The following is a 71580-nucleotide window of genomic DNA, read 5'->3' as shown; positions in this document are numbered from 1 at the left end:
GGTTTAACATGTTACATTTAATTAGTGCTTCAGGTATGATGAAAGACAATTAATATACCATTAATTTAGGTTAATTCATAAAATTGTTAATTGTTAGTGAATATGTGTAACATTTTATAAACTAATCAATATTAATGAACTGAACCATATTGTAAAGTGTTAGTGCAATAACTGCAATAATGAAGGCTTCAATAACAACCAGATCTGAATTTGCTACAGCGGTGTGATGGTTTTATCACAAGCCCAACTTTCATGAATGATGCCATTATACATTGTCTCAAACATAAGGGAGGCTAAATGTGAAAAGAGCTGCTGAGGGGTCAATCGGTTAAGATCTTCCAGCTCATCCGTTTACCATCTTCACTCACAGTTGCATTTAAATGAATATCAACAGTGGCATTGATGACAGTCTTTCATGATTGCTCGTCCATCCATATCACGATGACAGAACAGTGAGAACTATATCTTCAAATTAACTTTGCGTTTTTCAGTCACCAAAGAACTGTTGAAAGAGCTTTGTTTGACAGCATACACATAAAGAAATGCAAAAGAAAGATGATACATAGGAACAATTAATTAGGTTGGAGAGATAGCTGCTGATTTATTCACTCTTTTTTTATGTGCACCTCACCTTTCTTCCTCTTTCTCTCTCTCACACACATACAGTAGACAAAATGAAGAAAAGAGGAACTACTCTTTTTCATATTATCACTTTATTAGGGTTAAACATTTACTCAAACCCCACACTCATGGCCACAAACGATATTTTTATAGGAGCTTTAGAAAGTGAAAATCTCACCAAATGCAATGCAAAAAGAATGATTCTTTTAAACAGGTTCTGAACTCTAATTCCTCTGCCATTAGTGAAGAAACGGTGGAAGATTGTTTCCACCATGGGATTAAAAATGTGACAATTTATTTCACAATTCAGACTTTTTCCTCATAATTTTGAGTTTCTATATCACAATTTAGACTTGGTTGCAATTCAGATTTTTTAAATATAAATAAATAAATAAATAAATAAATAATAAAAACAAAAGCTATATATTATTAACATGGTATAGTTAAACAATGGAAAGTTAAACATTCATTTTTTTAATGTTTTTATTGCTTACTCTTTTAGGAATACTGTGCATGTAGACCATTTAGTGTACTACTTATTTGCTATATATTTCACACATATAGAAAGCAAGAATAACAACATTCAAGGAAAGTGCCACCCCAGATTCATGCCATATTGAGCTATAATGCAACTGTGTAAGGCTAGTTGTGATGCTTAAACTTACCGAATAATGTAGTAAAAGAGCCTCAGAGCCACAGTGCAAGCCTTTTCAGTTAAATCAACCCACTAAAGGCTTACTTATGGTTGTCTTTGAATATTCAACTACGATAGGAGAAAGTAATTTATCTCAAAAAAAAAAAAAAAACTGCAATTTAAATTTAATTGAACTTAAAGCTTTCGTTTATGCATAACACATATTTGAGACTTGTACTCCACTTTCAGATTACCATGGAACAGATGGACAGGCTCATGTTTATTCAATAAATTAAAGAGAAGAAAATGGATTTTCTTTCAAATCCAAAGCATCAGCCTAGCTGTAACATCAGTTCTACAGATCCCATGCTTCTCAGGGGGAATTAGGGGAAAACACACAGAAAACAAAGGAAAAACTGTTCATCAGATAATCATTAATAAAAGCCCAAGGCACTATGTGAGATGCGAATCAATCACTTATTCACACACATTCTGGCTGATGAGTCTGATGATTTTCAACACGCTCATTGATTCATGCATTCAGTAAAACTAGCTCAATGTGGTCCAAGCACAGATTTAAACATAGAACTATCTGAAAGCACAATTCTTGCTTCCTTGGATTGTGTTTCCTTTCCAATGTGACTTCTATTTTCTCCTATTTTCACAATTGCCATTCCCGTCAGTTCCCAAATGTGGGGGTGCAGAAAACAATTTCTCTGTTGTAAAACTGTCATGCTGATCTTTATGGGAAATGTTGAGTTCTCTCAACACCATGCTGAGTTTCTTTATCTGGTTTCAGTCAGACAGGGATGTCATTTCAAAACACGTCTACAAGCTACACATCCACCAGACGTGTAAATCTCACACACTTTCCTCAATACAATACATCTTCGCCAAGTGTTTTGACATTGAATTGGCCAATGCTAAAATGAATTTGCAAATCAGATTTCCTCCTTATTTAATTATGGATATGAAAAGAGCGTTTCCTTCATAAAACATGTGAAATATAGTTTGGAAGGGTGGAGATTCTTTCTGCAACTGCAGAAGTGACACATTTTGAGCATATCTGGCTAGTGAGGCAGTTTCAGATGAACAGAACATTTTTTTTTAAAGCCAGACTGGAAATTGGAATATAAAGAGATGGATGAGAGAAAATAGGAATAGGAAAAAGGTATATATTTAACCTCAAATATTCATACATGATTTTTTTCAGTGTAGTATACCTCGCAATGTAAAGTTGCATATACTGTAAATATTTTATCCACATGCATACAGAACACTCGCGATACACAAGCTTTATATGGCAAATGTAAACTTTATTGTTTAAATCCTTGCAAAATGTAAACTAAATTGTGGTCTGGCAATAATCTGCTAACTGCGACTATAAACCATAACAAAATTGAAAGTATTATAATATATTATTATTTAGGTCACCCTTACCATTACTATACCACATGATTCACTATATCAAATGAGAACTTAAGAGTCACGGACATTGTAAAATGATTTCAATCATATATTGAAAAAAAAAAGCCGACCGCAAAAGACATTAAAGCGGCTGATGTTCGTACACACACGCACACATACAGTGCTCTACTGCCTTCAGCTTCAGTCAGTGAGAACTCACATGATATTCATGCACACACACATATAAACCAAAATGGGAGGAGCCTCAGGTCAAAGTCCCAGAATGCAACAATAAGCCGCAGTGTTTGAACAGCTCAAGCACTGTCTCTAGATAGATGGCTTGTGAAGCCAAAGGCCTGACTTCAGTGCTGTACTGAGAATACCTGCCAGGTCTTTGAATTAAACAGCTTTCTCCTTTCTTGAGCACTGAGTTCAACCCCCCAACTGTGGTACTATCTAGACGGGAAAAACAGAAATAGAGGAGGGATGCCGGAAGAATTGACGCTGGGTCGGTGCAAATGAGAGCTGCTTATATAGGCTTATAATGATGATTGACAGGACTGAATGGTTAGGCTCCTCCCAAACCTATGTTTAGAACATATCATTTCGATAATACACTTCTGTGGTCCTTCATGATTTTTGACTAAACATTCATTTTCAGATGATATGATTCTCTGACTGTAAACCCTTCAGTAACATAGTTCTGACATTCTGACACTGAGACTTTCTTATTAGAACGCTGGGGTTCACATAAGCACGACTTCACAAGCACAATTTTGAAAGAAGTCTCTAATGCTCACCAAGGCTGCATTAATTTGATCAGACCTACAATAAAACCATAAGAACGTGGAGATTATTACAAGGTAATAAAAAAAAAAAGTCACTGACTCAAAACTTTTGATATACTGGTAAAAGAGTCGGAATGAACATCTGGTAACTTACAGTACTTCTGATCCTTGACCTCAGTATGTCAAGTTCAGCAGAAGGGATTGGAAGAAGGCAGAAACAGAAGCAGAAAAGTGCTGAGTAATTTGGGCCAAGCATTTCAGGCTAACTGCTATGTGTTCATTTGTAATTACTATAATTGTAAAAAGGCATCTATAAACAAAATAAATAAATAAATGAAAAATACGGGGAAAAAATACCCCTCATTTTATTACAGTATGAATAATGCTGATCTTATGTTGGTTTGGAACAATGTGAGGGTGAATAATTAATAATAACATTACATTTTTTGGGTGAACTATCCCTTTTAAAAAGCGGCAAGGTTACACAGGGACGATATGTGAGGAAGTTTGAGAAAAATTGAGAGGGACAGAGAGGGACATGTATAAATAAAAGGAGAGACATGAGGAAACATGACAAAATGTAATTCTATTCTCTAGGAACTAAACTCAAGTTTGACTTCATAACCTTTGGCTTGGCTTTGACTTGAGGAATTCTTGCCGTTAACTGCCCTTTGAAAAAAGAGAAGAGTTTGTATCACAGGACGTCACTGTTGATCAGATGTTGACCTCATCAAACAAGGACCGCTGTCGGTAGACAATTGACCCCTTGACATGAAGTATTTGTAGGATCATATTGCATTGACCTTCATAGCTGTCCCGCTGTGGAGCTCCACTAGTTTTTCCAATTTGGAAAATGTTCTTAACTTGTCAGAACCCTTTGAGAAAGACGTTTTGATGCAGTGCCATACATACAGTGCTTTTCGTACACTATTTTAATGAGTTTTTATTTAAAAACATTTCACCCAAATCCATAAATACTTAACAAATATTTTCAAATCAATTTGCTTAAGAAAAAAAGAGACTGTAGTCATATCAGAAGTCTAATAAAAGTTGTTTTACAAAACATATTAATAACATTCACTTTTTATCTTTTACTCTTCTGTTATTATATAAAGCAAGACAGAAAAAGAACCAAAGGTAAAGGAGAACCTGAGTGAAGTTGATTGTTGTTTACAGCTGTAACAATGGCCAAATGTTGTCATTTTTTTGGGCTGTCAATGTGTCTTGCATCATTCAATTTAAATCAAAACTACCTTTTTTAAGATTGAGATTCAAAAAGGAATTATTTTACTGTCTCCCTGCATGTGTGTGTGTGAAAGAAAAGGAATGTTTGTTTCTAAGCTTATGCTTTGCCTGTAGCACATATTCACATGACAGATAAAAGCTTGATCTTAGATCATAAGACCCAGTAGTCCCTTTATTAGTCTCTCTACCTACTTTTTAGCTAAATTGCAGCACAAAAAGAGAAAACCCCATGGTAATGGAGTGTAGATCAATGTGTTTTGTACTCATTGCATGTGTACATAATGCCTGCCTCCCAGTTGTTTTACTTGTTCTTAAGGCAGTTGATTTGTTCACTTAACCAGGATGTATAAAGCTATGCAACAGGTGACAACCTGCTGAAAACTGGCCAAACATTTCTTACCTGCCAACATGTCATATTGTGACTGGATTAGCGTAGAAAAAAGGATAATAATGTTTACCAAGCAATTATGGACCAATAGTATCAAGATCATCAACAAGATTTGCTGAGAAAACAAGCCATCATTGACTTGACATTGACTGAAACATACGCCTTATTTTGGTCACTTGCTGGCAATTATCTTGAATAATAGAATATGAATATAAAGTCCAGTTTGCCTACTGGAAAATATGGCAAAATGTATGCACTGTAAAAAAATCCAACTTTTGGACAGTTCTTCTAACAAATGTAAAAAAGGTAGTTTCAATAAATAATTTTTTATTTTTTTTTAAATTATAGTTTATTATTTTGTGTGAAATGAACAAGAATACTTTTGTTTACATTAATTGGATACCCGAATATTTGTTCACAATGTATCCAAATGTTCTCCCAACTCTCCATATTGAGTCATCTGAACAAACAGTTTTACACTGAAAAATATTGTGCAATTTTCCAGCATTGTAGCTTGAAATTGTTGTGTGGCAATTATTATTAAGAAATGATTGTTGTCAGGGCAGTTAATAAAGGATGTATTGATCTTGTTTGCTTATTATACAAATATGTTTTTAATTGGTTATTAAAGTTTATATGGGAATATTACATGACACGCTGATCCTTTTGGACAAATCTCGCAAAATGATTTATCCACTGCCACAAATACTATACAAAATACTGATTTTGTGTACTTTATTTACTGTACACTCTGATCCAATGGCATAGAGGCATCATCAGATATATTTATACTGCTGCTGCCAAGTGTGAGGAATATGTGGATATCATGGCATTTGTCGATTAGCATAAATGTTTGCCTTTAGTTTTAAGAGGCATATAATGCCTATATCATATAGTGGGCTTTGAAATGAAACCTAAAGGTAAAAGGAGGATTGCAGATCCATGCATTGCTAAATTGCATTTTTTTTTTTTTTTTTTTTACAGTGTGTGAATTACTAATGATATTATGTAATTAGTGAGTGTAATAGTAAAAATGTACTACAGGTTCTGTCAAAATACCAGTTATTGTTAACAACACTAACAAAAAAGTACAGAAATATCCTGCAGTATTAACATGGATTTTTGACATGGTTCCTGTTTTTGGATGTTACAAGGTAATACTATCATTTTTTATGACATTTACCTTGGTATTTGGTGAACCATTTAAATCCCGAAATAGGCTACATGAATGTTGTCATCATTCCATACAACCATTTTATCATTTAGGGACTTGTATGCAACTATGGTATTTAAAGTTACCATATGTAAATTCCTAAACCTAAAGCTTATTTTCTCAAGCTTCAGATAAGACAGCGCTGAGGAAGAGTTGTTTTCCCGCGAACATTTGGTCAGTTTTCAGTTTGTATTTCGTTGCGGCTGTTATTGTCTGAGTGATAAATCAATCAAGGTATCACTTACAGAAATGGCGTTTTAATCTAGATGCGATACCCTGTTCAAACAACAAGAGCGGTCTGAGCACCGGGGCATGGAGACGGGCTGGTAACGAGAGACGGGCTCCGGGGAGGTTGCGGGGTCCAAAGAGGAATAACACAGCACAAAAGCCCATCCGAACTCTCTCTGAGCGATATTCTCTTGACCGAGCCAAGCGATGAGGGGTGATGAGAGAGCAGTGCTATTAAAGTGAGGATTCAGTTACACCTGAAAGACAGAGAGATTACTAATATGATTATCCTTCACATGCATCTGAAGCCAAATACATCATAAATTCAATTATACTCTGCAGCTTTCGCATAAAGCACAATAAACCAATATCTTATTTCATTTCATTGCTCTCTTTGGACAGAGTTCAATCGCATGCTCTTCGATACGCGTTACACTTGCGAGAAAGCGCCAGGCATTGGCCTACAGTATTTTAATCAATAGGTCCAAATGTTCTTGCTGAGATTGTTTTCTTTTGTCGTTTTTCATCTTCACACGACAGAACATGCAAATGCCTCATGAATAAATGACAGCTGAGCTCAGTCCCCAAAAGTACCACTGTCAGGTAAGCACATATGGTGAGGTCATGTTTACAAGACCTGTTGAACTCACTTGTTCACCAGTTCATGTCATCAGTTTAGTTATGCTAAGTGAACTAGCTCAATCTTTATTTTGAGTGATGATGTCATCCTAATATGCAGGTCTGGGCTGGGAAGGCAGGATGATTGTTGAATGATGGAACAATTAGGAGGGAGTATAACTGTCATCAAGAAGATATTGTGAGTAAATGGTTATACACAAACTTGACTTCCACCATCACTTTAATAAGAGACGCATAGGTGTGTCTAATATGACTATTTTTGGGTGAAGCTATGATATTTGTTTATGTATTTTGGAAAAGCTTTGCAGTTTGAGCATGAAAAGTTCAATAGATTGACGAGACTCCATATCAGTCTTTAATTCCTAAATAATTATTTTCCTCTACAAGAAAAACTAATTGTAAAACCATGTCATAATTATGAGATAAAATGTTAAAATTATGAGATACTAAGTCATAGTCATTAGATAAATAATAGACATTTCGAGATACTAAGACATAATTATGAGATACAAAAAGATTCAACTATGAGATACTAAATAATAATTATGAGACTAAATTTTTTTAACTATGAGATAAAGTCATTATGACAAGTCAGATTAATGACAGAAAATGTCACAATTATGACACTAAGATACATGAAATAAGAAAATGTTTATCTTGTATTTATGGATTTTTATGTCACAATCATGTCTTTTTTTACTTTTATTGCATAATTATGATTTAGTATACTTTATATATCATGACTAGGACTTAGTATCTAACAATGTTGACATTTTATCTCATAATTATTTATAATTTTATCTCAGTTTATATCATAACTGTTTTTGTCATGATTTCAACTTTTTGTAAAATGTCTATCTATGCTATAATTATGATTTAAGGCCTATAACTCATCATCATCTCTGTCATAATTTTTACATCATAATTATGATTTACCAAACCATGATAGATTTTATGTGGTCCATGGGCATCCATACTATTTGAAAACAAATCTCCATCTCTTTCTGGTGAATTCTCATACTCTCCTTCTCGCACACTCATGCCACCCTGTTTACAAGATCTTTCACTGACTCCTATTTTACAAAGAACTGTCAAGTGATACTATGCAGCTTTGTAGTTTGCATATGTATGCAGACACGCAAAGGCTTTCTGGAAACACCTCCCATTCCCTGGAAGGCAAAAGCAGAATGCTCTTTTCATATTACACCAGACTCTGTACTGCACTGAGCCTCAGAAAAATCATCGATAATGAGAGCACTCTTGATGTTTCAAAAAAAAATTGTGCATGCATAACACTGGTATCGCAAATAATTTGACATTTAAGAAAGAATGGTTTACAATAAATAAAATCAAATAATGAGACATTTGGAATTATTAAAAGAATCGTGCAATGATTTGCTCTGCAGTTTTTTTCCCACTCACATTTCATAATATTCTGGATGTTGTCGTTTTGCAGATTGACTATTTGAGCTCATAGTAGTAGTTCATTGAAGCTAGATAACTCATCTGTAAGATCAGGGGCCAGTTGCATGAACTTAGCCTCTATGTTAAGACAGTGTCTTAAGTACTAGGCTGACCAACTAACAGTCAAACAAAGGGTAATCAGTCTTATTTTTTGGATTCAACTTAGACTAATCTACATTTTTATTTAAGTAAATAAAAAAAAATATGACTTGTCTTAAAGATTTATGTTCACATACTATTTGATTCTAAAGTTACTTGATGAGTAGTTACCAAAACTCCCACAGATCAGTTGTCTTAACAGAATAGTTCACCCAAAAATAAAAATCTACTGAAAATGTATCCACCCTTAGGCCTTCCAAGATGCAGATGAGTTTGTTTCTTCATTGGAACAGATTTGAAAAATTTTGCATTGCATAAATTGCTCACCAATGGACCCTCTGCAGTGAATGGGTGCCATCAACATCAACAGTCCAAACAGACTGAATTAGGAGAGAAATATGCACAAATTGAACACTGTTTGCAAGCGAAAACAGTCCAAAACAGTAGTAAACAAATAAGCTTTTTTCTTTATTTTGGCAAGAAGCAATGGTTTAAAGTTAAAACGCCGTATTGATGGATTCGTTTCTTAACACGCAGATTTTCAATACACAAGAAATAAATGGAATTGGACTGGAGTTGTGATTACTTGTGGATTATTGTGCTGTTTTGTCAGCTGTTTGGTCTCTCTACTGACTGCACCCATTCACTGCAGAGGATCCACTGGTGAGGAAGTAATTGAATACTGAAATTCCCCAAATCTCTTTTGCTGAGGAAACAATCTTATCTGTATCATGGATGGCCTGAAGGTGAGTTTCAGTAGGTTCAATTTTTGGGGGTGCACTCTCGGTCTAAAATATGTTTTGTAACAATGGATCAATAGTAACATAACACTATAATGCAAAAAAACAAACAAAAAAAAACCTGCCCTTTTAAAAACCAACAAGTACATTTGCTATCTAAAATGTATGCAAGAGCTTGCTGCAAAGGGCCCTTTACGATGACCTTTACGGAAGTGCAGCCACTGGACACTTTCCACCAGACCATGAAAAACATCCATAATTCTCCTCACAGGCAATGCACTTTAAATAAAATCTGTTTGCACAAAATAATGAAGCAATAAAACATTTTTTACATAATAATAAATACATTGTAAATTGTCTCCTGTCCTCTGCATCTCATTTGTAGGCTTCATCACTATTTCCTGGGCCCCTCCAGATATATCCTTAAAAGGTTTAACGCGAAGTAGGCCTAGGGATGACTAGCCTACTTTCAAACCACTCAACATTTAAATAAACATCGTTTCATAGAACCCATATCGCATCTATCATACACCCTCTTTTACGTTCTTTATCTTAATCCACACATTTGCATATCCTGTTGTTGTAAAACCAGAAACTCCCTCAATGTTTAACTTTGGTATCACAAGGTAAGGCCAAGGCGGTGCCAACTAGAATTCCAGCTGTAACAACATTTAAACAAACCACGCAAAGGACAGAGAAAACTGCGCGCTGACACGCTCACGCGCGCACACACTTACAGGTGATGTCATGCCGCACTCTAGTGGTCACATGGTCTCACTACAACATCATTCTTTAGTAGAACACTTGACATTTGAATTAAACAGTGGTCTTGAACCGCTTACATAATTTGCATCGTATGTAGAGGCGACAGGGACAATTTGTCACACTTTTTCAATCTTCTAATATTCTAAACGTCTAGTCTATTTGCTTTTAATTTTCTTTAATCTTATTATTTTTACCCTGTTTGTAAAGAAATATGAAAAGATACATACGTATATTAAAAAAAAAAACTACCTGTTGGTTATTTTGATCAACAAAGACAACATTTAATAAATACTACAGGATAAAATTACATATTTAGTGGATAGGCATTCTTAAAAAAAAAGGTACGTCTCGTCTGAATGCACATTCTGGTTCACATTCTTGGAATTTTGTTTATGCAATATAATTCACTAAATGTTCCTGAGTCTATTTGGGAAGCTGATTGTGCCTTTACTCTTCGAAACAACAGGAAGAAACATAACATAATGATTTCTGTTTTAAGCAGTGCTTCTTAACACAACTAAGCACAAATTCTAACGAGCTTTCAATATACATTAACAAATTTCTGTAAGGGGCCAAGCATATTTCGTGTGTGTGCCCCTTTAGGCATGCCCCTGCTCCCGAGTCACTTATCTATTATCAGAGCAAGATCTGAAAAAAATTAATTAAATAAATAAAAAATTGTATATATATAAAGTAAAAATCAATCAATCAGTCAACTACAGAGTTCATTAAATCTCATTTATTGAAATATAAATCTTTTCAATGTACATGGTCATAATGCATATTATAGCAAAAGAATAACATCTGATAGAGGGAATAACTAGAATTAAACATATTGTACAATAGTATATACTTCATATCTCTCCATTGTTTCCCCTCTTCCTGCGCATGAACATTCACTCTACTGTCTCTTTAGAAAACATTTACCTTCTCTTTTCCACACAGACACACTTTGAACTTCTACACACACACACACACACACACACAAAAGCAGAAAAAAAAGGAATGCTAGAATAACATTTTTAAAAAGAAGCTTTTCAAAAAGTGCAACATTTTAATATACATCTCCTCTCGACTTGCTTGTGAAACAGACCACAGTAGAGGGTGAAGACGGGGGGGCAGGCAGTGATATGCTGAAGTCCTGATATACAATGATACACATTTACAATGAACAGTGATGTATAACATCAAAGTAAAAATCTAAATGACGTGTCCCTAAGATGCTTCAAGACTATAGGATTTGGCTATGAGTAAATCTACACTGCGATTTTCAATTGCTTTGCATTAGGGAGGTCACATAAATCATCACAAACAAACTACTATGTCTGTCAGGGCATGATTATCTCAGTTGTCTTATTTGGTTTAATGCTCATATATAAAATCTAATGCACAGGAAAGTAAAACTTGAGGAGAATCTGAGGAAACAGAAAATGTACCGATTTTCAAACATGAGCAAGTCATTTAACTGAACCGCAAAGTCTTTCCTCATTACTAGACTGGCGTATAAACTTTGAAAACAGTGTGAAACTTCATGGAACAGGTCATTACATTTGAGTCGACTTTTACAAAAGCATAGCTTTGAATATCAGTAATGCCTCAGATTGACATAATAGTTCAGTAAAAAACATTGACATAAAGATGTTGACAAAAAAACGACATAAAGATGTTTTAAATAGTCATATCAGCATCTTATAAAGGTTGAAGTCACAAAACCACATGTGACTCACAGGTCAAAACACAGTTGCCATTTTCTTCATTTAGGACTACATAATTTCTCCCGACCCAACCCAGTATTCACAAATAATATATCCATACTATTCAAACAAAAACTATCCAGTACAAAAATAAATTTCAAACTGCCACACATGATATATGATCAGTTACATTAAACCTACTGTATACGTGCTGTTTAGTTGGTGGACTAGATCCTGTAAAATTGTGGGAGTGAGGTGAAAAAATGGGCCTGATCCAAAACAGAGGCCATGTTGACCCAGTTTTACTGTTTTTATTATTATTATTATTTCTATAGTGTTTTTTAGTAGCTCAGATTTATTCATTTAAAATGTAGCAGTTGTGAAACCACTCAGGTCATTGGTATGATTAGAAATGACATGCTTATATTGCTGATCGGAATGCCCGTCAAAATAAAGTTCATATAATCCACTCAAACACAATACAAACATACAGAAATGATATACAAAACAAATATGTCCTCCACTTCCCCTCCTTATTGGTCTTAGCTCCATTAGAGTCATTTAAACAAAGAGGCCCATCAAGAGCGCTCATGGAGTCATTTGGTCCACTGCTCGTTCCTCCAGACCTGTAGAGGGCGATGTCTAATCTAAAAACATCAATGACGTTCACGCAGGCTCCACGAAAGTGAGGTGAGGAAAATAGGGCAGAAGGATGCGAGATCTTTGAACTTGGAATGAATCAGAAGAATGATTGTCTGTCTCTCTCTCTTCTTTGCTCACAGGAAACTGTCCTCCACCAGGTCTCCTGAGTCCAAGCACATCTCGTCCAGCAAGGTGATGTCCTCCAGGGTCTCTCCCTCACGCTTCGTCATGGAGCTGCTGGAGCCTGTCTCTATTGCGCTTTCCTCCGACGTCTGAGAGCTGTAGTGAAAAGCGAAGACAATTCATTAATACAAAGACTCCCTGACCATGACTTTTAAGTATTTATATGGAGTCTGTAAGATTTTGTAATGTGTTTGAAAAATGTAAATCTATAAATATTTTAAATGGTTGTTATTACAATTTTTCTATTTTGATATATTTCAAAATGCAGTTTATTCCTGTGATGGTGAAGCTGAATTTTCAGCAGCCAATACTTCAGTGTCACTTGATCCTAATATTTGGTGCTGAAGTAATATTTCTTATTATCAATGTTGAAAACAGTTGTTCTGCTTAATATTTTTGGAGAAACTGTGATACATTTATTTCTGGATTGTTGTAACATTATAAATGTCTTTACTGTCACTTTTGTTGAATGGAATGAATCAGAGGAATGTTATCAATTTACTGCATCCTTGCTAAATAAAAAGATTAATTTCTTGAAGAAAATGTATAAAAAAAAGTACCTAAGATTTTGAAATAATATTGTATATGTCCAAAATCCTCTTGAATCATCATCCTAACACAGATTGAGAATGTGATGTATTTGGTGGGCTACCTGTGGCGGTTCCTCTTGCTGTAGTCTTCATGTGACAGCGGGTCGAGGTCCGGCAGAGGAATGATGTATCCGCTGTCAGAGCTGAGTCTCTGTTCATCAAAGCCGCTCTCGCGGTCCTTCATTTTGCCCTGGTTCTTGTAGAGCACACCCATGTACGCATCATCATTGTCAACGCACTGCACCCGAGTCACAGCGGGGTGATCGCTCTTCAGGAAGTCACGATTCACACGTTCGTAGCACTGCACAAGAGAAACATAAATACAAAATTAAAAGTTATAAATAAATAATATGTAATTAATATTTAATCCAAAAAAATATATAGAAATAAAACATAAAATTATTACAGCACGTGCACTAACAATATATCAAACTAAAATAGATAAAAGAGCTGTAATGTAGCTGTAAATGAAATGTTAATCTCAAATTAAGCTTGCAATTCACTGTTCTAAGTTAACACATTGTACTGAAGGAAATGAGGGAGAAATTGAATCATTTCTGGTAGTTGTAAATAGCACTTCAACACCACCATAAACACTGCTCAACCCGAAGTTCTGCCCCATTTCTGCGAGCCTTCTGTGGTTACTTGAGGGCTTACTGGCCCATTTGCGAACCGCACTTCCCACCACACCCCTGCCCAAGGTGCTATAACAGGAGCTAGTTATTCCCTGGGCCATGTGACTCTGGGAAGCAGTGTTTTGAAGTACCACGTGTGGTGTCAGTTTAATAGAGCAATTAGGGCTAGCTGGTGAATGCTAACTGTCATTAGCACTGCGGGGTTTGCCTTGCTGGGGCGTTAGCCAGCTGGAGCACTGCTGTGCCAATCTCTGTTAGTGGTCTGGCTGTGTTGGCAATGATGACATATACATCCCGAGGCCTCAAAGCACAGATTGACACTCAGCATTTAAACTACAGGAAGTGGGAAGCCATTTCCACCATGCTTTTATCTGGGCCATTTATTAGGGCATGCCGGGATATTTTATTACAGTTTAGAAAATGTTTCATTTTCTATTATAGTTTTCAATTTCAGTTTAGTTGAGTGTAAGTAGCATTTATTTGATTTTGTTCTTTTGACAATTCTAAAAGTAAATTTGATTTAAATATAGTTTCATCTATTTAAAATGTATTTGTCCCTACATATTTTTTGTGGTGGTGTCTATTTAAGATTTATTCACCCATAGACATCTCATACAGAAAGCTATGGATAGCTATAACCACTTCCTGTGGTGGTCCTTTTGCCAAAATATATGAATTAGATGTTTTTGTGGAACAGACTCATCACTACATCAGTTTAGTGCACATTTGCCAATTTCATATATATATATATATATATATATATATATATATATATATATATATTTCAATAGCTTTAGTAAATAATTATATATATATATACCTATATTTTTTATATAATTTAATCCCAAATAAAACGGAAATGATTTGCGAGTGATAAACATAGAAAGAAAGAACAGAGAATCTTGAAATGGTGTGTTCATGTTGCAGGCTTACTCTCTTATATCCTGAAGGCAGCAGAGAGGCCACCGTTTCACTCAGGCTGTGGAAAGACGGTCTCTTCTCTGGTTCACTGTTCCAACACTTCATCATAAGTTCATAGCTGCACATAGACAAACAATAAAACACTGTTTAGACATCCGCACCAATTAAAGCCAAGCACAGTAACACAGTCACATAGACTTCGAGATGGAACGTACACATCACTGGATGAATGCTCAGGTTTCGCCATTCGGTATCCACTCTTGATCTTGTTGTAGAAGCTGGAATCCACAACCATACCTGGATAAGGAGTCCCTCCTACAGAAACAACAGAAACATATGGTATTTTTGGTGACTGAAATATGGAATAAATCAAATGTGTTGGAAATAACTTCTAAACAAATCTATGGTGATAAGAAACGTACCAAGAGAGAAGATCTCCCATAATAAGATGCCATAAGACCAGACGTCACTAAGTGTAGTGTATAAGTTATCAAAGATACTCTCAGGGGCCATCCATTTTACTGGAAGGAAAGTCTGTGTGTGAGAGAGAGAAAGAAAGAGAAGTATTAGAGGACAATAGTTCCAGCTCTTCTTTCCAAAGAAGGTCACGTTAAAACACTAAACATATCCATAATCTAAGATGATTAATCAAGAACACCACATTAGGACTAAGACAAGCACTCACACTTCCTTTGGAGACGTAGTTGTTATCATGCATGATGTCTCTGGCCAGTCCAAAGTCACAGATCTTCACTATCTTGCCTTGAGACAGCAGGACATTACGTGCAGCCAAGTCTCTGTGTACACACTGTGAGAAAAAGAGAGAAGGAGACACAGAGAGAACTAAACGAGTGAGCATGTGTTACAGAGACATTCAGTTCAGTTTTAGTGGGCTGTATTATACAGAAGGATTATTTATTTGAGATAGCTCTGGATATCTGAAGTGGTAAAACATATTTATCTTTTCTATGTCCATTTATTTATCTTTCCTCCCCATGTAGTCTAACCCAGATTACTTCAAGCCTTTTTTTGTCACTTACCTAATAACCTTAAGAAAAAAACTCAAATACTCCATAATCAATGCATAATCAAACAAATGCTAATTTTAAATATTTATACTGTACATAGTATATATCACTTTATATCATCATTAAAATTTAGACATTTTAAACTACTTAGTAAACCAAGCATCTACACAAATATTTAAGAAATATGTTTTTGTTTTGTTTTTTACATTATTTTATTATTAACCTTGTAGAATCTGCTTAAGTAGACCCTGGTTGGGAACCACAGCCTTTCCTCAGCTCAGTCCCACCCTTGATTTTCTTCAAGGGTGGTCTGGAAGTCCACTTTTGTAAGATGAGATTTAGTAAACCCCCTGTTTCCAGATTTTAAACACAAGAAGTCTAATTAATACTTACTATAACATAACATGAAATGATAACATCATTTCCAATGCTTGGCCTCTGTCCTGAGAGGCTTTATTTTACAGAGGAAGTTCTGCAAACCCTCAATCATATGAATTTGAACCATATAGCCACAGCGCATACAGGCAATCATTTTCTCAAATATAGTAACCTGCCATCAGATCACCTCCTCCGCAAAGACTTTCAGAATCACGTTAATGTTATGTCTCAGTGTTATGTCTAAACTGCAGCGCTGTATATATAAGTGAGATCAAAAGTGGTTTATGCAACTGTTTATGGACAAAACCAACAGAGGCAGTATTCCTGCACAAACAGGATTTAACTTACGTTCTTAGAGGCCAAGAACTCCATCCCACGTGCCACCTGATAGGTGAAACTGAGGAGGTCCATTGTCGTCAGGCCTTCAGTGGTGTCATCTGAGAGAAGGTTCTCAACTTCACTCTCTGTTGTTCACACAGAAATATTCTGAATTAGCACTGAATGCTAAATGTGTGTGTGTGTGTGTGTGTGTGTGTGTGTAAAGTCTGAGGAATGGCAGACAGATGTATGCATTAAGACGTTTGTGCTACAATTACCCTTTGTAATTGTAGGGTGCACAGACTACAGTGACATGGGTGGACCTCTGCTATCACTAGCTAAATATCAGTGTGTGTGTGTGTGTGTGTGTGTGTGTGTGTGTGTGTGTGTGTGTGTGTGTGTGTGTGTGTGTCCTATAACCACCAGCCAAACCAAACCAGACCACAGCATGCCAAACCGACCTGAGTATGTGCAGCATGCAAGGGACAGACCAAAAAATAAAGTGCCGAAGGGAAAAAATCAGGAGGATAAAGAATGAGAAAACAGGAAAAGGAATGAGGTGGAGATGTGATTTAAGGATACTTCACCCCAAAATAAAATATTCTGCCATCATTCCCTTACCTTCTTTTCATTCCAAACCCATTTGACTTTTCTTTTTCCATTAACTATGAGGAGAAAACTGTTTTTCAAGCTCTTTTCAGTGCAATTATAATGAACTTTTGGATTTCAAATCTTCACATTATTTCCTCTGCTTGACAAGAGTTCCTGATTTGGGAATGAATCAGTCTTCAGAATTGGACATTTTCAATTAATCACTTGATCGAACTAATCCTGTAAAATCTGTTCCTCGTACAAAGCTGTCGTATGGCTTGCAATACACAGGCTAGTCTTAATTATACTCTTATGGTGCATTTGCATTCATTTTTAAGGCTTGAAAACCTCTGTCCTTATTTTTAACTGGAAGGAAAAGAGCAACCAGCACATTCTTCGAAATACCTGCTTTTGTTTTTCCACAGAAGAATGAAAGTCATGCAACGACATGAGGATGAGAAAATGATGACTGAATTGTCATTTTTGGGTAATTATCTATTTAAGAGAGATGTCTCACCGTTGAATTGTCTTTGAGAGGGAGGGTGGTCGTAGTCTGATCTCTGGATGGGGGAGTATTTTGAGGCTTCACTCATTTCCAGCATTGGGACGTACTGCACGGTGTCTGCCTGCTTCATGTCCATATAATCACCTTTCCCCTCAAAAGATAGGATGACATAGCTGCACACACGTGAAACGGAAATAGTAAGTCAGTGAGAAAGTAATGCTGTGTAAGGTCACTCTAGCCAAATGAAAAAAAAACTCACACAATCTTACTATCAGTCATGCTAGTACGTCATCAGAAAGATCTAATGTGTAAGTGAAAGTAAAGAGATCAGATCACCAGTCATCTTAATGTTGCTTACTACATAGTAACCACCTGAATATTCTCTGGAAAGTGGCAAAAGTTTGTTTTGTTTTATAACCTAGCTGGCAACTTAATTATGCTGCTTCCTAAGAAACACAATATAGCTAAAAGTTTTGGGACACCCCTTTTAAAGAACTGGTTTGACTACTTTAGTAATTTCCATGGGTGCAAATCTTAATGTTTAATCATATAATGATATTCTAGGGAACTGTGTGCGTCTAATTTTATAGCAACAGTTTGAACATGACCCTTTTCTATTCTAACAAGACAGTGCATCTGTGTATAAGGCAAGGTTCAAAAATAAACAATTGATTCAGTCAGTGTGGAAGAACTTGACTGGTCTGTAAAAAGCCAAGTCCTAGTCCCTGCTAAACACCTCTGGTGTGACTTTAAAAGCAGAACCTGAGCCAAAAACTGATCACAAAAAACACATATAACTTGTGCATATGGGTACAGTCATTTTAGACACTTCTGAAACTGTTGCAACAGAGATGGAAATACAATTTTTAAATACATGAATTATGTTTCCATCTTTGTTACCACAGTTTTGGAAGTGCTCTTTTCTGTTCTAAAGAAGGGAGTGTCCCAATACTGGCAATATAGTGTATGTCATTTTGTATGTCATATATCCTTCTTATAGCAGTCTTGTTATTCATAACTAATGCTAAACATATTAAAAGTGTTATAGTTAACTGAAATAAAGATAGCTACCTTTATGAAAAGGCAACCTTTGTAGGAAGCTCACCCTCTACCTCTTCACTTGTCTGTTGTCTCTCTCCTCTCATAAATTATTTAACGTACCCAATTAGACTGAAATCCTGACAATATTAATTTTAAATCAGATTAAAGAACAAGATAAACATTTCCTAACATCATATTTTGAGGATTTTATGATTCCCCATTTTAATGAATTCCGATTTTTTTGTGTGTGGGTGTGTGTGTTAGCTGACCTCCTGCTACTCTCATCAGCTGGGTTGATGCCAAAGATGTCTAGCTCTTTCTTTCCCTTTTCTGTGTGGCGGCTGAGAAACCCATCTCTGTTCTTATGCAAGTAGTTCACCAGGTCTCCATAGAAACAATACTCCGTGATAATGTAGATTGGTCCTGAGGGACAAAAAGAGAAAGAGTGAGAGCAGTGTTAATAAAACTGGTCTAATCTTATCAGAGACTTGTAAAATGTCTAAAAGCAGGAGGTTAGAGTTCTACATTGCACTTAACTCTGCCTGTTAAAACGCCACACTATAAACACCCATGAACCAAGTAGACACCACCCTAGAGACCAAGTGTTTGTGTTTGTTATCTGTGCATTTGTGCATCTTCACCTGATTTGGTGCACGCTCCCAGAAGGTTGACAATGTTTAGGTGAGGGCCCAGGTGTGTCATAATTTTCAGCTCTGACATCAAAGCCTGTTTCTCACTGGAGCGCGCTGTCGCTGAGAAAGCAAGCATATTAACCACTTAATTACACTCTTAACAACAACAAAGTGTCTATTTACACTAAGTACAAGTAGCCCGCCTTGTTGGCAGAGGCTATTTACACTAATTCTGCCCATCAACGTTTGATTCGGTTAGTCATCATTACAAAAGACTAGGGATGGGCGATACCTCTTTTTTTATTTTAGATCCGATAGCAATATTTTCAAGCCCAGTATCATCAATGTCTATATCTCTAAACTAAACTGATCTTTTCAATTATTAAAAGAATAATAAGCCTGGTACCGTCGAGCTAGGTGGGTGTGGTTTTCAGCTCCCGCCTCTTTGCCCATTATCGACTATCCCGGATATTGAAGCGGGAGCTGGTAAATGAAACCATGCTCCCCTAGCTTGACGGTGGAGACAGCAGCGGCAATCCACCTGCCACTGAAGTGGCCATGTCCTCAATTATGCAGAAATGTAAGGCTTAATATAATTTAAAGGGATGAGTTATATAACCCCCCCCCCCCCCCCAGTTGTCATGATGGGCAAAATTAGCTATATAGACCAAAAAAATTTTTTTACCAGGCTGTAAACATGTTTATTTCTGCTGTAAATTTGCCCATTTTTTATGGGATTGATTCTCTTTTGTAGCCAGCCTCTAGCGGTCAGTTGATGAATTACAGTTAAATTAATGGTTAAAAAAATGCATTTCAGAATCAATATTTTTATGTGAGGATCGATCCTTTCGAAACAACATCAGTATCGAAAGTATTGATACTTAAGGATCGATCCACCAATCCCTATAAAAGACTTTACACTCAATAAGTTATTTTTGCATACTGTTTTAAAATGTAGTACAATATTAAGGTGCAGATAATTGCCACTTTTTGCTATTTTAACATGCGTAAATATAATCTATAGCTATTTGCATTTAGTGTAAATAGTATAAATCGCTATTTACACTTAGTGCAAATAGCATCTATAGCTAAGAAATTATATTTTCACTTAGTGTAAATAGCATCTTATTGCTTTTTACACAGTGTAAATAGCATCTACTGCTATGTGCACTAAGTGTAAACAGCCTCTATCACTATCTATAGACGCTGACTAAAAATAAAGCTTCCATAAGGGGGTTTTCAAATAGATGTCAGAAAGGAACCATTTTGGGTTCGTCAAAGAACTTTTCAGTAAGTGGTTCTTAAAAAAAAACTTTTTTTGTTTTTGAAAACATTTGAACAATCAATAGAACCTCAATAGAACCTCAATTAACAATGCATTTTATACATGCAACTACTAGTTCAACTTCTGTTAACTCACGTTTAAGCATTTTCACTGCCACTTTCATCACAGGTTGAGAATGACTAAGTCCATAAGCAGTGCCTTCCACCACTTTCCCAAATGCACCTGAGCCCAGGACACGACCTGCAACACACACACACACACACACACACACACATAGACACAAACTTTAACTCATTTACATAGCCAGAGGATGCCACTGAAATATAACCTAGTCTAAACAAGCATGTAAACTCAAATCGCTTCCTGCAACTTTCAGTATCACCACAGTGGTTTCCTGTTAGTAAAAGATCATTTTGCATGTTTGAGTCAAAAACCTCAATCAGTCTGTACAGTCACCACACAAAGCTCCTTAATAAGATCTGCACAGTAGATTGTGATGTTGTCATATTAGGACGGCTATCAAGACGACCACAATCCCATCAAGTACATAACCACAACAAAGTGTCACTTAAAGATGGTTGAACCACACTGAATCCACAAGACAGGATCATGGTCGACTGATCCACTATAAATGTTACTCACCCAGTACAAGTGAATCCCGAGAGAACTCCCAGCGAGAGTCATATGGAAGCTGCATGGGGTCCACATAGATGTACTCGTGACCGTCCGGACTGACCGATTCAATCACACGCCATCTGATCTCATAACGTGGTTTCTGTAAAGAGGTGTACAAGGAGAGGGTAATTCTCATGTGGTTAATAACAGAGCTTTCTGTTACAGGAGGACGGTCAGGCTGTTCCAGACTCAGGCTGACAGGGGAGAAGTGTCATTCACTCACAAGCAATATGACAGATGTTCAATTGACAGTCTCATTTCAGCCCTCACAGATGCTAACATGACTGTGCTGATGCATCATGTCTATTTATGCCTCAAATGTGTATGAGTGACTGGAAGGCTGAATGTGAAAGAGTGAATCTGGTGATTTGTGAATGAGTGCGAGTAAGTGAATGACTGAGTAGTTAAGAGAGTGGTAAGTCAGTTAGTGGTTGAGTGAGTAACAGAGTGAATAAGTGAATGAATGCATGAATGAATGGACTGAGTAAGAGGATAAAAAAGTCAATGAGTAAATCTCACACATAGCAAACGTTTGATAAGATTTGTAATCTTTTTAAAACAAGTCTTATGCTTACCAATGCTGTATTTATTTGATCAAAAATACTGTAAAAACAGTATCTAAGATAACTGTTTTCTTATTCCATTCATATTTCAAAATGTTAATTATTTCTGTTACAGCAAAGCTGAATTTTCAGCAGCCACTTCTCCAGACTTCATTGTCACATGATCCCTCAGAAATCATTTGATGCTCAAGAAACATTTCTTATTACATATCAATATTGAAAACAGTTGTGCTGCTTCATATTTTTTTGACAGAACAGAACATTTATTTGAAAAAGGAATTTTGTCACATTATAAATGTCACTTTGATCGCCTTTGATCAATTAAATGAGTCCTTGTCGAATAAAAGTATTCAGTTATTAGAAAAATCTTACTGATAAGTACGGATAAAAGAACAAGTGTTTAAAAGGGTGAGCAAGTTAGTGAGGAGATATGAGTGAAGAAATGGGTGTGGAAATGGTTGAATGGGTGAGTGAATGAGTGATTAAGTTAGTGGGTTAATATGAATAAATGAGTAAATGGGCAAGAGAATAAGTAAATGAGTGAGAGAATGAATGAGTCAATGTAAATGAGTGAGTAAATGGGAGTAACAGAGTCAATGTGAGTGAGAGAGTGGATGAGTAAATGAGTGAGTACCTGTTTCCAGATAATGACCAGCACAATGAGTGAGATGATGACAATGACCAGCAGCACCAGAACAGCAGCAGCCACAGTCAGCTCCGAGTGCGGACCTGAACACACCAGCAGCAGCAGCAATGAGGAAGAGGAGGGTGGAGATATGGAAAGATATGGTACAAAACTAAACTCTGACAACTGACAAAACAAAAGCTTAATTTACATACCTAATAATGTCATCATAATAGTACAAATATTTTGAACCACATCACACTCGTATGCTGTATTAATCAAGGTGCCCAGCATGAGCAATTTATTTAAACGGTAACTTAGTGAAGCAAAACCCCTGCCAACAGAAACTAGTGTAAACACATATGGATTTGTTTCTGAGGACCATGGAAGGTCCACCTGAGGAATCTATCACAGGAAAAAGACGTGGGGAGCCTGACAAGGCAGGCACGGTTTATAAAATGAGGCAAACAGATGTAAAGACTTCTAAAGTAGTGCTTGCTCAATTCAAAGAACCATGATGAACAGATAAACACACAAACACATAAATACAGAGATGCTTCCTTACAATGACGGAAACTTCAACAAACAAAACCTAGCCTCAGTGCAGATCTACTGCCAGCAATTCACCCCTAAATAAACTGTACACCTGTGATTCAAATTAGTTTCAAATCAGCTTGAAACTTTGTTTACTTTGTCTACCCAAGACAAACAGTGACACAAAAGAGATTCACAGCACTTCAAATCATGGGCTGGACAATAAAATCAGCTCCTAAAATTAAAAAAGAAATCTGTAATGCGACAAACATAGGCCTCTTACCATTTGACACGAGTTTAACCTCTCGTGACACAGCGCCCATGTCATTCCTGGCCAGACAGCGCACAGCAATTGTGCTCTCAAGATGGTGGAAGATGATGTGACTCTCAATGTTGTTGTCCACTTCCATTTGCAGTTTGACTGTGATGCCCGTAGAGTTGATCGGAAGTGGCATCCACTGGGAGGAATCGTTGGCACAGCTGGTGGAAGAAGGAAAAGTGCTCAGTGTGATGTCATTATGGTGACTTGACTTTCATCTCTAGGGATAAGACTGTGTCATCTACTTTGGACTGCTTTTATAGAAGGAAAGGGTGAAAAATTAGGACTGAATAAAGGAAAACAGAAATATAGAAACAATACCTGTAGGGTAGCAGAATGAAAAAAAGAGAGGAATGCTTACTGTTTAATGTTTTTACAGATATAAAAGTCCACATCAGGGGCGGGGGAGCCAGCAGCGGTACACACCACTTCCTGACCTGCAGCAGAGCCGTGGTGGATATCCACCAGGTCCACAATCACGGGGGGAACTGGAAGAAGAGAAACTAGTTTTACACTGGCCCTATCCATTTTTTTTTCTTCAGCAAGGATGCATTAAATTGATCTTTAGTGACAGTAAAGATATTGAGAATGTTACAAAATTTATCTTTTTTTAAATAAATGCTTTGATCTTTTGAACTTTCTATTCATCAAAGAATACTATAATGTAGCGTAATGTAGCACTGTTTTCCACACAGATAATAATAAGAAACATTTCATGAGCAAATTAGAATAATTTCTGAAGGATCATGTGACACTGAAGACTGGGGTAATGGATGCTGAACAGCTTTTGCCATAACAGTAATAAATTGCATTTAATTATAAAGTGGTTCACTGTATTTTGATTAAATAAATGCAACCTTGAGTTTCTTTCATCAATTAAATCATTCTACTGACCCAAACTTTTTGACCAGTAGTATATTTTATAGCCTATGCATCAGAAAAATATTTCCTAAATATTTGAAATATAACAAATTTTAATTAATGTTTTCTTTACAAAAAAATAAAATAAAAATAATATATATATATATATATATATATATATATATATATATATATATATATATATATATATATATATATACCACAAATAATTTATTTATTTACAATATAACAATATAATGTAAAATTAAGACTATGACTTCATATGAACACTTTTGTTACAAAATGATGCCAAACATTATTGATTGATGCTTCATAAAATGTGTCATGTTTTATGAAAGAAGTTATAATTTAATATCTCATGTATTATAGAGCCTTTTTTTTTGAGCCTTCAATTGTGTTTCATGCAACAACAAAATAAATCTTTATTTTATCAGTCAATATTTTTTTTTTTCATAGTAAAGTACTGAAAACTACCATTTTGAAGCATTATGCTTTAACTTGTTGTAATTATTTTCAGTATTTTCCACACTCCTGGTTAGGACAAATACAGTACATAGGAAAACCAACACTTATACTGTAAGCACATGTAGCTACACACTGCTTGACAAAGATCCTCCAGTTGACAACAAGAAAAACAAAAACAAATATATGTAAAGAGTGGTTAAGAAAGATATAGAGGTGCACCGAGATAAACAAACATGAAGCAGAGGAAAAAGCAAACACATGCAAATGTAGGTAAACAAAGGTTTGACAAAAACAACCCTCAGCTACAGAAAAAAGAAAAGGTCCCACCTTTAACCTGAAGGTAGAAACTGTTGCTGGCTGTCTGGCTGCCTGTCTCTGCCCTGATAGTATAGTTCCCACTGTCCTCTGCTTTAGCCCTGATCAGGGTCAACATGCCTTGGTAACTGAAAAAAACAAAACAACAGCTTTAACGCAACATTTTAAAAGAGATATTGATGTAATTCATTTTTTTCTATTTAAGCATAAATATAAAATGTGATATTGGAAAAACAGTGAATATGTGAAAGCTGAGTTTTTTTTAGTCACCTGGTCTCATCGATTTTAAGGAGGCTGGTGGCGATCTCTGCAGCAACATCTCCCAAGACCGATCCGTCCTTTAACCATGTGACTTTGGGGGCAGGGAAAGACTGTATGGCCACCCTGAACTCTCGCACCTCGTCCAGCCTAGTAGTCTCCACTGGACCAGTCATTGGATTTATGTGCACAAACTCTTGACCTGCACACGAAAACCAAAAGGGCAGATTAGGACTGCAACTGAATCACTGTGAGAATGTAATCATGTGTGAATTTGCCATATGCATTAAAAATCATCTGTATCTGTGTGAGTGCATGTGATCACTGTACCATAGACTGTAATAGTGAGTTGTTTGGTTTGGCTCTCATTGCTCTTAACATCAGTGATGGAGCAAGCATAGACGCCGCTGTCTTTTAATGAGGCATTAGTCACTGTCAGAGTATAATGGATCTCAAGATCGCGCTTATTCTCCTTTACGGTCTTTACTCCTCGACCCGCCTAAGAGAAAACGACAGAGGGAGATATATATATATATTTTTTTATTTGTTAAATATTGATTTTGAGGATCTTTTTTATTCTGTTTCTGTCTCACCATTTTCCCAGGGTATTTCCAGTGGTCCTCCAGTATCTCACTGTTTCTGGCTACACAGTCAACGGTGATGGTCTCACCCACCAGAAGAGCTTTCTTCTCTGCTCGCAGCTCGACTTCCACATCAGACCCTCCTGAGAGACAATATAAAGATCGCATGTTAACGTGGTTTAATGCATGGGAGGGAAATGCAAGTCTTGGTTAGCTTAATACAGTAGGCTACACATAGCAGGATCATATCAACAAATAGATAACATATAATTAGAACAGTGAGTGCTAGAGTAAGAGGGTCAAATAAAAATGGAAAAGATCAAATTGAGTTGGGCAGGTCATTCCATCGGGAGGGAACAGTTAATGTAGAAGTCCATGATTTTTTTTAATTTTTAATTTTACAGTTAAAACAGAAATTACAGGTAGAAAGGCTATACAAGCGAGTTAAATACATTTAATCAGCCTTGTCATGTTTATTCAGGTAATATATATATATATATATATATATATATATATATATATATATATATATATATATATATATATATATATATGTGTGTGTGTGTACTGACAAACACAATAATTTCTGCATTGTCACATGCCATCCACATGAATGAATCAAGTTCATTCTCACCTGTCCAGCCATGAACAATGTACTCTATGCTGTCATGCGTCTGTCCGTTAGTGAGGGCCCTGCAGACATACGTCCCAGAGCTGAAGAGGCCAGTGAATCCTCTCGTGCTGTCATAGACGCTGGGCAGAACCTGATTGGACTCGATGTGAATCAGGGAGACTTCGGCACTGGGGTCCGTCACACGGCAGGGAATCTCCATTTCATCATGACTCGTCAGCACATGGTTTTCAAAAGGGATCATGGACTGCACAAATGGCGTTTCTGGATCTGTTCGTGTTTTTGGAAAGAAATGAAATACCAGTTTGCCACGTACAAAGGGCTTCATATAAACTATCTGGCATATTATGTTTTTCAAACAACGTAGCTGTGTCAATCTGGCTTGTGTGAAAATCAAATCAGTACCTGGCACATAAATATAGATGGAGGTCTCCTCAGTGTTATTGCTGGAGTCATAGTAGCAGATGTATTTTCCTGTATGGGCGGCCGTCGCATTGCCAACAGTCACAGTAGAGATGAAGAGTCCTTTTTTTTCAGAGTCGAACTGATCGTGGAGATAAACAGGGCCGTGCCAGGAGAGCTCGGCCTGACCGCGACACGTGAGTCGGAAAGTGGAGTGGAGAGACACCTCCATGCTGTCCCTCTGGGGCCACATGACTGGAGCCAGCACTGACTGTGGCAGCTCTGGGTACATAGCTGATCACGACATGAACAAGAATTTGAATTTCAATTGCAGCTTGAGATTTGGGAATCTGAATCTTCACGGGCACTTCATACATTTTTGCTGTTTGATATAATAATACCTTCAACAAGCAGTTTGAAAGAAAATCTTGAAGTCATGGAACCAGTGGATGCAACAATCTCATAGACGCCACTGTCTTCCTCTATGGGGTGACGGAGAACCAGAATATTCTCATACCTTTGTAAGAAAAAGACTTTTTCAGTGGTATTATGACACTGACGTATGACTTTCATATAAATATGACCAATAATAACATTTTTAAGATAAAACAACACTATTTTTACACAGAAAGACTAATATTGGTTTATAAAATCTGAAATTTATATTTCTATTTTAAGAACAGGTTTGTGAAATTCTACCTGAGGCCTTGTAGATGAGTGGTCTTGGTGGAGATGTAGCTGTCATCCAGCGGAAGGTCATCTTTAAACCACCTGACCTTTGGCTCAGGGTCAGCATCAATGTAAATAGTGAACTCTTTTTCCTCCAGAAGCGACACAACCTCCACTGGCCCAATGCCATTAGATATTACTTCCACAAAAGAGCTCTCTAAAGGTCAGAAGAAAGAACATTGATTGATTGTCTACTCCACATCTGTTCAGCCCATCTCCATTTACTGGTGTTTTAATGGTGAAAGCAGAGGTGTGTAAAGTCAAGTGAGAAAGAGAAGTGCACACCGTGGACTGTGATTCCCAGGCTGAGAGACTTGGTTTGATCAGTGAGCTGGTTGGTAACAGCACACTCATAGAGTCCAGTGTCTGCCACAGAGGCTTTCGGGATGTTGAGGATGTACTGAACCTTGTCCGGGAAAGTTAACTTCATTGAAACAGCATTTCCGGCCTGAATAGTGTTATAATTAGGAGAGAAAAATAAAGAGCAGAATTACACACATTGTGTTTATTATGGATACACATGTGGAATGATGACAGCATGACAGCGATCAATTGCAGTTTTTCTTCTTTTGAAAACTAAAACTATAACTAACCAACCAACTAACAAACTAACTAGCATCTTTTGATTTGGAATTCATCTTTATAAATGCACAACAACAACAACAGCAACAAAAAAAACTAACTTACAAACATCTTTTGATTTGATAAACCATACAAAAACTACTGTATATCAACCTAAAGCCAAAATCAAAAAATCTAAATCAACCTAAATCAACCTACAACTACCTAACAGTCCAACTGACTTACTAAAATATTTTTATTTGAAACTCAATGTTAATCAACCATACAAAACTATATCAGCTAACTATCTATCTACCTAACTATCTACCTAACACCACCACTAGATCAACTAAAATTGCCTTATTATCCAACGATCTGACTTACTAATATCTTTCGTTTTGGAACTAATTGTTCATAAATCTTACAATCAGATAGCTATCTACCTAACTAACTATCGACTTAACCCAACCATTACATCAACTAAAACAAACTACCTAATGAACAAACAAATTGACTTACTAATATATTTTGATTTCGAATTTACATTAATCATCAAACACACAAAATTTATGTACTAAAACTATCTATCAGGCATGTTTTATTTTGGAAAAACCCTTCATTTAACATGTTAGTACATGCAAACCTCTGCGACCTTGTGAGACCCAAACATGTGGATTCACAAGACCACAGAGGGCTCACAGAGATGAGAAACGCACATCTGTCTTCAACACTCACAGGACATTCGGGTCATAGGTCAAAGCACATAGCAAATTAGTCTCACTTCTTTCCTTTGAGGTTTCTACCTTAAGTTTTGTACATTTTTGTATTTCCATCCAATCAACTAAAGAACGAGAGAATACTGCCACAGAATATGTCTCTGCATCAAGGCAGGAGTCTTCAGTTATAGATGTCTGAAAAATGAGTTTTGTTTATATTCGTTAAGTACAAAACAGAGAGGGAAAGAGTGAAAGAAAAAACAGATGAGGGTCTTGCCTGTTTTTGGGGATGCAGCCACTGCTGGTGGAAAGCCTTCCCAGGAGACGTCTCACAGGTCAGATTGACAGCATCCCCCTCTTTCACATCCTCCATACTGGCACTCAGCTTTATGTAGAAGCTCTTCTCTTCATCAACATCACCATCATCATCATCATCATCATCATCTTCAATACAACACAAATCATGCATAAAACATGAACAATGCTGCAATTAAACTCATTTTCCTCAATAGTCTTCTAATTAAAATAAAAACATGTGTGAGTGAAATCAGGGACAGTTGTTTGATGCAAGGACTCAGTCCAAAACCAAAGCAGATAAACCAAATCACTCCTTTTCTCTTGCTTTATGTTTAAGCTGTGTCTTCAAACGGCTATAAATGATAAAGTATAAAGTGTGATCCAATATGAAGCAAGTGTGCGTCGGATCTCACACCTGCAGCCCACCCCAACTCAAAATGTCATCACTCTCCAGTAACAAGAATTTGTCATCTCCCTTGGCACTCGTGTAATGTCAGAGCTATGACCTAATGTTTCACTTTTCCTTGTCAAAATCCAAAACAATCCATTATACTGTTTGACATTTTGATAACCATCTAAATGGTTAATTATTAGTGTTGCGTTACTTACCCATGTCATTTGTCACGTTATAAACGATGCTCTGCACCGCTTTGCCATTCACACTCGTCTCGCAAACATAGTGACCAGGTGTTATTACACCAAAAAAGCCGAGTTTGTGGTCGTAAAGCACAGAAACTTCAACTCCACTCTGCAGGTTTCTGAGAATCACTTGAGAATGTGGGTTTGTAGCGCGGCAGGGGATAGTTGTGCCCATCTCATCTGTCTCAACAGTAGATTCAGACACGAATGGAACCTCAGGATCTGTTGAACAAGAGGTGGGAGTCCCTTTTACAAATGCAAAATGTACCAATTATTTTATATATATTTAGTAGTCCTGAACAATAATGTACCTTGAACAAAAATGTAGATATCAGTGTCTTTTTCAGGTTGATCCTCATAACTGCAGGTGTAGTATCCTGTGTTAGAGGCATCAGCATCAGCGATCATCAAAGTACTGTGATTAAATCCGGACTGCACTTCACTGTTGGGTGGTAAAGGCTCGACCCATGTCACTGTCCTCTCTCCGGAGCAAGTGATGGTGAACTCAGAATGAGGTGTGAGAATAAATTCCTTTTGATCTGAATTAATTACTGGAAACGGTTTTGAAACATCTGCAGGGAAATATTTAATGTATTTGATTAATTATAGCTTATACCTTTAAATTACAGTGGCACACACACACACACACACACACATAAGACATTTTCCTTGATTTTTAACTTCCACATACCTAAAAATATCCCTAGTAAGACAATCCCAAAAACGAGATGTGTCTCCACGAACCCCATGTTCACTTAGATCTTGCTCAGCTGAAAGGGGAGAAAATATGAAAATCGATTTTACAAACAGACAGAAATGAAAATAACTATAAAAAAAAAAAAAAAAAAAAAGTCAACAATGTAAATCACCCATTTTCTGTGACAGTTCTGAGTTTTACTGTATAGCTATTGATCTCTTGTGGTTAATCCAGTATAAAAGATGAACCTCTATTCAGTAATAGCTCAGGTAGCCTAGGGAGACCATTGAATAATCGGCAGCAGAAAGTTTTGGAAAGGTTCAGTGCCAAGACATAAAAGGTCTTTGAGGAGTCTGGACGCGGTTCAGTCAGTAAACTGACGCCAGACTCTGTCGGCGGAGCGCTTGGATAGTTCGCTTCGGCTTTGTTTGAACACCAGGTGGAGACACAGTACACATTTTCCTTAAGAGACGACCGCTGCGAGTACAATCAACGGATACGAGTTTTCAATGTTCCTCATGTAGAAAAACATGGCATTTTCATGGTACATTCGTACAGCTGTGACATTTTAAATCCTGAATCATATATGTATACAGCAAAATATAAGATATAACAACAACTCACATGGATCCAAATCAGTAGACCTATTAAGATTACTGCGCCTATCCGTTGACTACTCAGTAATATTAATATCTTGGCCTATAGTATGTAGGGGGCAATATATTTCCTTTATTTTAAATCAGTTTTCGCCGTATAAATTAAAATTTTTAATTAAATTTGGTCAGATGAATTTAAATTGGTATTCAAACTTTTCTGACCTTTGAGACTACACTGCGTAAATTATTTTGATTTCAAAAGTCTCATCACTGGTTTAAGCGCTTGTTTGGGTAAATGTCTAATCAGACATTCCGCGCGCGTGTTTTGTCTCCGTCTGTCTGATCCTCGGACCCCTGGGTTCCATCAGCGCTTCAGCAGGCAGTCAGTGCCACTTCATTTAAAATGGTCAGCTCTGTCAAAACTCAGTTATCCTGAAGAAATGCACCAATTTAGTCCTCTTCGAAAAAAAATATATATATATATATAAATTAATTACCTTGATTAATTTATATAGTAAATTAATTAAGGTAATTAATTGAAGAAATAATGTCCAGTTATTTTGTAAAATAAGTTGTTTTCTTCAAGGTCTACTTTCAAAGTGATGGAAAAAAACTATTTTTACAGTCCAGAGAAGACTGAAGCTCTGCCGTTTGCTCATGTCAGCCCTCTCAAGCTAATTATCCTTGGTGAATCCGGGGGTGTTGAGTAAGACTGTAATTAGTCGACCCCTTTCTGTGCTGCAATTTGGGAATCCATTGGATTGCCGTGGGAATCAATTGTAGAATGGCAGACGCCTGCGCTTTTGGTACCGCTCATCTGTCCAGCGGTGACGGGAGCGCAAATTTCGGACCGCATATCTCCTCGCACCCCCATCGCCAGGCGCCCACACACAGATGCGCAATTGACTGCCAAACACAAACGATCCGCCGCGCTTGACACTTTCGGTCAACAGCTGAGCGAGGGGTGCCCTCCAACACCCATTAACTTCACGCGTAAAAGCGATTTCCATGGGAATAAAAGAAAGCGTTCTAAAGATAGTCTGTCGAGAAAAAAAATCGCTGAGTACAGTTGTAGTCGCTGCAGAGATTTTTTTCTTCTTCTTTCATTTCATCCAGTTTCAGCCTTATTTTAGTCAAAGCAAAGCAAAACGGTGTCCTTGATCCTTGGTAAATTATTATCTAAATTGCATTAAATTAATCCACTGAGAAAAGTTCCCCATTCATGCAGATTCATCATCGACTCGGTCTTCAGCGGAGAAGGCGGCAAAGAAGTTTTCTGAACTCCTCAGTCGTGCTTGGACTCCATCGCCCCGCAATAAACAATTCTCCATTCCGCAGACTAATCCAAAGAATGATATTCCAGCATGGTTATGTGGATCCCAATTACATTTTATTGGGTAAACAAGTCTCCAGATCTAGTCCGAATTGTGGTTGCCATTAGATGCCAGTACTGCTCCTCTCCACGGGCTGAGGCACCCCCAGCTGCGCGCCCTCGGCTCCAACCGAGATCCAGCACAACCAGGCTTTGACTTTACTGGTAATAATGAGATTCATTTGGGAAAAAAGTGCATAATCCTGTTCGATGCAAGAGTGTCAAGAATCAAAATTAAAAAAAAAAATTTCTGAGACGAAAACGAATGATTGACGTTTCCATTGTAAGCGTTGATGGAAAACTATTAAAATCCCCGTATCCATTGATACAGAGCCAAATCGTTTTCTTTCCCTTCTTTTTACTTGTCGTCTCAGAAATAGAGAAAACTAATTAATTAAAAAATGCAATTGTTAAAAAAAAAAAATAAACATCTTTAATTAGTCTCATCCTGAATAAGTGCAATTATGCTCAGAGATTCAAGTGTTTTTAAACGTCTGAGGGAAACTTTGTATGAAAGAAAATACAAAAGAAACTAATTAAACTAATTTAAACATACAATACCTTTTTAATCCCTTTTGGTTGTTCCCTTTGATAAAAGAACAGCCAAAATGAATGGCAAAGCTCTTGGTAAAATACTCTAATCAGCCTAAGGGTCCTCAGTTGTAAAGCAGTAGTAGCCTAATCCTCTTCCTTGTGCTGGGCTCCTCCGTCCTGCTCCACAGCCACTCACACAAATGCGCCTCTGCAACAGCAACCTGTAATTGATTCAATGTTACAGTCCATCCTTCCCAGAGAACTAATCATCTAGCTCAAAGTAAATAACTCTCAGGAAACGGCCCCTCCTCTGTCCATCTGCCCCATGATTCCTTTCAAAATAAGAGTCCGTGTTTTCACACTGCAGCTCCAAAGAGGAGTCAGATTTCTCCGCGCTCTGCAGTTCTGAAGGAGGTGCATGAAAAGAGTTTGAGCAGGGAAGAAAAGGACCATATGTTTTTTGTAAGTCCAAGAGGGGCCCTTTTGAAATAAAGGGATCTTTTTGTGGGGACAATGAAGTCAAGTGACCCATTAAAAGTGTTTTTATAGAGGCTTAGGTAGGAAAGAAATCACAGAATTGGGAATGCACAATTACATTCAGTTACTCGATTAACCTTGTCATCACGCTCCATTCTTCACGTTCAGCTTTTAGTTGATTGCGCTTTTCAGTTGTAGTTGTTGCTGCTGCAGGAGCTATGTGCACTTTGTTTTATGCATAGCCAATTCATTTAAGACTACTTTCATTTGTGGCTCTCCTGTCATTTCTGCAAGGACGTTCAATTTTTCAGTTTATTCAGGCTTCATTTCTAATCTTACGCAAATATATATAAAACAAAATGTCATTAATATCTGGTATTTTCAGATAAAACATTTAATTTTTTGTGAAGAGTGCAATGTGATTGTGAAATGGATCATTCAATAGAAAAATTGCAAAATTCGGGGTCTACCAAAAGCTCGTGCTGACACATGCAAGGGGGCGCTCTAACATAAGAAACTAATTCAATCGTCCTCGGTCTCTCCCTGTGAATAATCCATTGAGTTTACTTTTAAACAAACTTTCAAAAAAAAAAAAAAATACATGATAAAATTACCGCTCGTGAAACTTTATATAAGGTTAATTTGTATTCGATATCTGAAAGTTGTGGAAAACTCCCACAAAGACAAAGTTGCCACTACCTCTTCTATTGTTTTTTGCCCTTCATCTTTTCTTTAAGACATACCAGACTGAGATAATAGCTCATTATGAATTAGTTCTCTATGTGTCCCTGCGCACGGTGATTCGCCGCTCTCTGTGCAGATGACTGACCCGGTATGTGGTGAGTGAAGCCCCGGGGCAGGCTTGGCCCCCCTCTAGCCCTCTCCGCTCTTCCTGCAGCCGGTCCAGAGGAGCAAGCCTTGCAGCTCACCCTCGCAGAGAAACACACATCTCCAGTTGCTCAGCACAATTATTGCCACATGTTCGTGCCGCCCGGCCGCTCAAAAGAACAGAGTCCCTTGTTCTGGAAACAAAAGAATCTAATCTCTGAGACTAAAACTGAAGCCTTCAGAAACAGCGCGGGTTACCTTGACCGGTGCTTTACTTTGGAACAGTTTAAATGCATTGAAGTGAGCAAAAGATTCGCTAAAAAAATGTGCAATTATGCGGATCTAATTCGACCGACTGTAGTTTGTTATTATTTGTTTAAGATGAATGCATTGAAATTATTTTAATTTCAGACTTATGCAGACATGTGGAGTTTACCAAATGGTAAGAGGTATTTGGTATGATAATATTCTGAATCACTTTTTATGATCAACACAGCTGAAGCCGATTATATGCACTTTTCAACCAACCGTAAAAACAGCAATAAAAATAATTTAATACATACTGTAATTTGTGTGTAAATTCAGCGATAATTCGGTGAAATCATTTCAGTTCAAAAGAATGTCCAATATGGGACGAATGCGCGAGCGGGAGGGAGAATCTGCCTCAGCTACGGGACACCAGGACTTTATACTCTCCTCTCAATATGTCTGACGCCAAGATGAAGAAATCGTTTTCAGAGGAACATGCACATCCAGCGAGAGTTTTATCTGTAGGTCTGAATGAAGAAACGCGATGAGTATTAAGTTTAGTCTCTTTTCAGAGAGAAATAACCACACGGTGGCGTATATGTCCATCGGTGGGACAGCCTGCATTCATCTCTCTCCTGTCATTACAGTTCAAAGCTATTAAGTAAGAGAGAGAGAATCGGAGAGAGCGAATTAAAGCCCACTGGGAGTAATAAAGATGGAATCGAAGTACAAGCCACATCAAAATAAAGGATTTAACTTTATTAGCACTATAACGACTTATAAAGAAAGAGTGTAATAACAGCAAAGATTTGAGGTTTGACATTTTGACATGCATACGTTGTATCACAGAAAAACAAATTACTACTAGTAATTTTTTAGCACATCCTGCTTTTACTATGTTACAACGTCGTAAACTGAATTTAGACAGTAACCAGCAGTAAGTAAGGTTCAGTTCCAGTTTCCTTAAAGGCAAATTTTGTGTTCAAGTTTCAATCTCAGAAACATAAAAAGCTTTAAACGCGAAAATATGCAAAGCTTATGAAGAACAGAAATGCCTTTAGAAAGGATTGATTAGATCAAAATGGTAAAAAAATAAAAAAATAAAAAAAGAGAGAGAGAGATACTTTAAGCATCCCAGCTCCAAAAGAAAAAGCTGTCTCGGTTATCTGTGCTGATATGGAGTCAATCTTTTTAAATGGTCAGTTGTCACTGGCTCTGACGCGCTGTTATACACACGCGCTGTCCAGCGTGCTGAAGCTCGCCGGTTTTTTTTTTTTTTTTTTTTGATCGGATACATATTGGTGGGCGTGGCCGGGCAGAAACGCTACTCTGCGCGGAGGAAAACTTTATAATGAATGCTGCTGCTTAACCTTGAACGCAAACACTGAGTCAGCAAATGGGCTTAGCACAGGAGCGTGTAAAATGTTAAAGTAAACATTAGGACACACTTTGTTCAGTGGGTGTTGGTTGTTTAGAAATCTGAAATCTGAAATGTCATGGCAAAAGTTAAATAATTATTTTACTTTCCCCCACCCTCAAATTTGTAAGGGTAAATTGTTAGGTTGTGATAATAGCCCTGCTATTTTCTGTCATTATGGGCCAATAAAAGTAACCCTCTTGTTTTTGTCCATATTTTCATGGTCAAATGTTAGAGTTCCAGATCCTCAGCACTGTTTAGTTTCAAATGAAAACTGTGAGCCGAAGTGTTATAGCTGTTGGTCTTTATGCAACTTTGCAACAGGATATTCTAAGGACACGCATCAAATTTCGTATAGGTGGCGCTAAAACCGAAAATGCAAGCTGATTACAGCAACCTTTCGATCGAGGAAGCTGAAATTGTAGCATTTCTTTGCTGCAACTGCAAGTATAGCGTAAGACAGTGAAAAATAGTAAACGTCAGATAATTTGATAAATACCCCAAATGACTTCCAACAGCCAATCAAAATTCAGCAGCCGATTATTTAAATTACAAACGACCCATAGAAACTATTAGACAGCAACTTGATATCTTTACCATTTATAATGCCCCTGCTATTCAATTTTCCATATGGCCTCATATTTCATGAAAACGAGTAGTGACTAATCACTATAAAGTAGTAAGCGCACTATATATTCTTCACATCTGTATGCTTTTTAGTATGAAGTTCAGACTGAATCACATCATAAAGGACGTTCATAAAGGAATTTGTGTTTTGATTTTTCACATGTGATATAAGTACGTTGAAACATTACGCAATGTGTTTTTAAATATCATTCATTCGGTGTTATGGCATCAAAGGGGGCCAAATTCGTGTTTTGTACCTCAAAGTGTTTGTTCTTGTAGAATAAATTCCTTAAAATAGATGTTCAAAGTACTCAATGCTTGTTTACAGAGACAAAATACATCATTTACAACTGATTCCAATGACAGGCATTCATACAATTCTGCATCCATTCTGATAATTTACAGCCCTCAAGTCTGCTTTCCAACCATCAATCAACAGAGAACACTATTCAGAGAAAAAGCAAATACCCTGTATTCTATCTATCTATCTATCTATCTATCTATCTATCTATCTATCTATCTATCTATCTATCTATCTATCTATCTATCTATCTATCTATCTATCTATCTATCTATCTATCTATCTATCTATCTATCTATCTAGAAAGCTAGTTTTAACTCATATCTGTCTAGTTTTAATTCCTATAGCAAGGCCACTTATACCAGACCCTGATTCCTATTCCCCCCTGAATGAGCTGGCCAAAGTAATGAATAATATTCTGTCCTCTAACATTGTGTGACGGATATAATATGATCATATATTATCTCATTCAAAGCTGACCTCTTTTTACAACGGCTATACATTTTAATCCAGCAAAGCCACTAGCACACTTGATAATATAGTGGGCACGCTCGGGAGCGCAACAATGGGACGCCTTAAAGAGGAGCTGACACGTCTCAGAAAGGGCCCATTCTAGAGAGCCCGACAAAAGCGCTCGGGACATATTGTGTGATGACCGAGTTCCCACTAAATTAAGTCACCATGGACAGCACTGATGGGACACGTGTCTAGAATTCCCAGTTCCATCATCTTTAAAACAATCGGGTTTGGACGGAAAGCCCAAACAACGTCCTCGAGCTCACAAGTTCGAGTAAACGGCGTTTACAGCATTTCACTTCACAGTTTAAACTATTAAAAAAGCGGTTTCCTCGACTGAAGACAAAACAGGTTTGGAGGCATTCATTGCCCGAGTGCCCCACTTCTCTCAAGGCGATAGCAGCTGCAAGTGCTTAAAAGGGGCTTCTATTAATTGCTCTTTGTCATGCGTAATTGCCCATTTTGCGACAGTGCGTAATCTTTTAAAAGCTGAGCCGTACTTTGTTTCCATTTAATATTTGGTTTTAAGCATCGGATTTTCTAATATATCTGGTATTCAACCCCCCCCCCCCCCACCCCACCCCAATTGATTTTACATGCCATAACACCAGAAATAAAGCTTGCTTTGCCTTGCCTCATATCCTGAATGTTAAGCTTAATACTATTTTCTAAAAGAGTATTTTCTAAATAAATAGCTAAAAATAATATATAACCAAGAAGACCTAGATTTGTTTTAAGTTTGTTTACTTTTTAGTAACTCTGTTAAAATAAACGTGACAATATAAAGTTTTCAAGTTCCAAACTCGAGACTTGGATCTTATATTAATAAAGTGACAAGCATCTGGGGTCAACCGTGTCACGTCTGAAAAACGGGAGTCAGCTCTGAAACGGCTGAAATCTCTTTTGTCGGGGCTCTTTCTCTCTCACACCTGCGAGGGGTGAAGTCTAATTCGATTAATAAGAAATTCAATATATATTCATTAGGTGCCTTCCCTCGATAATATATGATCGTGAAGCGAGACGTGAAAGGAGGCCATTTATTCCCTCTCTGAAAGGACCTGCGTGGGACCAAAATTTCACCTGCTTCCCCTCTCAATTAGGAATGTATCCCAAACTCTGACGGAACACGAGTTAAATTAAGCGTTCACTAATTTCCTATCACCCCTCCCACGTAATCCCTCAATTTTCAGCATGCCCCCTCAATTTGGCCCAAGTTGAAAGGTTCAAATAGTGCCTAATGAAACAGTGACTAAATCGTTTTCTCGCGCGCGGAGGAACCCTGTTGACGTCTCGTGAAAGGCCTTGAGCTCGCCGCCGTCGGGGGTCCGCCGGCTAAATGCGAGTTCCTGGCAGGACAATCTAACCTGTCAAAGCCTTTGGCCAGCTCTGCGTAGCTTTTTTTCCCTCGCTCGTATTGAAGGAATTGCTACATAAGCAACCAACGTGGGACAAAAACTGCAATTAAACTCCTTTCGGATTAATTTAACAGGGGGACAACCGTCTCTTGAAAAGCACTAACAGAACAGGGTCAACGTATAATTGACTATCACCTGGTTCGTGACGTGAGATACAAATTCCCTCTTATAGGCCTTTTGTGGCCTGTGCACTAGTAGGGAATATACAAGAAGAAAACTGGAAAATAAGTGAAAATATCTCATATGTTTAAATGCTACTTAAACACCAAGTTAGACTGTGCAGTTAAATTAAATCTCTGAATAAGCACCATTAAGGTAACAATTAACTAATAAATATTCAAAAACAAAAATAAACTGCATGTAGGCCAACAAATAAGTTTCACATAGCCTCTAGTGTTACACTTCAGGACGCTTTCAAGGAAAGAGTTTCTCCAGTTCTCTTTAAAAAATATTCAGTGGGTCAGAAGGCTGTGAAGTGGACGTCTATCTATCATTTTTATTATGTGGCCACACGAATGTTTATGTATATGTTTTATTTGTGAAATATTTAAACAGGTGCCTTGTTCCAGAAAATGAATACAGAACTCAAATGAATTGCATAAATCACAAGTTTAGTTACAGAAGTAATTTTATTTAAATAAATACAAATATACACTTTTTTTTAATATGCACATAAAAATCAGGTGTAAAAAAAATCCCAGTTTCTCAGTAGTCTAGGACAGGTTGAATTAACAGTCTGCGTATTTTCAATATCACACAGGGAGTGTTTTATCTTCTCTATATATCCAACATTTATTATTCAAACAACAGGGAAGATAGTATGGATTATCCGTGGTCGTTTCAAAGACGTTTTCACTTAAACTGTAAAAACGTATTTTACTTCACTGAACTATTATTTCACAGTTTGTCGTACGGTAAGACAAATAATTGACTTGAGTGTCAGGGTGAAACAATAGTCTACTTTAAGAGGAAAGAGGGAGGAATTGGTAGCTAAACTTCCACACCGTTCGGGTTATGGAAATATGGAAGACAATGTCCCATAAACTCAGTAGTTTCAACGGATCCGTACGTTTAAATGTGCCATGAAGGATACCAAACTTAAGTCTATGCTGTTCGCGACGCCCCTAGATAGGTGAAGTCCCCTTCTCCTCTGTTGCTGACACAGGTGACAGAGATTCTTCGTCTTCCGAGCGCGGATAGTGTGAGTGGCTGCCCGAGCATTTGCATCCTGCGTGCGCGCTCCGTTGCGTACCTTTGCCTTCTTTCTTGTGTTTAACGCGGCGGTTTTGGAACCATATTTTCACCTGTTTCTCTGACAGGTTTAAATATGATGCTATTTCGATCCTGCGTAAACGGGAGAGGTACATGTTAGATGAGAATTCGCGCTCCAACTCAAGCAGCTGAGTGCTGGTGAAGGCGGTGCGCATCCGTTTGCCGTTCTGTATGTGGCTGTTGTCAGACGCACCTGCAGGTGAAAAAAATAAATACATTAAAATTAAGTCATTGGCAACCAACTTTGCGAAATAATTCAACGAATGCCATTAATATATAATTCTGTGTATTTGAGAAGTAAACGTGCCAAACATCAACATGATTAATAAAATATAAAGTAGACCAAAAGTCAAATAAAACAAGGTAAAATGCGCAAAGACCGACTTTTAAACTCTATAAAAGCGTCTCGTCATAAGGAGTAACAGGTGTATAGCTTGCGCGCGCACTCACTCACCTAGAGATAGACAGTGATACCTCCGAGGGTCAGTGACACTGTAGCTCGTGGGCGGGTGTCCGTGTCCCGGGTGTGCTAACGCGGGGCTGTGTTGGTGTGCTACCCTGTGACAGAAAGCCGCGTCACCGGAGAAGCCCTGTCCCTTCAGCAGTGGGATCCCACCGCGGGGAGAGTGGATATGCGAGGTTACGCACAGCGGACAGACACAAAAGGTGCCGGACTTCCGGGACGGGCAAAGGGGCGCAGTGACGCTCATCACTCCGGGAGAATGCATGCCAATGGGAATGAGAAAGTCCTGTCCCGTGTGCTCGCTGAGAGCCGGGCGAGCGGGATCCTTGATAATCAAAGAGTCTACGTAGAAAGACCTAGACATGATCGCTTCTGTCTGCGTGGGATGCTGATGGTGTCAGTAATACCACACTGATGGCGTTGCTCCAAGGACTTGCGCAGTACACAGTGGTCTTAACACTGTTCTAAAGCCTTCGGGAGCTGGCTTATGTTTGTAGTTCAACAAAAGGGACCCCGGAGAGGGCCGGCCCTAACGTCACCCACGTGCACTCACGGCCCAGGGGCTTTAGTACCTCTGGTGTTCCGAGACACGTGATGCCCATGAGAGCCTCCAATCAAATCTTTGCCAATACAGTCTTGTTAGCTCGCGGGTATGGCAAAGTGGCACAACAGCTCTGTCAAGTGCGCCTACTGAGATATCAACAATTATCCCTTTATAATCCTGGTCTAATATACTGCATTATTATTTAGATTTCCAAATTATATTGAACGTAGACAGGCCTATCTATTTCTCACATAAACTGAGCTTGTCTGTGTCGACATGAAAGTAACGTTTCCATTTCAGATGGCAAATTACACCTCAGTATAGAAATAACTCGAGATTATTGGCCAAAAGTCATGTCTATAAGAAGTTAACAATCGCCCTTCATCCATGGTTCTCTTATGTACATAGCCTACTGTATTAGGGCTTTCTTGCTCTAACCTTAAGATCATCCATATAGAGGCATCCACATATTTGTATGTTTACAACTAACAATATGCTACATGAACATTTCCCCGTCTATTCATCTGTATTTATTATTTATTTATTACTATTAGGGCTGGAAATGGGGAGGAGGTTGATTTGGTAATTAAAGTGATTTCTATATTTTATAAATTCAAAAGACTACGAAAGCGATCCTAGTTCTTAACGTAGCGCTGTGTTTATGATTCGTTGCGCAGTGCCGTCTATTGCCATAATACCCACCCGCAGACTGCAGCCAATAGAAATGATTCTCTATCGCTGCGCGTCCTGTTCCTCACTGAACAGATCGTGAAAGCAGACTGCAGTTTGTCATTCATTATAACAAAGTATAGGCTAGGGACAATGTCAATAATAGGTCCAGTGCAGTGTAGAGATCTTTATTAATTAAAATGGAAGTTTATGACATAGCAATTAACTAATGAGGGTAACAGTTTTTAAAGATTATAAGGAGAGTTTGCAAATGTGAAATTGAATTTTTACAACAATTTTATACATTTTATACAAAAATTAATATTAATTGACTTACATTTTAGGAACAACTTGTTATCTATTTTCTCTATTTCTTCAACAAAAAAATATAGGTCACAGCTGAGCCGCTGTCACGGTCTTACGCTGCCTGAAGGAATACGGAGTCGAGGATAAACGGAATAAGGTTTTTAATATAAACAACACAGGGGATATCCAACATGGAGCACAGAGGTAGACACACGTAAGTAGCAAGTGATGAATGAAGACCCGACAAAACAGAACTGAAAGGACAAGGCTTAAGTACAAAGGATAATTGGGGAAACACAGGTGGATGGAATCATTAAATTAACAGGGACATGGAACACATGAGGAAGATAATAGACACACCTGGGAACTAATCACGGAAGACAGAAACTGGGTCACTGGGGCAAAAACATTAAATGAGTCCAGGTGTGTGACAGTACTCCCCCCTCCCGGTAGGTGCGTCCTCGCACCGTAGAAACAACAGAGGGAGGCGTGGGTGGGAACTTGGGAGGAGGTTCCGGTGGAGGACGGACTCCCAGGAGGGGGCCAGCAGACAGGGACCACAGAAGGAGGAGCCAGGGAGGAGACGACGGAGGGAGGAGCCAGGGAGGAGACAGGAGCAGGAGGAGCCAGATGGTCCACCAGAGACCAGCCAGGACGGAGATCCAAGGTGGAGTCGACGGCGGGAGGAGCCATGGTGAAGGAAGGGTCGACGACACCAGGGGGCCGACAGGCGGAGACTGCACCGGTGGGTGAGGAGCCCAAGATGGAGCAGCACAGCCGCAGAGCCAGGGGGACGTCGAGGTTCCGGAGGGCCTAGGTGGAGCAGAAGGCTCAGGCGACCAAGGCGGAGGCAGGGTCCTGGCAGACCGATGTGGAGCCGGAGCGACCGAGGATGGAGGTGGAACCGGAGGGAAGGAGGAGCCTGACAGAGCCGGAGGGATGGAGTGACGAGGTGGAACCAGAGGAGTGGAGTCCCGAGGCGGCGGATGGTCGACGACTGACCAAGGTGGAGCCGGAGGGACGAGGGAGCCCGGTGGAGCAGGTGGGATGACAGGCCACGGTGGAGACGAGGGAGCTAAGAGCCAAGGCGGAGCCGCTGGGTCGAAGGACCGAGGAGGAGTCCAGGGCTCGGAGGCTGGAGGCGGAGACAGGGCCTTAACACGCCAAGGCGGAGCTGGAGACTGGCAGTCCAGCGGCGAACCACCGCGCCCCGATGGCGCGGACTGAGGGTGAGCTGCGGGACTGGCTGGCACCAGCAGGGATGACGAGGAACTGGCTGGTCTAGGAGGAGGAGAGAGGAGAAGGATGGGAGGAAGGACAGGAGGATCAGGACTGGACGGAACCAGCGAAAGAGGAGTAGAGGGACCAGCAGGTTTGGGAGGAGGCGGGAGAGGGAGGCTGGGAGGGAATACAGGAGACACAGAAGATTCAGGGCTGGGCGGAACCAGCGGTGAAACAGAAAAATCATGGCTGGGCGGAACCAGCGGAGACACAGAAAATTCAGAGCTGGGCGGAACCAGCGGAGACACAGAAGATTCAGAGCTGGGCGGAACCAGCGGAGACACAGAAGATTCAGAGCTGGGCGGAACCAGCGGAGACACAGAAGATTCAGAGCTGGGCGGAACCAGCGGAGACACAGAAGATTCAGGGCTGGGCGTAACCAGCGGAGAAACAGAAAACTCAGGGCTGGGCGGAACCAGCGGAGAAACAGAAAACTCAGGGCTGGGCGTAACCAGCGGAGAAACAGAAAACTCAGGGCTGGGCGGAACCAGCGGAGAAACAGAAGATTCAGAGCTGGGCGGAACCAGCGGAGACACAGAAAACTCAGGGCTGGGCGGAACCAGCGGAGAAACAGAAAACTCAGGGCTGGGCGGAACCAGCGGAGAAACAGAAAACTCAGGGCTGGGCGGAACCAGCGGAAATGGAGCAGAGGAAATGACTGGAGGAGGTAGGAGTGGGAGACTGAGAGGGTATACAGGGGAATCAGGGCTGGACGGAACCAGCGGGGAAACAGGAATATTAGGGATTACCTCCGTAGACCAGTCCATCAGATCCAGAACTTGCTCCATATGACTTTCAGAGACTGTATACAGCTCACCCTCAGTCGCAGGAGTGTGGGCAGGGCTTTCCTCCACGCCCTCGATCTCCACGAGGACTCCCACGATGCACGGTGTTGCCGGCTCACACACCTGGTCAGTCGTGCTCTCGAGATCCTGTTCCCTGACAGTGGATGGCTCGGGCTCTGCGGCTGCGGTGGGCTCTGGCTCCGTGCGGCGTGATGGTGGCTGGCTGGTCTCTGGGTCGGGAGTGGGGCTGGCGAGGTCCTCTATGGGGCAGACGGTGAGAGGTGACCCATTTCTCGCCAGAGTCCACTCCACGTATGCGGCGAAATCCTCTCGAGGACCATCTTCGGACGACAACGCTCTGCATTTGGAGTTCAGGCTGGTGTTGTAGAAGGTGCAGAGCGCGCCGTCCGGGTAGCTGGTGGCATTAGCTAATAAGGAAAACTGTCTGGTATGGTCCTCGAGAGAACGTCCTTCCTGCTTCAGCAGGAGGATGAGGAATTCGGGACGATAGAGGGGATCCATAGACACTAAGAAACGAAAAGACTGTGAAAAAACAAAAGCAAAACGGAGGGAAGAACACGCAGTTTTCTATTTTCTCCTTTAGGTCGGGTCTTCTGTCACGGTTTTACGCTGCCTGAAGGAATACGGAGTCGAGGATAAACGGAATAAGGTTTTTAATATAAACAACACAGGGGATATCCAACATGGAGCACAGAGGTAGACACACGTAAGTAGCAAGTGATGAATGAAGACCCGACAAAACAGAACTGAAAGGACAAGGCTTAAGTACAAAGGATAATTGGGGAAACACAGGTGGATGGAATCATTAAATTAACAGGGACATGGAACACATGAGGAAGATAATAGACACACCTGGGAACTAATCACGGAAGACAGAAACTGGGTCACTGGGGCAAAAACATTAAATGAGTCCAGGTGTGTGACAGCCGCTGAGCATCAGTCTTTGACACAGCGCTGTTTCATTTATGAATGCATCTTTGCTTTTGAACAAATCTAGTGAGTCAATGATTCAATGACCCATTCATAAAGAGAGTCATTTGCTTCATACCTAAATTAATCAGCCTTTCCCACATGAAAAAATACTATAGTAATTTATAGTAACTACTACAGTTTTTTTTTTAACCATACAATAGTAAAGTACTTGAATTCATTTATTGTGGTAATTCTATAGTTGCTGTGGTAATATAACAACTATAGTAATATAAACAAAGTACTTTACCCAATACTGTACTAAGTTTTCTACAACTATAGGGTATATTATGCAATACACTAGTTTACTGCAGTAGAAACTAAAGCATACTACAGTATTTATAACAGTTGATCAATTCACCATAGTTAGTACTACAGTATGCTGTAGCATTTTTTAACAAAGTGTTGTTAATACAATATGTGCAGTATAATACACTTTACTATATTATGGTTCAAAAACACTATAGTATTTACAATAAATTACTATAAAATAAATTACTTTTTCATTTGAACGAATCGATTGAATGAATGATTCAGTGACAAAGACAGTGCCTTGCTTACATACATTTAATTAAGTTACTAAAATGGCATGACAACGGTTAAAAAAAACCTTTAAGGAGTCAAATATCAATGAGAAGGTTAATTTCTGTAATGTGACAGTAGAGTCTTTAAGAATGCAATAGAAAAACTAACTGCTTACTAACTTATTATAGATTATAAAGTGTTTTATAATTAAATACACCCAAAAGGTCAACTAAATTTAACAATATTACCCCAGCCCCTTTCCAAGATAGAGTCACCACAGTAAATTTTGGCCAATTCCATCACTGATTACTATTATTTATTAACATCATCTAGGCTTAGAATGTGACTCAAAAAAAAAAAAAAAAAAAAACTTCTTGCCAAGTATTTATTGTTGATGAAACATCCTCCAGTAACTGAAAAAAAAAAAAAAAAAAAAAAAAAAAACATTTCCAGCTATAATCTTTGGGTTCAAATCAGTTTGGAAAGATCGCTAGTCGACAATTAAAGATTTATGATTCTCAGTGGAGCCTGGGCACTTTCAATTTGATAGCGATTAGGATTCAATTAGAAAGTGTTTATTGTGGAGTTTTTGGAGTGGATAAACAGCCAGCTATTTCAGAAATGCGTTAATCCCTCATCTTGTGACAATAATTAGCGGGTTTGATCTCTCGGCGGGTCAGCAGCGGGTTGAGCTTCCACTTTCATCTGCGCGCGAACGCCTCTTACTTCCAGACACTGCGCGAGGAGGCCAGTGGCGCAAGCGAGCGTGCTCTGACGAGGTTAAGTCTCCCCAAAACGAAAGGTCTGCCAGTATTCTACCTCCTACTCTGTCGGGAGAGACTTAACCCCGTCAATTCTTGTCTGAAAGTTATAACAGTGAAAGTAATGCTGTCAATCTATAATCTGTGTATGTAGGCTGCAATTATTTTAGCTCACACTCAATTAAGGGCTGATACCTGAGCTTTTCAATAACAGCCAAAACATAGTAAAAATCAGCTCTCATTTGGAGCGGCTTTTATGGAGGTTAAGATAAAACTGAAAGTCTACTAATGATGATCGAGGCCAAAGTTCAAGCTCCGTAATGACGATTTCATATCAGCACCGAGCTAGTATCACCAAGAGGCTTTCATATGCATTTAATTGCTGAAATCAGCGGCGAGTCTCATTCTTAAACGAGGTAGAATATGACTTTAAAATGGGCTGAATTGGGGAGGCGATAAAACAAACACATCTGTCATTCTGGCTGTAATTGTTGTAATGGAGGAAACACGGCGTATGAGACATGAGAGAAGAGAGTGAGAGAGACAGAGATGAATGACAACCCATGCGGAATGATTCGCGGCGCGCTCCCTTCATACCGTCCAGTCTTTAATATTATTTTTTTCCCCTCCATAATTCTTCACGATAAAATTTCATTGTCTATTAAGTAATCCCACAAATGAGAGCCTTTATGAGTCTGTAATGAGCTCTAATTGCCACGACTAGCCGGGCCACGTGGAAGGATTTAAGACTTAAGCCGTCGGGTACTGTGCACAGAGTGTTACCTAGCCATTACTTTCATAATTCAAGGGGAAAATTAGCCCATTTAAGGAAAAAATCCTTTGATTCCTTTCATTCTGCTCCGGGTGATAGGAATACATCTTTGTCTGCTTGGGTTAAGTGGAGAGTCTAACAAACGTGTATAGGGCCTATTTAAAAGAGAAGTGAGTGGTTGAATAACGCAGTTATTGAAGATACGATGTTGTAAATACTCTAATCAGTATTTAAACACCTTTCAGTCGTAGGCCTACTTTATAGTGTTGGCCAGCTAGGACCTATAGAAAGACTGGGGTTTTGCCAAAACACTAAAACTACACAGCTTTCATAAACACCTGTAATACTTCCAAACTCTTTTGCATAAATTGAGGTGAATGGATTTGTTGTGATTGTGGTTATGTCACAATGGAGTTTATTTTATGACATTTTTGACTTACGAATTCTTTAAATAAAGTAAAGCCTATAAAATAGCCTATATGAGCTATATGAATGGCAAAAAATCGAGAGAAATTGAAAGCGTCTGCTGAACTTTTCCAAAATTCTGTAACATTTCGTTATCATTACTGAATATTTTTTCCCTGTATGCCAGTACTGGTTGTTCCATAGGAATATAGGCTAATTAGTTTATGTGAGTTAATGTTAATTGGGAGAGACTATAAATGATAAAAAGCCGTTATTATTAGCATTTATATACATCATCAAGTAGCCTATCTCTAATGTGTTGAAAATGAACACAGTTGTCAGCGTATCTCACCTTTAGTTCCGTGCAATATTGCACTATAAGCGGTCCATAACTGCCGTATTGCATAAGTGTCATTAATTTGTGTCAACGCCTCCTCACAAAAGTTGCATTGTGGCGCAAGGGGCCAGCCTGCGGCCCATCCCGACTGATACAGTGGGTGATTCCCCCCATTCCCCGTAACTAAGCAACACACGGTGAATACTAAAAAACTGAAAGGAAACACTCGGGTTTTCAATATAGTCTTCAATAGCAAGGGGAAAATGAACAATGATCCCGCAGACAACATAATGCGGCGCAGTGACTTTTCATTGCCAATTATCTCCTTCATCTGAATAGCAGCTGCAGGGCCTGCTCTTCATTTCATCGTTTTGGGGGCTGAGTGGGGGGCTTAAATTCAATTGCCTGTGTGTGTCAAAATCTAATTTATGTTTTAATGACGGATACGATTTTTATGAAAAGCAGCCAGAGCCACACACATAGGAATTTCTATTATAGCAAACTGGAACTGTTGCTATTCCCAACGTTTTTCATTACGTGTGAACGACAATATATATACTTATTAAGAGAGTTTATTTCTCAATAAACACAAAAAAGAATGGTGAGACCGAAGAAGAAGCCACGTAAACAGAGCGCAAGGAAAGGCCAGAAAACAAGATAAATGCCGACAGATGCGGTGATGCTGAACTCAGAAACTCCTCTAACCTCATTAAAAGAATCCTCTCTCTCATCACCTTATTAGAGCGCACAACTCTGCCTAATAGCCAACAGTTCTTTCCGAACGAATAGGCAAACATTCACGACTAAACCACAGGCGAGACACGGGACCAAATAGCCCTTATGCCGATTGCGTTTCACTTGACATGCTGAAATAACATGTAGTAAATAAGTAAATGTCTTAATCAAAGGGCCATAGAGGGGTGTAGAGTTATATCCAAACCACTCTTTTAAAATATATACAGTATTGTTCAAAATAATAGCAGTATAATGTGACTAACCAGAATAATCAAGGTTTTTAGTATATTTTTTATTGCTACGTGGCAAACAAGTTACCAGTAGGTTCAGTAGATTGTCAGAAAACAAACAAGACCCAGCATTCATGATATGCACGCTCTTAAGGCTGTGCAATTGGGCAATTAGTTGAAAGGGGTGTGTTCAAAAAAATAGCAGTGTCTACCTTTGACTGTACAAACTCAAAACTATTTTGTACAAACATTTTTTTTTTCTGGAATTTAGCAATCCTGTGAATCACTAAACTAATATTTAGTTGTATGACCACAGTTTTTTAAAACTGCTTGACATCTGGGTGGCATGGAGTCAACCAACTTGTGGCACCTCTCAGCTGTTATTCCACTCCATGATTCTTTAACAACATTCCACAATTCATTCACATTTCTTGGTTTTGCTTCAGAAACAGCATTTTTGATATCACCCCACAAGTTCTCAATTGGATTAAGGTCTGGAGATTGGGCTGGCCACTCCATAACATTAATTTTGTTGGTTTGGAACCAAGACTTTGCCCGTTTACTAGTGTGTTTTGGGTCATTGTCTTGTTGAAACAACCATTTCAAGGGCATGTCCTCTTCAGCATAGGGCAACATGACCTCTTCAAGTATTTTAACATATGCAAACTGATCCATGATCCCTGGTATGCGATAAATAGGCCCAACACCATAGTAGGAGAAACATGCCCATATCATGATGCTTGCACCTCCATGCTTCACTGTCTTCACTGTGTACTGTGGCTTGAATTCAGAGTTTGGGGGTCGTCTCACAAACTGCCTGTGGCCCTTGGACCCAAAAAGAACAATTTTACTCTCATCAGTCCACAAAATGTTCCTCCATTTCTCTTTAGGCCAGTTGATGTGTTCTTTGGCAAATTGTAACCTCTTCTGCACATGCCTTTTTTTTAACAGAGGGACTTTGCGGGGGATTCTTGAAAATAGATTAGCTTCACACAGACGTCTTCTAACTGTCACAGTACTTACAGGTAACTCCAGACTGTCTCTGATCATCCTGGAGGTGATCATTGGCTGAGCCTTTGCCATTCTGGTTATTCTTCTATCCATTTTGATGGTTGTCTTCCGTTTTCTTCCACGTCTCTCTGGTTTTGCTCTCCATTTTAAGGCATTGGAGATCATTTTAGCTGAACAGCCTATCATTTTTTGCACCTCTTTATTGGTTTTCCCCTCTCTAATCAACTTTTTAATCAAAGTACGCTGTTCTTCTGAACAATGTCTTGAACGACCCATTTTCCTCAGCTTTCAAATGCATGTTCAACAAGTGTTGGCTTCATCCTTAAATAGGGGCCACCTGATTCACACCTGTTTCTTCACAAAATTGATGACCTCAGTGATTGAATGCCACACTGCTATTTTTTTGAACACACCCCTTTCAACTAATTCAACTAATTGCCCAATTGCACAGCCTTAAGAGCGTGCATATCATGAATGCTGGGTCTCATTTGTTTTCTGAGAATCTACTGAACCTACTGGTAACTTGTTTGCCACGTAGCAATAAAAAAATATACGAAAAACCTTGATTATTCTGGTTAGTCACATTGTACTGCTATTATTTTGAACAATACTGTATGTACTTGGGAGGTCCGGTGATATAAATAAGCCACAATAGACGTTTACTGGCCCGAGATAAATATGACCATATTATAATAACCAAATGTATTCTGTGCTTTTCCAATTTAATTGCCATTTTGTTTTAAATAATTATACATCTAAAAAAAATATTTAGCATCTGAATTTAATTATAAGGATTTTAACTTAACTCTCATCTCTTGTAGAAGCAGTTTTGTACACGAATAAATTGTAACAAGCAGTTGTTGAAATCACTTTTTTTATTAACTCCAGTGACTTAATGTAGTCTAAGCTATCTGAATCAAAGCACCAGTAAACATATATTTAATGTGCCAAATTTGGCAGCTTTTTGTCAGTAAATAGTATATTATAGTGTATAGCTATATGTATATATATATATATATATATATATATATATATATATATATATATATATATATATATATATATATATATATATATATATATATATAGTTTTATGAATTATATGAAAAAATAATATATTATCATATTTTCAGAATAGGCTACTACTTAACATCCAGCAACATAATATGTGTTTACTGTTTAAGGTTATAAAAGATGGATGCACCTAATAAGTACAATTACCAGTTTACCACAAATCTTAAAAAGGCAGTTTAACTCCATTCAAAGCAAATTCTTTATTTAGCAGAAGTATCTGTAGAATGCAAAGTATTGTTAGTTTAATTTAATTTTAATTCATGTTATGAATACAAAAACTGCAAAAATATGATACAAAAAAGAAAGCCTAAAAATATCACAAAATTGAAAGGTAAGAAGAATATTCCTGTTCATTTTGTCAGAAATGAATTAAACTTAACTAGAAAGTTCTCGTTTGTGTTTCATTATTCTGATAAAAGTTTTCTCTGTTCACTCTCTTGTGAGCAGATGCACACTTTATTGACTGACTCTATCATGATTGGAGTGTGAGTGTGGTGTTTTTCTGTCATTTACAGTAATACTTATCATGGCTCATTACCATATGTCATTGTTATGCACATTCACACACACACACACACACACACACACACACACACGCACACACACACACACACGCACACCACTCTCCCCATATTGCCTTCTTACTAGGGAACACTAGTTGATTTTAATGACTGCCATCAACCCTTCCCTCTCTCGTATTCTCTTTCCCCCCATCACTTCCTTTCTGGATGAACAGGGCACACATGTTATAAATGATTGTATGCTGCCATTTTCAGATATTATCTGCTGTCTTCTCTTACAGTGTTGTGTTATGTGGATGATTAGCTTGAGAGAAGAGGTCATCAGTGTCACGATATTCCAATAAATTGGGATCAGGCCATCCAGAGCCCATTTGGCCAATGTTGGGAGCATCATTTTGCTTTGTCAATCTCTGTCATTACTTTCTTGCTTGTTTGTGTGTATTTTTGGTAGTGTTATATTATAATTCCCTCTATGTATTGCTAGCACCACCAAAACTTCCTCAATCCTCTTAACAAATGCTTAAGAAAACATACCTCTATTACAGCCACTGACATTCTTGGAATGTACACGCAAAATATATACTTAAGAGATTTTTTTATTTAATAACTCTGCTAAATCTAACCTTAAGCAAATCCCAAAATAAATATCAATTTCCTAATGTACATTATAATGCCTAAATTCTCTTATCGCATTAAAAATTGTTGATTTCAGTTTTATTTTTATTAAGACAAAATAGTACAGATTTTTAATGTAGGTAATTTATCAGTTTTAAGCAATAACAAAATATAAAATAGAATTATTGTCTTATCAGTATAAACCAATTGCAGTATACTGAATTTTAATATTTTACATGTTAAACATGTTAAATTAAAATCCTCCTAATTAACCTAATATCCCTTTGTAATTTGCACACCTATAAGGTTTCAGATATCTTTTCTAATTAACTCTCTCTTATATATCCTCAAGTTCAGATAATGAAAACGTATCTTTTCGCAGCAGTGCAGGGAAGAGAACAGAGTTCTGCTGTTCTACAGAGTTCTACATTTAATTCAGTTCCCAAGGTAAGCCTGGCCTATCGTGCATCAATGGGTTGAACTGCATATTGAGCCATTTGAGGTTCTCTGTGTTTACATAAACATCAGCCTACACTAGTAACCTGTGTTCTATAGGCATCGCTTTGAATCCAGGATAAGCAGTTCTGGAATGAACTGAGCTGTGCAGGATAATAAGCCAAATCTAGGGTAAGTTACTGAAGTGCTTGTGTTTTAAGCATGGTGTGTGAAATACAGTAATAATTACTCTACAGCTGCATAGCGACATCTTAATGGTACCTAGATTACAGATTTTATCCTCAAAGCTATTGGTTTATTCATTTGAAGCATTCTTGTTCCTTGATTTTCCAAAACACAGGCTTGCATAAGGTGTACAAATAGGAATAGATGCAAATGTAGAAGATTGTTAGATAGCAGTTACAACTCCAATGGCGCTTATTAAACAACAGAGGCATAACTGGATGAAACACCTGACTTAACCTGATACTGTCAAAGAAAAACAAAGTTTGGGTTGGAATTTTCCTTTGCCTAAAATAGGCTTAATATTAAAGAAATATTGCATTTGGGCTCAGTCAACAGCATTTGCAAATAAATACATACGTACATACACACATAAAATATTTCCCTTTTTTTCTAAAAAAAAAAAAAACAAAATTTTGGGATGCAGTCAGGCACTGACTTCGTAGTCACATAACCTCACAACTATATTGCCATGACAATATAATGACAAACCCTAAATCAACCTGGAAAAATATGACAACAGTTTTACAACTCAATAAATATACATATATAAAGAATGAATTGACAAGCTGACTGAGCTGATCTTGAATGAACCCATAGTATTTATTTTTACCTATTTATTTTCTAAATGCATGTCATTGAGTTTATTGTGAGCAATTAATCCATTACATGTTTAATTTTGTTGACAGTTAATTTGATTACCAACTTTCATAACTATTTCATAACTATCATAACTATCTTCCAGGAAAACAACAAACTTTCTCTGGTGATGTATGCCAGACTGTTTAAGCCCCGCCCCTTTCTCCACAAGCTCATGTTTATCTGCCTTCATCTAATCAACAACTGATTAATAAAACCACGTCCCTACCCCAAATTGTTTTTCTTTTTAGATAATGTGTATCACTACATGGAAGAACAAAATTGTCGTCATTGCATCAAAACCAGATTTACAAATGACCGCAACTTGGTTGGACGGTCTTCATTCCAGTGGTAAATTGTTTCCTTTTAAACTTCCCTATAAGGCTAAAACCACCATCAATCTTTTGATCAGTGTATAAACTGTTAGCTAGCATGCATATAGCGCCAAAAGACTAATGTTTAGAGAACACTTTCATCTCCCACTCTATGCTTTTCCAATCCAACATTCACCCACACTAAACCACAACAACACACCAACATGCTATGCTACAAGTACCCATTCAAGCCATGCTAAAATGCATGAAAACAATCTGAATACTCTAATAAAAGTTTTGATTGTTGTGGCAGCCCAATTAATTTGTGTGGGGAAAAGCACTCTACAGTCTGGGGTGCACTTCATGTAGCTGGATGAAAAAAGGACTAATTGAATTATCTCAACTCTTTTAGGTCTCAAATACGAGCTTGAGCATAAGGAAGGCTTTTAATTCTGTATGGAAAGCTTCCAGCAGTGTTTCAGCCACCTCAGGATAAGGTGTTTTGCCTGTGTCTCATTAATTGTGGTAGTTCCCTGTGTCATAAATAGCCCAGAGGACCTTAATGTTGTACATGTACAGAGAGGAGTGGGTAGATCTGAAAGGGCTGTGCTGTGCCCCTCTCTCTCGCACTCCATCCTGTTTAACTAGAGCTGAAGAGACTTTCAAGTGTGGCTGCGTCTTTGTGTTGCCTTAGTCCATTAGTGTCTGTCTGTGTGTGAGTGTTTTGGGGGTACGGGCTTGAATTTTGTATTCAAGCTAGCGAATTGGAATCCCCTTCTTTCCCACTAGGATTTGTATCCTCTCACCTGCTCGCTGCAGTGACTCTAGTTCATGTCAAGCAGACTAATGTGGATGCATGTGCAATGCCTTCGCAGCACCTGCCCGAGTCTCCTCCATCTCGGTCCCTTCCTCTCTTTATCTTTCATTTGCTCTCTCTTTTTAAGGAAACTACCTGGTTCCTCTGGCTCTGTTTTCTACCGAAACATAGTTTCAACCTATGTGAGAGTGGAGTGTGTATTAGGTTATGTGTGACTCAAATCATTTAATCATTTTTGTTGTATAGAAACAGTTAGAAAATACTTTTCAGCTGTGTGTGTCTGTGTGTGATGTTTTTTTTTTTTTTACATGTATAATGTAATTTATATAAGATATGTCCTAAAATAACAACAATATTTATTATTCTTATTATTTTTATTATTATGAAAGAAAGAAAGAAAGAAACTGAAAGTACAAGAAAAAAACACAGACTTAAATTTTATGGGAGTTGAACAAAAACAGCAAAATTGGGACTAATGATAATGATAATAAATAATAATAAAAAATATATATATATACTATTACATTTTTTTTTGACTATGCATGCGCCGGAGCCTTTGTGCGTGTAGTTGAAAAGCACTTGCTCCAAGCACGGTACTGTTTCTACGTTTGTTTGACCCACGCAGACGCTGAGGTGAAGTTGGAGCACACGCATGAAACGTCTCCAGATTGATGTGGTCATAAAGACGTTCTGCATCTAAATAAATGGATTTGTCAAGTGGTGGCCAACCCTGGCCTTTCCCCAGCGTTAAATGCGTTAAAGGGGTGTCATATGATGTGATTTTTTAAGTTTTCCTTTCTCTTTGGAGTGTTACAAGCTGTTTGTGAATAGACAAAATCCCTAAAGTTGCAAAGACTAAAGTCTCAAACCCAAAGAAATATTCTTTATAAAAGTTAAGACTCGTCCACACCCTCCTAAAACACCTCTTTTAAACTTGCCCCCACATGTCTACGTCACGATGTGGGAAGATTTGCATAACGCCGACCAAATGGTCACTGTAACGCTTTACAAACTTCATCACGGGAAGAAGGAGGTGGGAACCGGCGGACACTTAAATTAAACTTTAATAACAAAATAAACACATAACCAGCCCCTCGCGGACAACTGTCGCGCACAAGTAAAAACGAATACACAAAATAAAACCCAGGTCTGGTCCTCTCTCGTCCTTCACTGTCGTCGCTCCTCTTTTGCATCCTTCCGATCTCCTTTGTGGGATGCGAGACCGGTGAGTGGAGCAGGTGTCACTCATTTCCAATAACTCCACCGGCCTCGCTCCGTTCCCATGGCTCTCTGCCCCGCCCCACTCGTCACAGTCACGGAAAGTGAAGTTACTTTGTTTGGCCTTCCAAAAGAGGACACAACTAGAAATCAGTGGTTCAGTTGTATTTACAACACTGTTCCAGACCAGTTCAAACCAAATATTCAGATGTGCGCAGACGTTTTCCTGATCGTTTTTCAAGAATTTGTTACTGACGATTCAAACGTGAGTTTTGAGCAGTGTAGAGTAGCACTTGTTGTTTGTAATTTCTTTCATTCCAACATAAGAAAATGTTTCTGGAATCTGCATCTGAATAGCATTTATTTACAGATTTGTGTATCTCAGAAGGGACATGGATTCATTTAAACTTCAGATACAGATGTATAAAAAGGCTTAATGTTTTGTTTTTAGCATAAAACCAATAGTGACATTTGATTTAATTAAAAACATGTGAAAAAAATGTGAAATTAAAACTGCGATTTTGAGAGAAAAATTGAGATTCAACCACTTCATTCAAAGGGCTGATTCATTCAACAAAGCATTTGACTGTGTTAATGAGTGAATCACTGAATCATTTATTCAACCGATTCACTCAAAAAGCTAATTCATTCAATAAGTGAACCCCATCCATTGCTAAGAGACGCAGAACAGTGCTGTGATTTTTGTTTGGAACTATTTTTGTTAGCAAAATTTAGTAAAAAAAAGAAAAAGAAAAAAAAAGCAATATTATGTCTAAAATGTAAGTCATTTATTGCTTTACTGAACTTGTATAAAATTATTATTAAATGTGTTCATGCATCTGCAGAGAAACGGTACTCTTTGTGTGATATAGATTAAGTTAACTAGGCCTAAAATAAATTATATAAATATAAAAACTTATAGAAGCATTTTTGCCGTCTACAATTTAGACTGCCTGAAATATTGAGTTTTAATAGACTAATAAATCAATGTGCGTGCACTCTGTGTGTGATTCAGTGATATGGCCTACTTGATAACATCAGACTGCACATCATTACAACAACACTTACCATATTATCGCAGACGATGCTGTATATCGCACACCCCAGCCTCGACGCGGTGCACACTTGTTTGCACATGAGCAGGTTTGCACATGAGCAAGGTGTTTTAGGAGTCTAAACCAACAAACGCCAGACCACTGATTCGTCAAACCTGCTTTCTGCAGTCTGTGTTCTTCTGAGTATTTTGTAGTAAGTAATGAATATACTTAAATGAAATGTATTGGAGTAAAAGTATACATTTTAATTAGTAAATGTAGTGGAGTAAAAGTAAAACAGATACTCGCAAAAAACACTTAAGTACTGTAACCTAGTATTTTTAGTTTGTTACATTACACCACTGTTTTTATGCTTACGCAGCGTGATAAGCAATGCAACATTTATAAAAAAAAAAACAGTATAAGTCATTATAATGAGTAATTATGTCCCCACTTAATGAAACAAAAGGCTAATTTTTAATGGCTTTTATTTTTTTTGTCCTGCTGCACTGGTTTTCTGACCAGGACACGCATCACACAGTCACACACTTGAGGCATTTGGCCAATCACAAAGCACTGGATAGCTGCCCAATCAGAGCACACCTCGCTTTTCAGACCGATGAGCTTTGTAAAAAATGATGCGTTTCAGAAGGCTGGGCATATAGAGGAGAAACAATAACATACAGTATGTGGAAAATAATGTGTTTTTTTAACCTTAAAGTGCATAAACACATTTCATTGCACCAAATACACAAAATAATGTTATTTTTAACAAAATCATATGACCCCTTTAAATATTTTTAACACGTTAAACTGAAAAAATAAATATATATTTGCTTTCATATTTATATATAATGCATATTATTTATAAATATATGAATACATATACATGTATTTATATATACATAAATATACACAGCACACACACATATATTATGTAAACAAACTTTTATTTTGGATGTAATTCATTGATTTGACAGCACTAACTAATAATGACACTACTAATAATAAAATTTTCCTATTTATCTATTCTTAGCATGTGATACTTATTTTTGTAATTTATTATAAGCATGTCTATTTTGTGGAGAGGCATAAATAGCATATCTGCTTTGACTCGGGGCATGAAAAATTATTTACTTCTTCTCGTTTGGCCCTACTATTACCATGTGTGAAGTATTCACAGGGGGAAAAAAAGTCAAATTAAATAGAAATTCCGAAAGAGAGCCTCAGGACCACCTTGACCTTTGACCTATGGCTTTTGACTTATGGCCCTCAGTGTTGTGTTAACTATCCTGATGACAGGAGCGGCTGAAAAGCAGAGGGAACATGGACAGATTTATCCTTAAAGGGAGAATCACAGAGCGAGGAGATATTTTTCACCCAATGACAAGTGGATGGAAAGACAGGAGTGAACTATGGATAAATGGTGTCACCGACAGGGAGGCAGAGAGTGAAAGAGAGAGTGACAATGGAAGATGGGAATGGGGATATAAAATTTGAGAGACCGACACACAGAAAAGACTGCGAATGCTGAGACGGGACACTGGAGGAGAATACAGAAAGAAGACAAACTTTCAGAGTTAGTGAGCGAGTGTCTATCCGGCCAAATAGGCAGGCATTCAAAGGGGTCAACCCCATTGAGCCTCTAAAACGCTGTCATGATAATCCATGGCATAGATCTTAGCCAGTCTTTTAAACAACCATGGAATTTTTTACGCTTTCTCCACCCTTTTCTTTCCACCCGTTTTTTCTCCCTCCCACCCCATGTCCATCCTCAAATCTCTCTACCCCAGTATTCACAAAGTCATTAATGAGATATTCAAGGCTTTTTGAATCGGCCAGAGACATTGTGTGTCAAAGAGCGAGAGACAGAGTGAGAGAGCGTGTCAAAGAAAGGAAAAGGGGAGTAGAGAGGGAGAGCAAACAGTGGAGAGGGCCCAAATGTACTCCCAGCTGAAAGCAGTTAGATCATGTTCTTTTCATGGTCCGATTAGAATCAAATCGATCCCTCAGCACCACCACCCCCTCCAACCACACACACACTTCTTTAAGCCACTCCAAAGAGCTCTTCCAACAAGTACACGCTGCAGCCAGACGTCCACCTGAATGGTAATCAAGCTGCCCCACTGACATGTGATTGTAAATGGGACATGGGTTAGAAAGACAGATACAAAAAGACGGAGACAGACAGAGAGCAAAACAGAAGAGCTGGGAAATGTCTCTACTATCCAAAATGCCACATTTACAATCAGCAAATGATCTGATAATGATTGTTACAGTTTAGTGTAGGGATGCACAATATTTATGCTCTATACAACTGTGTATGTGACGAATCTTGAATCTTGAATATTAATACCATTTAAATGATCAGTCAATATTTATGTTGTTTTTTATGTGTATATTTAATACAGGATATTTCATTGTGCTGTTCATTTCCATTATTTTAACTCTCACAATGAATATCCATTTTGATACCATACATTATAATGCTAAATAATGCCTATATTCACTTGTAACATTTAAAAGGATTGACTTTGGTTTTATTTTTTATTTATTCTTAAATATAAATAAAACAATAACAGTTTACACAAGCTCAGACATATAATAATTATACATTGCCTAAATATTAAATAATAATAATAAATCAAATGATTAAAAATAGAGTACAGCAAAGATAAAAAAATAAAAAAATATGCAAAAGAAAGATAAAATACAGAAACTGTATTTTCCATTAATATTGGTATTTTTCCGGTTATTGGTTATAGCAAGAAAATAATTAACTTGCTCATTTATTGTTATTAGCAAAATATTATAATATTGGTGCACCTCTATTTTAATCTTAATTACTTTTCTTAAAGCCATTTGTAAATCTGTTGGCTATATCCAGACACATGCAAACTATACTTAATATGTGGCTTTATATTTGAAAAATTAAAAATAAAGAAGAAGAAGAAGAAAAATAAAAACTATGTTGGTACAGACACAATGGATGGCTGGAGCCTATAAGAACATGAAGTTTTATTGTTTAGCTGGTATTTTCTACAGAGTGATTTAGTCGAGTGGGCATTTTAGAAATGCACTGGAAAGATTTCATGCACAAGTGTTTTTGTATCGTGGAAATTTTGTATGCAACTGGCATTGTGGCAGAGATATTTAGTGGGTTAGTAGCGTGCCTGGGGTCTTTTTAATGAATAAGATAGAATTGTGCGAGGGGTATTTAGTGTCATAGTACCAAGTGCTATTAGACTCACTCAACCAATAGATGACACTAACATTCTCTTAGCAGCTGCAGACCCTTCAGCGAGAGCATCTAGAGAGGGAGCATTCACCAAGGTACGTGGGCCGTTGATGAAGTCTGTATGGGTGTAAGAGGACGGGGCACTGCCGATTCGTGACGGTGTTTTTTTTTTTTTTTTTTCAAGCGTTGTTGGTACATGAGGCTGGTTCATGAGGATAGCGTGTAGTGCAGATGACCTTTGTCTCTAATTTCGACACTTGCAGCTGGGCCAATGGCGGGCTGCCCTGCACTTTCATTCATATTTAATGAAATATTCAAAGCTCAATAGAAGCTAAGCATTAGTGACAGCATTGAGTAATGTAATGAGTAATGACAGCAGTGAGTAATGTTGATTACCACACACACACACACACACACGCGCACACACACACAAGGTTTAAGTATTTTCCTCCTTTTCTTTAAAAACTATGTTACAGTGAGGTATTTTCAATTAAAATTAATAGGGCCAATCCATAAACATTGAAATACTTACTGTTCAATAGTAAAGCCACAAGATGTAAATACTGTGGTGTGAAGAAAAAAAACTCGCTTAACCTCTTCTGTGTAAAGTTTTACATCTTTGACAAAGACAAGAAAACACAATAAACCCTAAAACTATAACTTTACAATTATACAACTCAAATAATACAAACATTTCAGGCCAGTTTAACCCAAAAACAATGACTATAATGATAAATATAACGATAAAATATGAAAAATCCAATTCAGTGAGAATAGTGGAGTTCACACCACAGCTATAAAAATAATGACACAGAGGAATGATTGTTGGAATCACTTTCAAAATAGATATTTTTTTAAACAAAATATATATGGTAACGCTTAAGTATAGGGACCAGTTCTCATTATTAAGTTGCTTATTAGCAAGCCTATTATTAACATATTGGCTGATTTTTGTGGTTTATATATATATATATATATATATATATATATATATATATATATATATATATATATATATATATATATATATATATATATATATATATATATTAAAATAACCCCCTTCAAATACTTTAATACTGTGTTTTTTTGTTTTGTGATGGTTGTTCATGAGTCCCTTGTTTGTTCTTAACAGTTAAACTGAGCGCTGTTCTTCCAGGTCCTGCAGATTCTTCAGTTTTCAAGCATCTTTAGCATATTTTAACCATTTCCAGCAGTGACTGTTTGATTTTGAGATCCATCTTTTCACACTGAGGACAATTGAGGGACTCAAACACAACTCTAAAAGAAGGTTCAAACATTCACTGATGCTCCAGAACAAAACATGATGCGTTACGAACCGGGGATCGTAACGCAACTTTTTAAAAGGATGAAAAGATTTACCTTGATCTTCAATTTCAAAAAGTCTTCACCCCCTGGCTCTTAAACGGGTCATATGATGTTGCTAAATACAGTAGAACATTATTTTGTGTATTTGATGTAATGAAATGTGTTTATGCGCTTTATGGTTCAAAAAACAAATTATTTCCCACATAATGTAAGTTATTGTTTCTCATCTTTGCCCTGCTGTTCTGAAATGCATTGTTTTTACAAAGCTCATAGTTCTGAAAAGCAAGCTGTGTTCTGATTGGCCAGCTATAAAGTGCGTTGAGACTGGACAAATGTCTCAAGCGTGTGACGCAAATGTTACACCCCTCACCTTATTGTGTTGACGTGTGTCCCGGCACAACAAGACAAAAACAATAAAACCCATTACAAACGAGGAATTTGTTGCATCCAGTGCTTAAATCCATGTCTGCATTTGTGAACGGAGAAACGACAAACAAGCCCTACTCTACACCGCTCAAAACTCCTGATTGAATCATCAATGACAAATCCTTTACATATGTAAACTTACATACTGTGAGTATTAGAGACAGACTGATCCTGCTAATATGGAATTTGTTAATAAAACATTCGGTGTAGGATTCACAGGAAATAGTTCTCATCCTCCCTAAAATGTGTTGCACACATATTTGGGTTGAACTGTTCCGGAAAAGTGTTGTAAATACAACTTATCCACTGATTTCAAGTTGAGTCCTCTTTTGAAAGACCAAACAAAGTAGTTTCGCTTTCACAACAACAACAAAAAAAACATATTTTCCACAACAATAGTGCCGGCGTCAACAGCAAGAATAAAAATGACACCTTCTTTCTTTGTGTGAACATTTGCACAGCATTATGTGAATCTTCCCACATTGTGATGTAGACATGTGGGGGCATGTTAGAAAGATCAGTTTTAGGGGGCCGTGGTTGATTCTTAACATTCATAAAGTGAGACTTTAGAGACTTTTAAGCAACTTTACAGATCTTCTTTATGTACCAAGAGTTTGTAACACTCAAAAGAGAAAGGAAAACTTGAAATCGCATCATATCATATCCTTCTGGGGCATCAGTGAATGTTTTAGCCTTTTTTAATAGCTGTGTTTGAGCCCCTACAGTATATACATACATCCTCAGCACAATCTGACTTTGTTCCAACCTAGAATTAACCATTTCAACATACTATTTTCCTTTTTTAATACTGAAAAGCTGCTTTAACACAATCTGCATTGTAAAAAGGGCTTATAAATAATGGTGACTTCACTTGACTATATATATATATATATATATATATATATATATATATATATATATATATATATATATATATATATATATATATATATATATATATATACAATTATTATTATAATTATGGATTATTAATTATATTAATTATATTTTGTTAATATATTATAATTAATTATAGAAAATTAATTAATATTTATTATTATCATATATTATTAAACTATAATATATTACAGAAGAAGTATATGCTTCACATTTTTGCTTTTAAATCGTCCAAAAATGGCCCCCGCTCACTTCCATTGTCATTGCCTCACCATAACCTCCATTTTGGTTTTCCTATAAAGAAAACTAGAGAAGTGTGATTTGTGTAGAAACAAAATGCAAACTGCAAAATACAAAATGCAAAAAAAATAATAATAATAATAATAAAAAGCTATTTGAGCTATTTTTTAAAAAAAACTGGGAATATTCCTTTTTTTTAATAGATCTAAAGTACAAAGAGTTCGAAATATTGGCAACAAGTTGATCTCTCTGGTTACTGTTTAACTGCAGCTGCTCTGTAAGTGAGTGGTTGGGACCACCCTGCGGTCTGTTACATTGACACCTCTCTCTCCATCTCTCCAGTCTTCCCCTTTTCACCTTACGCTCGCATTCATTCACACTGCAGCTGCATCACCCGACCACTTTCTCTCAGCCAAGCTCTCTCTCTCTGTCTGTATTTGTCTCTTCCAGTCCAGAAGATGGATGGAAGAGGCTCTAAAACAGGCCAACAATAGTCGCTAGCGCAAGGTGAGCTCTTGCAGCTGTGCTAACTGGCTAGCATGAACGTCACAGTATGGCAACAGTATGCTTTTGTTCTGGCTCCCAGCCTGAAAAGGGCCATGGGGGGGTTTGCATGGTGCACTGGCGCTGGGTCATTTTTCTCTCAGTGTGCCAGTGCTATCCTTCGGCCCCTGCCTCTCTCCCTCCCCAGCTGTGTGTGTGCGCTAGCGTTAGCGGGAGGAAATGCGAGGGCATGGGGATGATGGAATACGTGCGTGCGGCGGGCGGTTGGGGCCTGTTTTGGGCGCGTTTCCCCACCGTCCTATTAGAGGCTTGTTTATTGGCCTTGTGATGCCATTGTCCTGCGTGTTCAGGGGCGGCCACACTGCGTAATTGGCCGATTGGCCATGCTCTGCAGCGGTGGAGGTGATTTATAATGTGGCCTGAATGGGGCTGACTTCATAACGTCACAGACTAACGCTGAATAAACGCCAGAGAAACGTTAATGAAAGGATGAAACGTCCACCGAGCCCTTTGTGTCGGTGTGAAATCGGCGATCGGGACAAAGAGAGTCACTGGAGTCCCTTCTTTCTCCCTCAGTTTCTATTTTTCTCCACTTCTGCCTCTGTATTAATCTCTCTTTCGCTCCTTTTCTTCACTGTTTATCTACATCAGTCGCTCTCTTTTCTCCCTCTTTTACATCTTGTCTCTCTCTCGCTGTTTTTCCATCTCTCTCTGTCTTCGCTAACCTCTGGCCCTTTTCTTTCTCCCCTTTTCTCTCCTTTCGCCTTTGTACTGTCTTTGTTAATGCCCCTGTAGATGAAGTTGTCAGCTCTCACTTATTCTCTCCTTCTCATTCAGTCTCCCTTGTTTTATTTTAATCTTTCAGTCTTTAGATGGGCCCTCTGAGCGCAAGATTCCCATTCAACCAGAAAACCTTCACCTGAACGCCATTGCTTTTCCCATTAACCCCAAATTTGGTTGCCCAACTTATAAACATGCACATAATGGTTTATAAACATGCACATAAAGGTTTATAAAGCTTTTTATGCTAAACGTGCAAATTTATTCTTCGTTTTATCCTATTTCAGCTTGCCAGAGAGCATGGGAACACATTTTGCTACAGTAATTTAATACAGCCTAGAAAATAATGGGCTGAACGCTCCAGAAACACTCAGCTGGAAAATATGTGTTTTTCCCTTTTAAAAATATGATTCTAGTTCGACATTTCACTTTGCATGATTCCACTTCATCAATCAATGACATGCTACTTCATCATTAAATAATAGGATTCAAGCGACTGAAGTGAAATAATACCATCAAATTAATCTTCACTTATTGGTATTAGACCTTGATTCTGATCTGTGCAGATGCCGTGAAACGGAAAGATTCCAACACGTTTCTTGATTAAGTTGACTGAACTGGCTCATTATAGCCGTGGGTCAGCTGTGGGTATGTGTGTGGGAAGTTATAAAGCTAATGGCTTGCAGGGGGCAGGTTTTAATGACCTCCTAATTAAGTCTAACCCTCCTACCATTGACCAGATCATGTAGTAGAGGTTAAAGGTCATTTACATAGAGACTGGTAACCAGTGTCCACCACCAAACTAATTGAAATGGGAACACCTACATTTGCTAAATACATCCTTCCTTTTCTTTCCACGAAGTACAGCATTTTGATCAGTCCCCAATCAAAATAATGGATCTACCTTCTGTCTGTCACTCTCTGCCTCTGGTCTCATGGCTCAAGAGATTTTTAAATAACATTTAGTTGGACATTTGCTGAACTGAATTTTGAAATGGAGTTCAAATGTCCTTCCTGAATTAACTGATCTAACTAATACTCAGAATGACTCATTTAATACCAAGCTTTCAGAACTCAGGGTAACCACTGAATTAAGAAGAAATGACAATAAAAAACTGGAAAAATTTTTTTGTCCTTTATTCTTTTCAAAATTATATATATATATATATATATATATATATATATATATATATATATATATATATATATATATATATATATATATATATATATATATATATATATATATAATTTTGTTATAGTTATTTGTGTCAGTTCACTGCCTGCTTTGAGTAACATAGTCTACACATTAGATGATTCACAATACACACACACACACCATGCACCATGCACTGAAATCATTAATATAATATAAATATATTATTTAAGTTAGTGACATTTAAAGTGATTAAAAGTAAGCAAAAATACACATGAAATATAATATAATATAATATAATATAATATAATATAATATAATATAATATAATATAATATAATATAATATAATATAATATAATATAATATAATATAATCTGAAAGCTTAATAAATAAGCTTTAGTTTGTTAGGATAGGACAATATTTGGCTGAGAATCAACTATTTGAAAAAAAAAAAAGATAAAATAGCCTTTAAAGTTGTCTAAATGAGGTCCTTAGCAATGCATATTACAAACCAAAAAAGATCTTTACTTAATATGCTAATGATTTTGAGCATAGATTTATAGATTTATAATTTTGGCCCACATAATATATTGTTAGACATTGCTACAATGACAGGTATTGTGAATTAAGACTGCTATTGTGATAATTTGTAATACTTTAAAAGTAATAATTTAAATAAGCCAATTTGAATCATATAAATAATTTCTTACATATAAGACATATTGCAGTATATAAGAAAATGTATAAAACACACACACACACACAATCAATTATTGCTGACTTTCTCTGTTCCCTTGGGAGAGTGTTTTTAGGGGTCTATCCTGTCCTCCCAGCCTCCACTCTTCCCCCCTGCCCCCTAATGGGAGGGTGTTAATATAGTCGCTTTTCCCCTGGTGTTAAATAGGAACAGTTTCTCTTGTGTTAATTCTTCATTTTGTCGCTGTCTGTGTGCAAGACCTCTCAGTGTTCAGTCTCTTATTCGGCTCTAAATGCTCAGCTACCCCCTCCCCTTTCTCTTTTCCCCTTTTCCCCTTTCTTTTCACTCTCCCCTCTCCTTTCGTGAGGCCATCTAGATTATGTTGCTAAGGAGATTTTTTTCGTCCTCTCTCTTTTTTTTCCAGTGTTTTCCATTGATTTGGTGTTAATGCATTTTCAATGCCCCTCGGTGTGTGCTGGGGGAGTGGGGGGCACTGCGAGTGCAGTCTTCACACTCACTAGAGGAATTTTACTCTGAAGGGGTCAATGGAGGGGGGTGGCTCCCCAAAGAGAGCCACTCAAGTGAAAAATTAGATGATTTTTACCAAGCATGGGAGCTGGCTCACCAAGACACACACACGCTCACCCACACAAACCCAGTAGCACGGTGACCACCCACTCCTCTTGTATTTTCTGTCCTCTCTTCGGAAAACACTCACAGGTGGACTTGCGAGGGCGGCCATTCTCCTCGCTCGTGCCAGTAACACTGTATGTGGAAATAGCCATCACTCTTCAGGAGACCTGTCAGCTCCTCTTACAGGCCTGAAAATGGAAGGAAAGAAAATAACATATTAAAATAATAACAAAGATCATTAACTTTTGTTTCAAGGGGAGTTATTTTCTTTGAGTGAGCACCGGTGACAGACAATTTTCAGTTTGATTATTTCTTAGAATTCTGCGATTGACCAAACAAAATCAAGCAATTAAATATTTGTCATAATGCCCTGTCAAGGCCTATTTTAACGATGAATGTGCATTAACTCTAACCCACTTGTGTCTAAGGGTGTTTTGGGGCCCTGGAGAAGTTTTGCCATGCCCTGACATTTGTGGGGGGGTTTCAGTATCTTAAAAAAACACCCGTTAACAGAAAACAATATATTGATTTAACATTTATAAAACATGTTTTGTGATAGAATGCCCTTATGCGAGGGAGTGACAATGGCCATGAATATTTAGTGACTCACACATGAGAAACAAAAGGCCTCCCATAATGGGCCATCAGTATAAATGTGACTGAGGCAGGTAAGAAAGAGTGTGAGAAGAATAAAATAATGTGGGGTTTTTTATTCTTATTTGTATTTATAAAAACATACACAGTGAAGGTTAAGGACACACGATTGAACATACTGATATGAACACTGAGACTTGAACAGTAACACACCTTTGTGCCAAACTTTCATAGACCCTAATATAGTGTTAACAATACTTATAAAGTGCATAAAGTGAAGTGAAAGTGACATTCAGCCAAGTATGGTGACCCATACTCAGAATTTGTGCTCTGCATTTAACCCATCCGAAATGCACACACACAGAGCAGTGAACACACACACACACACACACACTGTGAGCACACACCCGGAGCAGTGGGCAGCCCAGGGAGCAGTTGGGGGTTCGATGCCTTGCTCAAGGGCACCTAAGTCGTGGTATTGAAGGTGGAGAGAGAGCTGTTCATGCACTACCGCCACCCACAATTCCGTCCAGCCCGAGACTCGAACTCCCAACCCTTCGATTGGGAGTCCGACACTCTAACCATTAAGCCACGACTTCCCCAAATATATATCTTGTAATATGTTATAAAACATTAAACACATCTTAGCGTTGTGAGACATTTAGACAATTAAATTAAAATTAAACATATTTCAAAATGTTTCACTTGATTTCATACATGTAGTCAGGAATATAGTTTTGGAAAAAACTAGGTCAAATGTGTATACATTATGTCACAATAACACAAAAACAACAGATGCAAGTAATCTTAGGCTACTCATCAGAATGATATTCTCCACTGGATCTAGCCGTGTGATGCATCGCGTTGTGTTCTTCTAAAGTAAATTCTGTTTTTTTTTCCGCTCAGCGTGTCTTATTCCAAAAGTGTGATGAACTTATTTCTTTACGACGAGGTGATGTTGGCGTTTACATGAGCGCTGTCTCAAGTGGATGTTTAGAATTTAAAAAAGTACTATCGGCTCGTGGGCATGACCGCATTATAGATATGAGTTGAGAAGCGAAAAACTTGACATCGTGATGGTTTCATATGGATTACTTTAACAGAGAATATTTGTTTTGGACATGACATAATTAAAGTAAAGGTTAAATTTCAAGCTTTCTATACATGTATTTATCATGTCTTTGAGGCAAGTATTCACAGAGATTCAGGTTGTTTTATTTATGTGTCTGTGAAGAGATGTGACAGAGACTGAAACAGCACAGAGCACACCATTTATTTTCTTTATTTTACAAAAGCACATTGATTTGTTGTAATTATGAGTATACACAAAAAAGTAGACCCTTTGCTGTTTCAAATTATACCTTATTCTTGTCTGTACGTTAAAACTGACAGAGTATTTTTAGTTCTTTTCTCGGCCATCAAGAACATATGAGACAGACCGCACCAGTGTGGGCATCGACCCCAGGGGGTTACTATGCACCTGGATGTACAAAGTCATCCCTTTATGCAACTGAATTAGGTCACTAAATTTACCTCAGTGGGATTAGCTGCCAATAAACCATCCACAAATTACAGTTGCATAAAGTGAGTGCAACTTAAAAAAATGTGCATGATAATTTCATGAAATGCTCCAGGCATTTTTTCACACATATCTCTTCATGTCCTTATTTTTTCCCTCCATTGTCAGTCACTCTGTAATTTTTGGTTGCAGTTATGGTGTGAATGGTGACCTCAGTGGTTTTCTAGTTTTCCATAATGTCACATATGATTTATGAATGTCTTGTTTTTTTTTTCTCCATATACTGTACGTTTCTGTCTCTATTCCTTCCTGTCTCCCACAAATACTGCAATGCTCTTCTCTGCCCAGATGCAGAGGATTGTAATCTATTTACCACTCTGTGGATTCTCCAACTTAATCAGCCAATCAGAGAACAGCTAAATCAGGAACTGGCCAGAACTAGTGCTGTCCACACCCACTCCAGCTGCATCCACCCAAAAGTCAGAGGTCATGACATGAATCTGATTTTATATGTATAATGAGTTTCTTCTGTTGCCCCCATGTGTTCATCCACTGCACCTGCAAAATGTCTCTTTTCTGTCTTTCTTTCACAGTTGACAGTCATCGCAGTGACTTTGTTTAGAGGGTCCTGATTTATGCATGTCCTCTATAAGTCACCATCAATTCAGATGCGAAAGATTAAAAGTTAAATACATATCACTAACTGTGATCCTGTGCTAAAATGCAGAAAAGAAAAGAAAATGTACTTTATATATTTATTTTGGTTTTATATATGGGTTTTGAAAAACTTAATTAAACATTTTCAATAAAGGTTTTAATTAAATGACTGTAAAATGTCATATAGTTTAACTATCAAGTAAAAAGTAATACTCTTTTTACACCAATTATAAACGAGTAATTCATAATATTTTATAGCGTTTACTTTGCTGTAAACAGGTCAAATGATCTCATACGGTACATATTGGGTGTTGACACAGTCTTGAATAAGTCCTCTTTAGTACACTATGTATGAATGAATTTTTGTGCATAATTTAATAGATAGCAGAAAAAATTTGATCAGCTATTCAAAGGTATTCAAAAGACGTCAACCCTGAAATTTAGTTTTCCACCAATTTCTCACATTTTCTGTGCAAACAGTGTCTGAATACTAATGTTTAGTGCATGTAAATATCATTAAACTTTGTTGTTTACATTGCTGAGATAGAGTAAACAGATTTCAGTCTGACTCTTTCTCCTCCTCTCTTTTAACACCATGACTGCGTGTCCAAGTCTGTTCATGTACTCTACTCCGACACATTTCTGATTCAGTCTTTTAGGTTTATAACGAGAGTGTGTTAGAAAAATAGATTAGAGAGAGGCTCAGAGGAGCTGACAAAGCCAACATTAATTATGCAGCTTTCAGAGGGTTTGTTTACTCATATGATTAAGGATAATAACATAGTGAGAATGAGCCAGGAGAAAATGGTAAACACCATATTCACATCTCAACCTGAGAAAATTGGAATTTCCTCAGAGATTGCACACAAAGGCACTCACAATGGCTTTTATTATTAATTGTGTTTTACTAATGAAAATGCTGTTGAATCTGTGCAAACCGCTTCAGGGCACGTTACTGTGGGAAATTGACGGAAAAGACATTAATTATTGACATGTAAAGACTCACACCTGTTTACTGTGAATATATTCTGGCAATCACACACAAACACACTTGTATGCACTTACAAACGTTGATGCCTGTGAGAACAAGCTCCTTTTTTTGATGGACAGAAAAGGGGTATCAGAGACAGTATTCATCGTCCATTTGATCCCTTGTGGGAAAACGTTAATTCTCTGGGACAGAAAAAAAATAAAACAGCAAAACTGAGCTAATTTTTCTTTTTGTCCTTTATAGGATGGCCAATTCTTTCTTCTCTCTGCCTTGTACAAATTGGACTACTGTGCACCTTTTCTCCTCAGAGCGAGACGTAGGATGCAGCGAGGCTGGGATCTCAATCGGGCATTGATGTGAACAAAGTTAATCCCTCATTGGTGCCGATGTGACCCGAAAAAATCGGCTTAAAGTGGCTCCGTTAAACTGGACACAGTTCTGCCATTCAAAGGCGGCACCATTCCCCTTCTCTTTCCTCTCGTCTTCTCTCTCCCTCCTCTCTGCCACCCACACACACCAGCAGTAGTGGAGCATTAAGACAAATACATTCATAACCCTGTTTTATTAAAGACTTGGGGCCTCTGGGTGTTGTGTAGGGACCCTGAGGGGCCACAGCGACAGCGGGGCGATTAGGCTAAGCCTTCCCATGAGGAACGTGAACATGGCACAGCAGCTACTGGGCCCTGAGATGTCCGTTCCCCTCCCACCTCGAAACCTAATCCTCTATTTCATGCACATTAGTGCTGTGTAAACGCTCCCCCAGGCTGCCTTTACAGTGAGCTTCACTTTAGAAGAGAGATGCGCTGTTAAAGATGCTGAGAAGCAGTAATGCTCAGACATATTTATTTCACAGGCACAAGAAAGTGATGGGAAATGTATAAAAACTCCTTTAGACATTTATTGCTCTCAATGAGTATTAGATGACACCAAAAGAAATCGGCATGTTATTAAATATCAGATGATAACCTAATTTATGTGTACCTAATTTAAAGATTTACTTTAGGAGAGCGACAAACGTAAGAGCAG

General features: G+C 37.9%; 2 protein-coding genes across 3 annotated transcripts; both read right to left on the bottom strand.

Moving 5' to 3' along the window:
- Positions 1-10955: 10955 nt before the first annotated feature.
- Positions 10956-35058, bottom strand: pdgfra (platelet-derived growth factor receptor, alpha polypeptide). Of its 2 annotated transcripts, none has more exons than XM_052586825.1 (29): positions 34934-35058; positions 30558-30636; positions 30178-30438; positions 29837-30088; positions 29208-29374; positions 27939-28101; positions 27624-27810; positions 27326-27441; positions 26928-27218; positions 26526-26792; positions 25904-26034; positions 25641-25809; positions 25323-25512; positions 25065-25180; positions 23752-23878; positions 23355-23551; positions 22547-22641; positions 21317-21449; positions 20810-20914; positions 19399-19509; positions 19027-19180; positions 17729-17889; positions 16651-16766; positions 15582-15704; positions 15319-15430; positions 15112-15211; positions 14909-15014; positions 13403-13641; positions 10956-12846 (listed from the first exon to the last, which is right to left on the bottom strand). In XM_052586825.1, exons 2-29 carry the CDS (start codon positions 30613-30615, stop codon positions 12702-12704), a joined length of 4392 nt encoding a protein of 1463 aa, XP_052442785.1. In that variant the 5' UTR covers positions 30616-30636; positions 34934-35058; the 3' UTR covers positions 10956-12701. The 2 variants fall into 2 exon arrangements, with proteins under 2 accessions (XP_052442785.1, XP_052442784.1); XM_052586824.1 differs by lacking the exon at positions 34934-35058 and adding an exon at positions 33093-33307.
- A 4510-nt stretch (positions 35059-39568) lies between these two features.
- On the bottom strand, positions 39569-41107 carry gsx2 (GS homeobox 2). The gene is made up of 2 exons (XM_052587158.1): positions 40622-41107; positions 39569-40360 (listed from the first exon to the last, which is right to left on the bottom strand). Exons 1-2 carry the CDS (start codon positions 40992-40994, stop codon positions 40020-40022), a joined length of 714 nt encoding a protein of 237 aa, XP_052443118.1. The 5' UTR covers positions 40995-41107; the 3' UTR covers positions 39569-40019.
- Positions 41108-71580: the final 30473 nt, after the last annotated feature.

Source organism: Carassius gibelio, chromosome B20 (assembly GCF_023724105.1).
Source record: "Carassius gibelio isolate Cgi1373 ecotype wild population from Czech Republic chromosome B20, carGib1.2-hapl.c, whole genome shotgun sequence".
Taxonomy (NCBI): domain Eukaryota; kingdom Metazoa; phylum Chordata; class Actinopteri; order Cypriniformes; family Cyprinidae; genus Carassius; species Carassius gibelio.
This window is presented reverse-complemented; position numbering and strand designations above follow the sequence as displayed.

Coding starts and splice junctions, on each gene's coding strand:
- pdgfra (XM_052586825.1), bottom strand. CDS start 30,615: ATGGGGTTCGTGGAGACACATCTCGTTTTTGGGATTGTCTTACTAGGG. Junction 19,510..20,809: donor GGCAGTGAAAATGCTTAAAC/GTGAGTTAACAG, acceptor TTGCTTTCTCAG/CGACAGCGCGCTCCAGTGAG. Junction 15,015..15,111: donor GAGCATTCATCCAGTGATGT/GTACGTTCCATC, acceptor GTCTATGTGCAG/CTATGAACTTATGATGAAGT.
- gsx2 (XM_052587158.1), bottom strand. CDS start 40,994: ATGTCTAGGTCTTTCTACGTAGACTCTTTGATTATCAAGGATCCCGCT. Junction 40,361..40,621: donor GTATCACTGTCTATCTCTAG/GTGAGTGAGTGC, acceptor TTTCACCTGCAG/GTGCGTCTGACAACAGCCAC.